The sequence below is a fragment of the Uloborus diversus genome, chromosome 3 (genome assembly GCF_026930045.1).
Source record: "Uloborus diversus isolate 005 chromosome 3, Udiv.v.3.1, whole genome shotgun sequence".
Lineage (NCBI taxonomy): Eukaryota > Metazoa > Arthropoda > Arachnida > Araneae > Uloboridae > Uloborus > Uloborus diversus.
In genome coordinates this window covers 190,241,239-190,302,539 of record NC_072733.1, presented here as the reverse complement: position 1 = coordinate 190,302,539, position 61,301 = coordinate 190,241,239, and the positions used below count along the sequence as shown (strand labels likewise).

The 61,301-nt window shown below is 33.6% G+C and overlaps 1 protein-coding gene across 1 annotated transcript; it reads left to right on the top strand.

Annotated features, from left to right (window-relative positions):
• The first annotated feature begins 2,453 nt into the window (after positions 1-2,453).
• On the top strand, positions 2,454-46,135 carry LOC129219099 (uncharacterized). The gene is made up of 12 exons (XM_054853419.1): positions 2,454-2,475; positions 6,692-6,880; positions 10,342-10,500; positions 29,015-29,200; positions 30,931-30,984; positions 31,109-31,216; positions 35,163-35,345; positions 36,400-37,845; positions 38,103-38,282; positions 38,359-38,460; positions 40,681-41,079; positions 45,619-46,135. Exons 1-12 carry the CDS (start codon positions 2,454-2,456, stop codon positions 45,732-45,734), a joined length of 3,144 nt encoding a protein of 1,047 aa, XP_054709394.1. The 3' UTR covers positions 45,735-46,135.
• Positions 46,136-61,301: the final 15,166 nt, after the last annotated feature.

The window sequence follows — 61,301 nt, the reverse complement described above, 5'->3', positions numbered from 1 at the left end:
TGTTTTTCTTTCTTATTAATGTCGGATGTCAGATGTTTTTACAACAAGAAGCTCAATTTTTTAAATTTAAAATAAAAGGAGGGGGGAGGGTTCTTGAAACCCCGAAACGTCTATAAGATATTTTTGTTTTTCATAAACTCATGAAGAAACTTGTTACATAATCAATGGGTCCTGTGATTCATTTTCTACCAAACACGAAAACAATGGTGTTAAAACGTCAAGCCACAGCGAAGTCAGCCAATAAGGCATCTTGATTGCTCAATAATAGTAATAATAATAATAATAATAATAAAGAAGTAAAGGAAGAAAGAAAAATCATCTGGGATTGTTACATGAACATAAGTCTTACTTTTCAAAGACTACGTGAAGCACATTTTGTATTACAACATCGTGTGTGAGGGACATTATTTATGCCTCGACAGTAAATTGGAATCATACGACCCTAAAGGTTAGAGCGGTCATGACTAGTCTAATTTATTTGAACTTAACTTGTACATTTTCTTTTTATACTTCATGCATTTTCTTGCGTTGGTATAGAATAGAGAAAGCAATACAATTTGTTAAGGTTTATTTTTATAACCGAAACGCTTAGTGGAGTAACATGCGTATCATAAGGGAGAAAACGGCACGATTTGATAAAATAGGCGTTAAACTTTACGGCTTGGTGGTTTTTAGTCGCTGCAGTTTGCTTATTACGTAGCTGTACTGATGAAACGATGTTATTGCAAATTTTGAGTTATTCAGCTTTAATTTCATTTTTGCTGTCAGTTATAATTTCCAATTCAACTTCTTCAACTTGGGTAGAACTTGTCACATCATTGAAAATAAGATCAATTTGCAAGGTTAGAAAATATTTATTTAACGCATTATTATTTCAGAACTCTTCACCTTCTTTTGAATAATGACTGCTAACAATCATCAAGCAAAAAATTCCACTTGTTATGTACGAATTTGCTAACGTTACTACTACGATTATTAGATAGAAGTATACGGGTGGAGTTAAAATGGATTCCTTCTTAATTTTTCCAAGCATTTTTCATTGAAAATAAAGCGATTTTTCGTTTTTAAGTAGATTTCGTCCGCATGTGCTAACAGAAACTTTATAATGGGATTAAATGTTTATGATCGCAATGTGTAACTAATATTAATGTTATACATTGTTATAATTTGATAAAACTATGTGTAACGAATGTGTGTTCCATGTTAGAACTAGCTAATCGAACGCGAAGTAGTACCAGAAAAAGTAACAAATAAAAGTTTTCTAATTTCTACATTAAACGACTCCAAAAATACTACATGTTAAATTTCACGATTATCTAACAATTAAGTTTTTTTAATAATAATAACCACATTATGAAAACGACTGTTCTATAAATTCATATCCGAACCAACACATTCAAAACTGAATCAGCACAGATGGCACTATTTAAAGACCGGTGCTGAACTATACCAATCTTTATATGCTCATTTGCAGACCTATGAACCTTGATGAGATTTTTTTAACCTTATTTAATAAAAGGTCGGAATGTATGAAAAATGTTACCCGGAAAAATATTTTACTCTTAGCAAAGGTTGATTGAAAAGAATTCAAATTTTAATGGTGGTGCAGTGAATTCTTGTGCATTTCATTACTAATGGAGTTCCTAATAACAGTCCTTAGGTCATTTTAAGAAAATATTAACATCAAAAGTGTTCTTATTTATTTTCATATTTGTGTAAAAACATAAAATATTCTCTGTTTAGGCCTTTAATCCGGGTTATATTTGAACTTCTTGAGGCATAGGGGAAAGAAAAATTAGGGGTCCCCGTGCTATTTTATTTATTCCCACGCACATTATTTACATCGTGATTTTTTAAAAGGATATTTTCATATGTTTTAGTAAAATACTTGTTACATTACATGGAAGCGAAGTGCTCAAACTCGAGATAGGAATTCGCAGGCTTTTCGTTCTTTCTGAGATTTATTTCTCCACTACACTGCACTTTTTATAGATATATTACTGCTTGAGATTTTACACATGATTGAAATACTTGTAAAATAAAAGTACACAAAAGTTAATGCTACTATTTAAAGATCAAGATTAGTGCGGTCGCCACTCCCCACGCACGTGGTGACTAAACAAAAACAAGTGGCGGCTAGAAATATTAGTGTTATTAGCACCCTGTCGCCACGCTACACTACCTGTGATGGTATAGATGGATTCCAGTTTTTATAATACATTTTTCTTTTAAATGAATCCAATTGCATATTTAATACTTAATTATGCAGTTAACTTTAGTGCCACTAATTAGGTATATTAACCTATGTTTAAACTGATGTTTTTGAAAGTAGTTTTGCGCCTAACTATCTACTTGTAGAAATTTTAAAAGTTCCTACCACTGCAATCTCATTCATTTTTTATGTTTTTCCAACAGTATTCTGCTATGAGTTACCCGACTTGAGTCGTAGAAGAATGTACAAGAAGACTGATTGGGGTAAGTTTTATTTTGATGTTCATTTAGAATAAAAAAAGAGTAGATGAAGTAAAAGGTACATGGCAAAAATGTATTAAAGTGAAAAAAAAACAGCTTTTTTTTCCTAGTAGTGTTACATTAAAATCCTTTCTCTCTCATTTCAGATAGCTTTAAAAACAGAAATTCATTTCATTATGTTATTCTACTCTGTGTTGTTACTTAAATCCTTCACATAAAATATAGAATTTTTTTCACCAATGGATTTTTTTTAATAATTAAATTTTTAAAACTTTAAACTACAATGAAAATCCGCTTTTTTTTTTAGTTTGTTACAAATTAAAAAAGAAAATAAGTGTAGATTACTTTTCTACCACGTCAATATAGATTATTTCATGAATCGTACCGTTACATTAACTGCCATTTTTGAAAATATTAAGTACAGCTTTCACATGAAAATCGATGATTTTGTGAAAATAATGCCATAATAGTCTATGGTTGAACAACCGATTAAAAACATTTTTACTTGAAATTTACAAGTTTTAAACTTTTGTAAACACAGTTGATGCGAAAAATTCTCAATTTTGCCCCCTTATAAAAGTTTTTTCATACATGACATAGCATCGTTAAATGTCCACCAATGTTATTTCTTAGAAAACAGATTTTTGTGTCAGGTATCTGTGGATCTGTGGCACTCTTTTACCAGGGCCGGATTTACCAATAAGCTCATGAGCTTAGATGCCTCCATCTTTAAGAGGCCACCAACGTTATAGACCACACAGTAAATTATAAAATATCATTTTAATATGCTTATTATGATGCTCAAAGTGTATACCAAATCGCAATTGTAGCAAGAGTGATGTATAAAGGCAATATGGCATTTAACATCAAAACAGCCCTTTTTTGCTAGCTAGTATTTCGTTTAGGTAGTTTAAGCAGTCAGTGCATCCTAGCTTTATTGCATGCGAAATGACATAAAACCTGTGCATCTTCGATAATAGTATTCAAGGGGGCAACTACAAGGTGTCTGGATTACTGTCCTGAGATGTCAATACCGGGCCCTGCCTCTTACCATATAAAAGGATGGGCATTGGTGCCTTTATGGCTATTTTTGTAACCAAAGAGCGGGTGTAAGTTGTATTCGCATCCAGACTGAAAAAAAAACAGGTTTTATTGTTTATATAAATATTATTATTAATACTTCATTTTTTTCAAATTTTACCCTCCACTCAACTGAAATCGAAAAAATCTACTTCGAATCAAAATAAAGTTACAAAACATAAATGTTTCATTAAAAAACGTTTTATTTATTTATTTTTTTTTTTGAATGAAACACGTGAAGGGGATTATTGAAACTATAAATAGCAGAAATAAGCGGAAAACGTTTAGAACGGTTCTTTTTTCTTTTCTTTTGGTTTCATGCAACGCATCAACGCATCAATGATTGTGAAAGCATCTTGATTCATTTTGTTTTTTTAAACTGGCCGAGAAAAGAAATCACTTACTTGCCAGCCAAGCTGTACAATGCGTGGCCTATCGGATACACGAGATTTGATTTCAATATTAAAAACAGCAAATTGTTAATAGATCAATTTTATCATTTTTAACCCTTAGCTTTGAGTTTTTTTTTTTTCTTTTTTTGCGACGTAAATAGCTAAGTGGGGAGTATGTAACCTAGGGTGGTTTAAAAATACATGTAGGAAAAAGTTTATCCTCGATAACGGGCCACCCCTCAATAATTTTCGACTTGTGGATAGTAATATACTAGAAGAATTTCAGCTTCCTATTTCAACTCAAATACTCAACCCCCTCCCCCAAACTCCATAAGCTTGGGGAAGAGGGTTAAAAAATACATTGAACTGAAAAAAGCAATGCTACATATTAGAATATACAACAGTAATATGCATGTACATTGCAATAAAATAATCATTTACAAGAGAAAAAAAACAGCTGGGGAAATTAAATGTTTCTAAACTTGCTGCATTTTCTGTACTATGGCTAATGTTAAATTAAGGGGTCATTGGGAACGCTCGTAAAATTTGAGTAAAAAGCTAAAACTTTTACCATTCAATACTATTTGAAAATCTAAAAAAATAGGGGGTGGTCTGGTCTCTACTTGAAAAAAAAAATTAACTACCCTAATGTAACCCCATTATGATATTTTTTGTACACTCTACAAAAGTTATCAAATTGAAACAGGAAACTTCCAACGGTTTTTGCGTCATTTGTTTAAATACAACTTGGAAGAGGAGACGTTCTAATTTGACACAGTGCTAAAAACCATAATAGCAAATCAAGCCGACTTTCCTCATCCACTTCCACATACCGGGGATGTCTAGCATCTTATTAGAGCCAGACTGTAGTAAGCATTACATAATAATTAATCACTTTAAAAAAACTCAATATTTCGAAAAAGCATAAAAGCTTGGAAGAATTTTAGCTGATTTCTATTGCATACTTGCCAACATCCACTGAGGAAAAATCCATTAGATGATTACGACGGATTTTTCATTGTTATTCAGGGAAAAATATGGATTTTTTTACCATCTTTCTTAGTACAACCTAATGCTCCTTATATCAGCGGTTTTCAACCGGTGGACGAGCGGACCGGCACTGGTCTGCAGAAAAATTTGACCGTCCCTCAGCGATTTTTACGGTAACAAAAAATGTTCTTACTCAAGTAAAGAAAACACTATAGTAATAATAGTATTATCCAATACGACGTCTTTTACGTGCATTTTTTGATTAATTTTCGTAATTTTCTATGGTTTTTCAGCACCGTTAATTTCTCATGTATACAAAATTATTACAATATTCTTTACATTTAGATATTTCTAGCAACAGTTCTTTAACAACAAGTAAAGTTTTATTTATATATTTATTAATTCATTTATAATAATTATTATTTTGTGAAAAAGAAAAAAAAAAAGCTCCCAGCCTTTCGCAGTATTTTTTAACGAACATTTACCAATCCTCGAGTAGAAAGTTTTTTTTTTTTTTGCAAAAGAAAAAGGAAAAGAGGAAAAACCTCACCGGTCCGTAAAAAAAAATGTTCCTAAGGGTCCCCCAAATGCAAGGTTTTTTTTCTGACAGAAAAAGAAAAGAAGGCAAAAAAATAACATTACAGTTCCACGAATTTTTTTCAAAAGCTGTTGGTGGTCCGCGGGTCAAAAAAGGTTAAGAAACACTGCCTTACATTATGTACACAATCCAGAAAAATGATCAAAATCCAGGAATCTCTAAGAAAAACCAGTAGATTTGGCAGGTATGCTATTGGTTTCATTGAGGGAAGGAAATTTACCAGTATTTTCATTTTCTAAGCCACATTGTGTGCTGTCGGCACAGGGCCGGCTCTAGTACTGCTGCAACCCTAGGCGATATTGACAAGTGCCACCCACCTCCCATTTAATAACAGTTATATGAAATAATAATACATTAATAAAATAAAAATAATTGCAAAGTGCTTAAAATTAAAGTGAGTTTCAAGTTAAAATCCAAACTGGGTTTTGCATATCCAAGCACTAGTACACACTGTAAATTATTATTATTTTTTTAGCATTGAATCAGTGAATTTTATGACGCTGGAAACGTGTTCGTAATTTTAAAAAATATGTTTCAATTTCGAAATTTGCCACCCCTAAAATCTGCCGCCCTAGGTGGTCGACTAGGTCGCCTACCCCAAGAGCCGGGCCTGTGTCGGCAAAGCGGGAGAACCTCAACAATTGTACGGTCTCAAGCGTTACTAGGTGCACGTTCAAAATCATTACGTTCAATTATTACATTACGTCACTAACCAAAGACCTTTTCTAAATATCAAGGTTTTTCAGTCACCCATCGCCACATGGGGACTAAATAAAAAAGAGGCGGCTAAAAATATTTGCATCATTGTTCACTCGCTAGCCCCTTTTCCTAAATCTACCTGTGTTACCGATTGACGTTGAACACATTAATTATTATTAACCTTATTTAAACTAATTAATTTTTATGTTTTTGCAAAAAAATAAAAGCTAAGAGTGACTATTATGTTTGTTCAGTCAATATTTTCAATATTTAGTTCTTCTTTTTACTAAATAGTAGCGAATAACAAAAGGACTTGCGACTATTAAATTTGCCTCCACTCTCCAATGGTGACAAAAAAATGTCCTAATCTTCATATTTCTCTTTCAAAAAAAAGTTTCACATTTTACTTATTAATAAGTTTCATCAAGGCCCGTCTTTAAAATTGTTTGTTTCATTACAGGCTGCGTTCATCAAGGCAAATCGTATTCCAACGGCGCCACCGTAGAAGCCGAAAATCCGTGCCTCAACTGCACTTGCCAGAATGCTCTGCTTCTGTGCACTTTACGCGTCTGTCCAACCCTTATTCCTCCCCAACCGGGATGCATACCTACCAGGAACCCGAAAGAATGCTGCCCCTCCTGGATTTGTGGTAAGTTAAATTAGAATTCTTAACTTTTTTTTTTTAAGGAATCAAATTTAAGCAAACAAAGGAAAGCAGGATTCGGAAATGTAAAATGAAGGGGGATAGAGGGGGGGGGGGACTGGTTGTGGTAAATGAAAACAGAATTTCAAATTTTTTAATTTTAGATCCTTTCCTTTCTTTCGGATGAATAGAAGGATTAAAAAATAAAAAAATAAAAAAAAACTCTCTCCATACTCTTTGAGAGTAAACGGGTATGAAAATTTCAACTTTGTAGCCGTTTGTTAGCGAATATAATATCATATTTAAATTTACACCAGCGTGTTCCTTTTACCCCAGAGACTAAAAGGTAAATGGAAATAGTCATTTCCTTCCCTATGAGGTTGATGTGGGCAGATAACCGTAAAATAACACAATCACACTGGAAGCGTAAGAAGATCTACATCAACGATACTTAATTTAAGACCCACAGATTTTATACGAGTCACTGAACCTTCTAAATGTGATCAAAAATCATTTTAAAGGGAACATTTTTCAAAAAATCGAGCTATACGCTGAATTGTTATAAACACACACAAAAGTTCAATTTACATTAAAATAAATCTTCCAACAAAAAAAAAAGAGGAAAGACAGACTTAGTTGATTACACTTACCTCAGAGTGCAGTAGGCATGGGATAAATGGAAACACATAAATTACACGCATCAAAAATAGAAGGGAAAGTGACATTCATAACTAAAGATTTTTTGCAACCTTCCACGTAACAAACATAACTCGTTGAAACTAGAGTCTAGTTGAAGCCAGTTACTTAGCTCTTGAGGAATTGCTGGAAAAGAAAGTGTAATGTCACTATTTGAAAAACAACTGTTTTTGCAGTATCATTTTCAAACAGTGATGACGCCTGTACAATTGTTTGGAAGCACGTGAAACTCTCCGAATGTCTTATTATGTTGTCCCGTCTTCACTCACCAAAAGCTTTGTTTCAAAAATTACAATACAGTTTGTTTCAATTTACCCCAACCGACCCTACAGAGGACTAATTAAAAGTCTCTCTCAATCACACACATAACACAAATGTGTGTAACTGTGGGAAAGTGAGCTATTTCTTGCATTTAAAATTAGACATGCGCAAGTGTTATTTCCTGGGAGATTGTAGTCAATTACTGAAATGTTTCCTTATCATCTGGAAAGATTCTAATGTGAAAGATTATTGAGTATCACAAGACCATCTCTGAAGGGAAATAAGAGGCATTGAAAACTAAAAGCATTTATTACAGTTATGTAAAAAAAAAAAAAAACAGCCGACTTGAATGTCTTGAAACTGGATTTTCTTATATATCTTTTCTTTTCGTTTTTTTAACGAAGAAGAGATGGAACACTTTCTTTGGAGTTATGTGAAAAACTTTCCCCTCCACCCCTTTATCCTTCATTTTCTTTTTGTCTCTTATTGCTAAGCTATAACATTAAATAATAGCTTAGTTATTGAAATTATTTTGTAATAGGTTGTGAGCTAATGAAATAACTTAAATTTTGATCAAAAAATATATACTGGATTAAATTTCAATCAATTTCCCTTACTAGCGCAAAAAAACACCCTTTTCAAGGGGCGTTGTTTGGTCATAACCGACCTCACATGCATATAAAGTACCGTGTTTGATTTGTTACTAATGTTAAAACCAATAGAGCTCTGTGGGAGGGGGGAGGGGTTAAACCATCAACCTCCTGCCCTTTGCTACGTCACTGATCTCCCTCATGTTACTTGGAAGTAAAATACCATTTTTATTCCGCAAGCCTTGTTCAGTATTGCAAACAAATTTAAATGCTTAACCATTTTAAACCAATTTTCAAACTTTTCGCAAGAGAGACGAAAAGCCTTTCACTCTCCGCCCACTTCATTTCTCCAAAGATTTTGTTTTTTTAGTATGAAAAACATTTCTGTGTCTTCATTTTTTTTCCTTTTCAAATTAGCAATAGTATGGTGAATTATTTTTAAAAATAATTTGGATTGATCTGGTTTTGAAGTGAATGGGCCTTATTTTATTTTTTAAATTTTTTACTTAAATTCCAATTTAACTCATGTGGTTTCCTGCTTTTAAGCTTTGTTACTTGCTTATGCAATCAAAAATGTAGGTCGATTAAGCAATTCATTCTAATAATATTGTTGACGTTTCATGTCTTTCTTTTATCGTAGCCATTGGGTAGAATCGTAGATAGAGTTGGTTTTAAAATAAAACGGGGTTTTTGCAGCGGTGTTCGGCCCGGTTGTGATACTAAACAACTCATTTACAGATGAGTGACAAAATACTACCAACACTTATGAAATATGAAAAAAAAAAAAAAAGCTTTATAATAAGGTCTTGGACCGCCCATTGGTTTAATTACATATTTTATGTGACATGGAATTAATTCATGAATTTCGTAAACAACATTTTGGGGGCCACAAAATTTTACCGCTTAGGGCCTCCACTCCACTCGATCCGCCATTGCAATGTAGTAGAAATGTAGTTGAACAAAAGCATCTATCTTAGGAGTTCGGATGGGAACACTATAAAAGGTAAAGTTCATTATTACACGCTGATATCCTAACCCAGGCGCTGTTCAAAGATTAAAAAAAAAAAAATGTAACACAAATACGGCTCCTAGTAATGAAATCAGTCTGGCCTTTTTTTGTGGTCAGTTAGCTTTCATGGTACCGCCAGTTATAAAACCCTCTCTGTTTCCAAGAGCATGAAGCACTGTCGACAAAAGAAACAGTATGTCCATTTATTCTTTTAACAAAGTAGAAAGAAAAGGAACTGCGAATGTCCACATGTGTCGGACCGTCCAGTGCGGATGGAGTTTACAAAGTACTGTAATTGATCTCCCCCCCCCCTCCCGCTCTAAAACATTTTGTGATCCGACCGTCGGGGGACTTTTAGGCTGAATGCATGTTTGACCGCAGTAAAAATGGAAGAAAAAGATAAGGACCCTATAATATACTGGGAAGAAAAGTTAGTGGAAAGAAAGAAGAGAGCAGGGATGAGGATGAGGAAGTTTTAACTTTTTCACCTTGATGCTTGAAAATTTTTGGTTGGAAAATAAATCAAATTTTTCATTTTTTTCACTTTTGAACTTCAATATTTCTTGGGGCCCCTAAAAACTTTCGGGGCCCCTAGGCGGGTGCATACATTGCCTATTTAGTAATCCGGCTCTAACACAGGTAAGTCATTATTGCGTTTTTCAGAACTTATGGTAAGCGCATTCAAAAACTGACTGCTGTTGAACGACTGACACCTTACCTTTCATAAGCGCTTAATGTCCGACTAGAAGACAACGTGAAGTGTGCTGCTTCTTTGAAATAGACTATGCCTTTTCAAAAGGTGTACGTATTAATTTGTCATCCATTTGCATATTAAAATGATTTATTGAAAAATTTTCAAATAAAACATGGTTAATTGGGGACAACTTAACAACATCCCACAACTGTTTCAGGAAAGGAACTTAAAACTACTCCTGCTCCTGACGATACTGTGGAACTGCGACCCACGTTCCAACCTGAAATGGTGACACCAATGGCAAACGACAGTACGCTCTTTATTACATCTGAAATGCCGGACTTTGGCCAAGATCTTCAGCCCAATACCTCAAAAGGTGAGACATTAAGATACCTTTAAAACTTTGAAATGCTACCAAATATAGGCGGCTCGTGCGGAAGGACAAGGAGGGCAAATGCCCCCTCACTTCAAAAGTGAAGAAACCTTGCCCTTCCCTTTATCACAGCTCCTAATTAACGTCTGATCAAAAAATAATTATGTCACTGGTCACACAGATTTAAAGAACCTAATTGATTTAATAAGTGTGTGTTTCATATTTTTCTTACGTTATTTCGTAAAAACTAAGGGGCCCCGAAACCTGCTCGTTATGCTCGCCAACACCCGTTCGCCACCTGTGGCTGCTCCATTGTACTAAAGGGAACGTGGTGTAACTACTGCCAATTCCCCCTGTATTAAAGTCGCGAGCCAGTTTTGAAACTGGTTCGCATGCAGTTGACAAAAGCGACGACGGCAAAACATAGCGTTTTCCGCAGCGGAGCCATTCAAAACATTTTATATTTTCATCAGAATAAATTTTTAAATTTAAAATTTTTCAAGCGATTTTTTGCGTAACACATATTTGATGAAAGGAAACAGATGTCGTCGAAAAGTTTGATTGTTTAAACATTTGTTTTATCGTGCTTTAGATTCTAATAATAACACTGAAAATATTAGTTACTTTTAAGATTTTTTTAGGGGTTAAAGTTTAGGTTTTACGCAAAATTATTATTTATCGTCAGCATTTATTATAATTTTTGAGAGTAGGTATATTGTATAATGCAATTTATTTTTTAGTACATTTTATTTTGTTTAATGTAAATATGTGAGTATTACGTTGTAGTTTAGCAGATAGATTTTCTAGTATAAATTTTCTATTGTGAATACCACTACTCATTATTTATTTCACTTAATGTTAATGTATAACAGTTCAATTTCATAATTGAACAGAGCGTTGCGCATAGGCTTTTTATTTTTAAACATTATTTAATACATTGGCAAATTTAAGGAAAAAATTGGAACTTTTGATATTATGCATTAAGTATATCAATTTTACATTTTAAAACTATATTAAAACATTTTATAATGACTTGCTAAGCAATTTTAGTTGAAACACGAAATAAGTTTTAAAAATGCATTCATCAAGTCCAACAGAATGAAAACTTGTAGTTATTATAGATATTTCCTAAGTACCTAGATTCCAATAAATAACTTGCTTTTTCAGTTTCACAGAACTCTTTCGGCAATAATTTCTGTAGATATTTGCTTTCAAAGATTCTGACCTATTAAGTTCTTTTTTTTTTGAGCAATCACGATTGCTTATTGTTCTCATTTGACCGTTTTTGATGTTCCGTGCCTTTTTCAGCTTAGACGAGAAGCCTCTGCAGCACCACCGCCCACCGTCCTCTGCAGGCGGCGCGGCGCGGCTGCTCCGATCCTGAGCTATCCGCTTCTCCTGGTCGGAGGCGTCCATGTCCTACACACACGCACGCTCACACATACACACACAGACGCCTACGTGCATACACACAGGTCTACGCACACACTTACACACACAACTATGCACACGTAACCGCCCAGGAGGAGCGGCAGGCTTGGGGGGGACAGGAGCTGTTTCTAGAAACAATAACTCCAATGAGTAGGATCCTGTCTCAGTTCGTGATTGCGAAAAACATAATTTGAATTCAAAATTTCAGAATTCAAATTAATTTTTTTTATATATATATTTTTTTTCTAATTGTATGTAATTATGTTCTCAAGACTTAAAAGTAAAAACCCTTAAAGAGAAAACTTTATTAATGTTATTTCAAATTTCATAGGGTGTTTAAATAACAATTTGGGAGAAAAAAGGAGTTAATGCTTTTTCATTATAAAAATTGTTTGTGACGAAATAAAGAAGCATTTTTTTTTTCGTGTGAACGAAGGATCTTTTTTCAAAACTTATGGTTCTTTAACACTGATAAATTCTTCCTGCATGTTGATCAAAATAGATTTCCCGAACCAGATTGCCATGCCGTCTACGCTCCTGTCAAAGGAAGGGTGGGGAGAAATCGGCTCACGTTGCCTTCAGCAGTCATTTCATCTTCCTTCCTGTTCAAAGGGTGGCTTGGTCCCTTACAACAGGGGTGCCCACCTAAGAGGGGGGAGGTCATGGCGCAGACTGCGCTATTGAAATTGGGGGGGGGGTATTTTTCTCATTTTCAGGGGGTCTCTTGTGTTGGGGGGGCTTCGCGGGATTGATGGAGGTGCGCCCTTGCCCTTAGGGGGCTGGTGGGGGCATCCTTGCTTACAGGGACGTAACCAGAGGGGCGTCAGATTTTAAAGACGCTAAACTAACGAAGTGCAAGAACAAATTTTACTCCGGGAAAACTAAGGAAATAGAAATAATAGCATCTGTGAAGACAGCCAAAAAAATATACAGAAACTAAATACAGAAAGAAAGACAGCATGGAAGGGAAGAATGTCTAGAATGGACTGAAATTTTGGAATGCTTTACTTTTTTCTTCATTACATGCTAAATACGAAGTGCATTTAAAATTTCAAACTTGCGCGACTGCTAGAACTGTCTTAGATTTTTGATGATCCTGTCTGCCATCATCTGTCAGTGACGAAATTCAAGAACTTCGACTGGCAATAATTCGTTAACTATTAGTATAAAAAGAAAAGAAACTTTCTAATATAGCTCGATATCGTATGTTCTCTTAGTTACTAAAAGTTCAGGCTTCTAGCTTTATCCACAACGAAGTTACAAGCTGGGCCTGATTACTGAATAGGCCAATTAGGTTCTGGCCTAGGGCCCCTAATATTTAAGGGCTTTCAAATGGCAGAAATTGCTTTAGTCTATGACTGAAATTGTTTCAGCCATCGGCTTAAGTTACAAGTTTGAATACAGCCCCCCCCCCCCAAAAAAAAAGTATTCAGCCAAGGGCCCCTCGATTTCTTAATCGTGCCCTGGTTACACTAGGGTCAAAAGTGCCGATAGCTGCTTCGAAAAAAGGATGGTGCGGCTATGCGCTTATTTGACTCGACTTGGCGGAGGCACTTTAGTGCCTCCGCCAAGTCTAGTTGACTCTAGTTCGCCAGATCTAGTTTAAAGTTTTGCCACAACAAGGCGCTTTAACGACGCAAAAAAGGAAGACACAAGTTTTAAAATTTTCTTTTTTAAATTTTAAAGTTAAAGCAAAAACAGTTTAAGTCTACATACGCATATTCCAATAGTTTCGTGCATAACCATACAGAGTAAATCAGTTATCAGATCAACTCCTAAGCGTCGATGCAGTAACATTCAAAAACAGGAAATAAAATCCCTATAGCTTGAAAGATATTCATGCGCAAAACTTACAAAAGGAAAATTCAGATTTTTTTTAGGTTTAGTAAACATACACGGATCAAGTCAGAAAGAAATGAATCACATTTCATTGACGAATATTATCATGTGGCATGTGGGCAGGGCTCTAGCAATTTTGCCGCCCCAGGCGATGTTGACGACTGCCTCCCCCCCCCTCGTCTTAATAATATATTTATCTATCTATATATATATAGTCATCGAGCATACTCTCACGTATTGCTGGCAATTTGGGCTGCAAAGAAAAAAAACTAAGCAACTAATTTCAGTTAATTATTTTTATTTTCTTTCTTTACTTCTTTTTTTTTTTTCCTACTCACATATTAACCTCAAGAAATTTGCCACCTCTAAAATCTGCCGCCCTAGGCAGTGGCGCAGGTCTCCTTCCCCAGGAGCCGGACCTGCATGTGGCTAAGGCTTAAAGGGAATTTAATTCTCGAACTTCAAATCGAGTAACAGCCGCTATAGAAGAGAAAGAACGGCAAGAGCAAGAAAACGGAGAAAACAAGAAAGTTTTTCCTCGCTTGCATGACAGTAGTGCTGCCATCTACTGTTGTTAAATATAACTTCAAACGATCAGTACACGTAATTAAACAAATGCAGAGATTGTTTAAAATAAAGCAGCGGTGATTGGGAGAGGGGGGGGGGGGGGGCATCCGCTCACCACCCACTTTTTATGGTTAATTTCTTTACTTTATTTTCCAGTTTCGAAGCCAAAACTAGAAATTATTTTACAAAAAAGCAGAAATGTCGAAAGTTTTAGATTATAATTATTTATTATAACTTTGTATAGTCGACCTCGCTTAACCGAATATCGTTTGTTCCAAGAAATATTATTCGATTAAGCGGGGCATTTGATTAAGCGGGAAATTTTATTTACCTTTCTAAATTGACAATATTTGTCTTAAAGCTTAATAATAATAAATACATCGCTATATAAAGGAAATAATGTCATTGCTAAAAAGATGCTGAAGATAAATCAACAACAAAATAGTTCAATAATTAGTACATATATTACAAGTACATTTGAAAATTATAAAAAGTAACTTACAAATTGAGTCATGAAATCTTTGTTTTAGAACCTTTTTTCAGTACACACATTATTATTATTATTTTTTTTTTAATATTCCACTATAGGGGATTGCTTGCTCAAGGTGTCTTTTTTGGAACACTTTTCTGACTCTCTCTTTCCCCTCCTCGTTAATAGTATCTTACAATTAATCCTTATTAATTTATCATCGTCTAAAATGGGTATATGTATTTATTTGAGTTATTTAATGTAGTTATCGACTGCACTAGGTTTTTCTTTCTTTCTTTTTTTTTTTTTGTAATGACAAAAACAAAAAAAAAAGATAGAATAGAGGAAATGTTTTGATGAAATTTGAATGTTGTTTTTCTCATTTGTTGTCAGCGATAAATATTACTTAATATTTTAAAGTCAATAATTGTTACTACTTATTTTTTTCTAATTTATTTTAAAAAATTTCCCAATAAAAATACTTGCAAAAGCTGATTAATATTATTTGATTATCCGGTGAAATTATTCGATTAAGCGGGGATCTTTAACATTGCGTCCATGAGGAAATATTCGGTACCGGGAGGTTTTCTTCGTATAAGCGGGGTATTCGTTTATCCATTACCCTATTAAGCAGGTTTGTTTACGAAACATTATTTAGCACAAGCAGTAACTTTAAGTTCATGTATTCATTGTTTAGATATTAGTAAATCAATTGTTTTACTTAAACTAGCCATACTTGCTTAATGAAATTATTACCAAGTGTTTGGGACATCTCAAAATACTTAGGGGTAAATAACGTAAGTCTAATTCACGGGTAAGTGTTTATTCGAGGAGAGTTGGAGTACATAATTCATCAAAATCTAAAGAAAAACGTGAGTTAAGCTGTTAAATTTGCATCAATTACTACTCATATGCTCTCAAAACCTGCCTAAGCAATGTTTTGTACTTGTTTTATTCTTTCATTTTTATGCTGCTGCTAAAAATCCTATGGTTTTTAGATTTTCTTTTTTGCCCCCCCCCCCCCCTCTTTTCAGTGCCAATCACCGCCTCTGAAATTAAGTAGTGGTCGGAGTAGCGCGCTTACTACAAGCCGCAGCGTCACTACTTGTAGTGACGCTGTTGCTGCTGTTGCTACAGTTTTTGGCAGTTTGTAGTGACTACTTTAAAAACATAAAAAATAACGTAGTAAGTAGTGAGACTCAAAAAAAAAAAAAAAAAAAGTTTGTAGCCGTAGCGGATTTCTGGAAACTACTTTCAACTAAAGTTTAAAAACCAAAAAAAAAAGATTCAAACGAATCTGCCTAGTGCGAAGGTTACGCAAGTACATCAGCGGACGCAATAAGAAATAAGAGTCATATAAAAATACGAAAATGACCTCAGACCAGTCCCGGATCTACGATTTTTCCGAACCGGAGAAAAAACTTGAAAATTTCGCCCTTACCTATCTTCATTCAAAATTTTATAACTAATTTCATTACAAAAACACAGAAATAGGATGAATTTGCCACACCCTAGAAGTTGCCGTCCGGAGCAAGGGCCCCGGCTTGCTCCCTTTTAAATCCGGCACTGCCTCAGACATATCATTTTAACGTCATTGGCTTTCTTGGCATCGTAATTTTCATATTTGGCTAATATTCGCAATCAATAAAGCTTCGTTTAGAAGGAGAAATGCAAGCGAACAAGCGATAACTGTCAATTTAACAGCTCGTTTACTGGCAGCCAAGAATGATCCGTAAATGAGCGTTTTAGATTTCATTCGGATTATTGTTCCTCTATTCAACAAATATTGAAGCTACTGTAAATGTTAGAGAAGAGGATGGGGCAGGTTAACAATATTACAATGTTACAGAAAAGTATGAAAACGGAAATTTATTTGCCTTTCATGCAAACTTCGCCCGTAAAGCAAAAAGCTCTTGGTGTCACAAGTCATCCGCACATAATTTAGAATTGCACGTTGCAGTAAATTCAACTTTCTTAATTAGTAAAAACAGTAAGTTGACACCTTAAGCCAGGACTAAGGAAGATCTACAGGCCGCACGGTTATGCCATCTAGAGACTGCAATATCATCCTGGTTATGGACTCATCAGTGTGCAATAGACAATAACCGAGGTGGAGGCGAATGTCATCTCATTTTGAAGTTGAGAGAGCCAACAAACTGGTAGCTGAAGTAAATTTAGCACACCAGCGAGAGTCCGAGAAAGTGGTATGGTTCAACTCGTCAATTGAAGACAAAACATGGGTATTAAGCTAAATTTACTTCAGCTTCCAGTTTGTTGCAACTCTCAGCTTCAATGAGATGACATCTGCCTTCAGACAGGTTATTGTCAATTCCAGACAGATGAGTCCATAACAAGGACAAAGCTGCTGTCTCTAAATGGCATAACCGGACTGTCGGTGTATTGCATGTAGTTCTGCCTTAGCCTTGGCTTAAGGGTGGTAACTTATTGTTTAATACCCAAGCTTTGCCTTCAATTAAAGAGTTAAACCGTACCATTGCTGTGAACTCTCGCTGGCGTGCCAAGTTTATTTTGGCTACCAGTTTGTTGTTACTCTTAGCTTCAATGAGACAAGTTTAAATACTGGTTATCCCTCTTTGAATTGGAGGGGGGGGGATAAAGGTGTCGGATATCCGAGAGAGACTCATATTCAAAACTTCAAAAAGATAAAGATTGAAAGAAAACAATGGTTCAAATGCTGTATCTATCTTTCATATTATATGTGTATGAAATTTATCATTCTAAACCATTTCTTACGTTTTTTTTTCCCCATCATCCATCAACTTTTTTATGCCTTTCTTAACAGCGGATAAGATTTACACTACCCATGTTTGAAAAATTACAGCATTTCAAAATTTTTTTTGAAACTAACGTGAAAAGTTGATTCCAAATATCCCGACTAACTAATATTTTTTGTTACTACTGACTGCATTATTTTTTATAGTAGTGTATTACATTATTAACTACGAAAAAAAAAATAACTACTTGTGGCACACTGGTTCCAACCAGTGGCGTACTTATAGGTTCTAGCTCCCCTGGAAGTCTTCAAGAATAGCACCCCCCTTCCCCCGTCAGCACTAATTCATTAAAAATTCATCAAAACCAGTAACATTAGCGAGTCATTTGTAAAACGTAAAAAGTGTTCAGTAGGGTGTCCTCCCCCCCCCCCAAAAAAAAACCCCGAGAGTCAATATTTCAAGCCGCACATCCTCTAATATTTTTCATTTTAGGACAAAACAATTGTAAAAAAAGTGTCATATAATTTAAAAAACGGCAACCCGTGCCAACATGCGCCCGAAAGTGTAAAGCCAGCCCTGTGTAGTAGGCCGAATAGAAATAAAAAATAATTTGGAAGTTCGAAATTTCTTTTTGATGAAACGTTGTCCCTATATAGCCCCACATGTACCACAAAAATATTTATCCAAATTAAAAAATATTTATCCAAATTAAAAAATATTTTTGTGTCCATCAGGTGGCCTAAAATGTATGATTTTCTTCAAAAAATGGATTTTTTAAATTTAATTTTTAAAAAAGTAGATGCCCATTTCAATAAAATATCAAGCTTAAAAATCATTAGCGAACACATTTTCAAATCAACATTTGCAAATGAGTAATTTAAAAAAAAAATGTATTTATAAAATGAAAAATTTAACTTTAATTTGAAAAAATCCATATTTTAAGTATTATGTGGGAGACTTAAAAATTGCAAGGTAGCAAAAATTTCTATTTAGCGCTAAGCACCGAGTTTACTGTTGAAGTTTCTCTTCTTAAAATTTCACTCACAATTTTTATAAAAATGTATAGAAAAAAAATCAATATTTTGAAGAAAATTACAAGTTTTAGGCCTTCTGCTGGTCACTAAAATATTTTTCAACTTGAATAAATATTTTTGTGGTACATGCGGGGCTATAAGGGCAACATTTCATCAACATGAAATTTCGAAATTCCAAAAAAAAAAAAAAAAAAAATATTTTCGATTCGGCCTAGTATACACTTTCAGGCGCAAGTAGGCACCGGTTGTCGTTGTTCAAATTAAATGCAACTTTTTTTACAATTGTTTCGACCTAAAAGGAAAAATATAAGAAGGTGTGCGACTTGAAACACCAACTTTCATTTCTTTTTTGGGGGGAGGGGGGGCCACCTTAGTGTTTATCCTTGTGACCCAAAGATAGAGTGCATTTTTCATCTCTATATCAATGATTTTTTTTTTCAAAAGGGCATTAACTTGGACTTTTTTTTTTTTAATACGCGAGAAGAATAGTAAGTATAAATAAACATAATTTAACACAGTTAGTACGGGGAAGAAAAATAATTTAAGAATAAAATGAAAGTAAAAACATTGTAAAGATTCTATTATGATTGGGAAAATGAAAGGCACAGTACAAAAAGTAAAAGTAAAACTTTACTCGGTCTCCTATTTCAGGCAGAGCAGTCGCACGAGCAAAACTGATGGTATACATGATATTCATTAAGGTGATCTTAACTTTTCCGTCTGAAATTTTTTTTAAACCAAATTAATTAAAGCTGAAAACCAGTCGTCATTACTTTTTTGTACAGATATCCATTTTCATTCCTCTTGCAAAACGTCTTGATGTTCAATTTCTGGGAAGGTTCCTATTTTTTTTACTTTTCCATTGAGAATTTCCACAAATTATTTCATATCAGTATTCCCTAGAATACATACATGGTTTCTTTCATCGGTATACCGTAATCAGACATTCAACGACAATTCCAACTCAAAGAATATATATTACTTTTAAGCTCGAACAGATATAAATGCTTCGGTTTTCGTGTTGTTTCAATAATATTATAAATCTATTGTATAATTAATATTCATAAATACGTATATTGTACGATAGAATTTTAATCTCCTTCCCTCCCTCAACTCTCAAAAAAAGTTCTACGAAGAAAGATTCTATTTTAATATTTTTCTGTGATATAATTTTTTTTTTTTTGAGTTTTAGAATGAAATTCGAGCATTAATTTCAAAATTATCGCCATTAAATTTCATGCAAGAAAATAGAACCTGGTTAGTGTCAGAGTGTCACAAAAGAGTACATTATTCCTCTGCAATCTGAAGCGTTGTCGATATCAATTTAAAACATAACGTATCGCTTTTCATTCGTCCTCAACGAACATGAGCTACACCCTATTATTGATAGAGCAATTTTTAGGGGGGAAAAATTCAAGTAATATATTTATTTAGCTTCTGGATGAATGATTTACATAAGGTCCCAAAATAATTCTTCACCCCTCAATAAAAAAAAAAGCCGTTTAGCTCAGTACAACCAATCACTCGTTATCATAACATAGCATTTCTAAAAAGAATGAAAGCTGGCACTTCTAGGACAACACCATTTCAAAACTTGTACAAACATCTAATTTATATCGTCATCGAAACTTGTGAGGAAGAAATCGGTATCCTCAACAGCTTCCTTACCACATCCGCTTCCACCTAGATACTGGATAGTTACTTTTTTTTTCGAATCAGTAGTAAAACAATAATAACCCCAGTGTTGATTTTTGAAGACATTTCCTTTTTCATTCTTTGAAAAGATAAATTGAAGTACTAAAAATTATTATCATTTTTTTTTCATGAAAATAATTCTTCACCTATGGATGGAAGTATTTTCCTCAAAAACTCCATTGCATACAAATCGTCGGGAAATGGGAAGTCATTACCACGAGACGAAACGCAGTTTGATGAAATAAATGTTTCTCCTCTGCCTCAAACTCCTTGAGCAATGAGCATCGTCGCACAGTCGGGAAATTTTTAGTGCCACCACCGTTTCTAGTAGGGTAAAAATCCCGCAAAAAATGAACAAAAGTCCGATTGGTTCAGATACTCAAACGTCATACCCCCCCCCCCATCCTCACCCCCCATTTGGCCCCATCCGAATTTTTGAACAAAATTGAAATTATTTTTTTCGCCAATGAGGCGACAATTTTTTTTATACATGGCATCCCTGGTGGATACAACAACCAAATTCAAAGCTGTTTGTAGAATGGTAACATAACAAATGTGTAAACTTTTGTTTTCATTATTTACTACTTATACCACGTATCCACGAAGTAGAAACTAGAAGAACGTTCCCTTTCCAAAATCCTAGATGATTCTGAGGGTTTTTGTCTCAGATGACTGTGTAGTTGATGTCACAATTAAACCACCCTATCAAAGTCAGTTCCGTAAATCACAAAAAATGAATTATCACTGCCAGAGAAATCTTTATACAAAAATATTACAAAATACCTTGAGTCTGAGCCATTGCCGGGGATCTAGGGTAAGCCAATCAGGACCCTTGCTTCGGGTGGCAAATTCAAGTGTACCGATAAGAATCCAAGCGTGGGGTCAAAAGGGTGCCATGACCTCCTTAAGAGGCCAAAGAAAGCTTAAACTTCAATTTTTGTTCTTTTGCTCTGCAAAATTTCTGAGAGAAAACCCTGATTCCCACACCCTTTCCTAATATCGCCACGAATAACTTTAAAAATGCATTTTTATAGAGAATACATTTCTAAAACAATTCCAAAAGAGAGTCACTTTTCTGCGCTCCTTCTCCCAACTGGGTCCCCGACTCCATAACTTCACCAGTGACTTCAATTTTCAAAAAAAAATCGAGAGAAAATCACTGCTCCCTGTCTTCCACTTACGTTACCCAAAAAAAAGGCCTAAAATGCGATTTTTGACGGTAGTTTTGGAGGAGGACCGTCTCTTTGTTAGACCACTTTAATTTATTGTAAAATCTGTACAGGAGCTTTTCATTTAATGAAAGAAAAAGCAAATGTTTAGCCATGCCTACCCCAAGCTTGATCGGCGCCGTCGTGCAAATGTCTTTTGAGCGCGTTTATGCTGTTGCGTTCGGGGAAAATGTAGTTAACACCTGGAGTGAGGTTCTGCAGAGAAATATGATGGAAAAAAATACGTTTGACGATTAATTTCTTGATTTTAATTAAAAAACAACATGTAAATATTGAATTTTGGATTTATAGTGCACGTTTTTACTTCACATCTCCATGTTATTTCGAGTTCAGTAGCTCCTCTGATACGATAATGAGTTTTGGAAAAAGAAAATATTTTAAATATCAAAGTTAACGCTGCTGTAAATGTCTCTCTAATCGCTAATTGGTGGATAATTAATCAAACTTTTATGTCTGTCAAAATATGACGACAGGGTACTGATTATATTTCTAAATTGAAGAAATCTTTTTCTGATAAAACCAACAATTCTCAAATACGGAATCGTTAAAATAGCTTTGTGTTTAATATCTAAAACAAATGCATTGTCCAAAGTTTGTTTTAGTTTCATACGCAAATAGGGAGAGGAGCGAATCGAGTAACGATGGTCAAATCTTAAATTTTCAGCACTAAAATGTTAACCTAATTTGTTGTGTACAATGTACGCAAAAGTAAATACTATCCAAATGTGGTTACCGATTTTTTTTTCATGTATAACATAAAACAGTCGAATTGCATCGAATAATATAGTTAAAAGTCACAAAATGACACATTACACTAATTATTACAAAAAAAAAAATCACCGCGAGAATCAAAATGGGGAAGAGCAAAGTTCTTGCGCCTCGTATGCTTATAGACATACACAAAAGAGCATAAATTGCTCCAGATTTAGAAGACAAATGCTAATGTATGCACTAATTAGAATCACGTGTTTTCAGTATGAAAGATTGTGCGTTTGAATAGCATGTTTAGACACGAGCCATCCGCTACCATAAGAAGTAAGGAAAAGTTCAATTTAATTTTTTTTGGGTTAATGAGTTTTTCCCCCATATGGAGCATTATTTTTTATTGGTATAGCTCGGCGCCTTTTTGAGTTTGGCACCGTCGTGCCCCGCACGATCTTGCATATAGGGACGGCGCGGCACTGTGTTTGGCGTATAATTGCTATGTTATTGCTAGCGTAATTTAAAATTGTTATTTCTGTAACGATAAAAATGTCTCTTCAGAAAATTTGATCCGGACGAACGAGAGACGGATAAACGAGATTCTACTGCAATTTCAAAAACATATTATATTTTATATACCCTCGATGAACAAAATTTCTAAAAAAAAGCTTACCTCCCAAATCCATGGTCTGGATCCACCACTATTTCTATTTAATCATTTTCATTAGGGAAATTGCATGATATTGACTGTTTTTTATCCATAAGTTTTTTTCTAATGAAAAAATATCGTCAAAGTAATGGGACATAAGTTGAACCTTCCCCAATATATTAAAAAAAGAATTATCAAAATCGGTTCACAAGGTAAAACGCTGTGAGTTTACAAAAAAATTAAAAAAGCATGAAATCGACCTTTTTTTTTAACCCATATTTTTTTTCAAATGAACAAACATCGTCAAAGAAAGTAATGGGACCTAAGTTTAACCATTCCCTATTCATTAAAGATATCATCAAAACCGGTTCACTATGTGAGTGGACCGGTTCACGCTGTGAATGGACAAAAAAACATACATACGGTATGAACTGATAACCACCTCCTTTTTGAAGTCGTTTAAAAACAAAACAGTGATAGTAATGAGCTGACCCTGGCAAATGGAAATGAAAGATTCGACTTCGTTTCTACAAAACTGTTAAGAACTATTGCCTTCGATTAGAAAAACAAACTTTGTTACAATAAAAAATTTTGGATTTGCAACGATAGTTTTCCAAAAGTTGTTTCCTCGGAAGTTGTAATTTTTTTTTTCATGAGTGAATCCTTTGTTTTTACATGCAATCAAACTACGTTTTTGCATACCCACCAAACATAATTCAATGCTACTTGTAACTAATTTGTTTTATCAAATACTGCAATACACACGGTTGAAGGATTGTTTACTATCTGGTTTTTGTAGTCGAAACTGGCAGTCTGAAATTGGATAAAAAATCGTCTAAAGTTGGAAATTGCAATGGTTTGTCACCCCTCACCCCCCCCCCCCCGCTAATACCAAAATTATTTACACGCCACCACACACCAGTTGTGTAAACCAGCTTTGAGCTACTACTGGGGGGAAGATATAGCAATAGAATTCAGATCTGGAATGAATAATTATTACGTTTTGTCGAATTTTTGAGATATGCCACTGGGAAATAAGTACCTTTGTGCAACAAAGTAACAATAGTAAAAAAGAGATATCAAGCACAAATTAGACATTTTTTTCATCTTAAAGCTCAATTCTTTGCATTGAGAAGGGGGTTCTTTTATGCATCAAAACACGCATCTTCAATAGATTTTACAATTTGTGCTCATTATATACGTTGATTTACTATTGGTACTTAATGTGCCACCGTGTTTTCCGGTAAGCAGTATGTCGGAAAAAGGCCACACTAATAATTATTAATAATAATCGTAAAAAGTCTTGCAAAAAAGCTATTTACAATAAGTGTTTCATAAGGTTTGGAAAATAAAAAATTGTCTCTGCAACATTAAAAGGTAAATTACTGAGCACGATGTCAATGGAAACATATAGCGAAATTCCTGATGTTCCTTTGTTTTGTTGTTAGATTGCTTGAGCAAAAATAGAACTAACTCTTGTTGAAAATGAAAGTTTAAGCCAAGTAACTGTGTTAGGTAGGAATAATGCACACTATTTGAAATAAACCATTGAACGAACTTATAACTGTATTGAACTTTCCTTACCTGCTTAAAACGATGATCACTTCCGAATATCCAAAAGAAATCCAAAAGAATTACCATTCACATAAAAACGGGTAAGATAAAAGATTAACAAAACACCACGGTTCGTAATTTATTTCTTCGACCGTAATTAACATTCTTGAGTTAGAACATTGTTCTATTTGTTTTAACATGACCGAGCGGTACGAGTACAAATGTCAACATTCGAATCCAAGTGAAAGTTTTTTTTTTTTTGAACTCAGCAGCGCCATCTCGGTTCATATTTCACGAACAGTAATGCTCGAAAACTTCTAAATTAAATAATGAAGAACATAGGGGAAGCCCGATCAGTAGAGTGTTGGATTCGGGGCCGGAGGATCCTGCGTTCGAACCTCGATGGTCGAAGATCCACCGTCGTCATTAAAGGGGACTGGGCGACGTTAAATATGCTCGTGGTCTCAATGTCCTCCAAGTGAAACGATACCTCTGGCGGTGCTAGCACCAGGTAGCTATTAGCTCCTGGTCTAGTTCTAAATTCTCATTAACTGTTCGATCCGGTGATGGTGCTGCCATCTATCGGTATAAAAAAAATAATGGAGGCAAGGCACTTAGTATGCAGTCCTCGACATAAATACAGTTGTAGTCAGTTGTGACTCAGAATCGAAATCAAAAACATAGGAGAAACAGGAAACTATATATAGGGTCTGGTGGGGGAAAGTGGTCAATGGGGTAAAGTGGTCATACGTCAAATAAATGGCTATAGCTTGGAAAGAAATGTTCGAATGAATGTAAAAATTTTACTTTAGAGTAAGGCAGTTAGAAACTACATTTTGAATACGAAATTTTACAACTGGCAAAATTTAATTCGGTAAAAAAAAATATTTTGCGTGAATATGAAAAATTTTAAAATCTAAACACCTATTTTAACATTCTTGGGAAATTTTGTTTGTTAGAATTTGGAACAGATTGACTATACAGGAAGCTTCCTACATGTCTCAAGAACTCTTACTCATTAGCAGTTAGCTGAATCTATTTTGCATAATTTTTTAGAACAATTTAAGTAAGATGGGGTAAAGTGGTCATAATATTAGGCTTAACGAATATTGTTCTTCTAATGTCACTTAATCTTTAGGTATAAGGAAGATACATATTAATTTTACTTAAAATGTATTTTTTTACAGTAAACGGGGTTAAACATACGAGTATATGCGTATATATACGCATATATACTCGTGTAGACATGTACATAGACGTATTCACATAAATGCGCCAATAAATACGTATTTAGGTATCTCTAAGTATTTTTAATCCATACAGCTATACATTCTACTATACACGTATATGCTCACTTATACTCGTATATATAAGAACACTTATATACTCAGGTAGACACGCATATACGCGTACGTACTCGAGTAGACACATACAATATAATATAAAGATATACAGGGTGAGTTTATATTCTTGAGCAAATTATTAAAAGGTGTTAGAGGAGAGAATAAAAAGCAAGAATCAATAAGGAAATATGGTCACAAACACAATGCTGACGCGCTACATGCACGCAAAGTGAGAAATTGATGGATGCAAAAAAGTCACATATATATATATATATATATATATATATATATATATATATATATATATATATATATATATATATATATATATATATATATATATAACACAAATACAATTTTACACAACATTTTATTACTTAAGAAAGTTTTAAAGCGATTGATGAAATTTGCGACCTTCGGCTGTAATACAAGCGTCGCATTCACAGATCCCTCTCTGTTGCAATAACGAGACTTTTGAAAAACTTTCATCAGCCGCTGCGCCTTTGTTGCGATACGTGTATTCAAGCTACTACAGACCGTAACTTTCAACAACTGCTTTAAATATTTCTTAAAAACTAAAATGTTAGGTGAAATCATCTTTGTGCAACAAATTTGTGCCCTGCTTTGCATCCATCAGTTTCTGGCTTCGTGTGCATGTAGCGCGTCAGTGATTATAACGTCCTAATGATTCTTTGCTTCTTATCCTCCCCTCTCACACCCCTTTGATTTTGCCCAAGAGCTTAGATTCACTCTGTAGGCCAACATGTATATAAGCGTATATTCTCGTGTATACATACATGTACTGGTGTATACACGTAAATGTACGTCTATACGTCTATACAGGTATATAATCGTGTTTACACGTATACGTGCGTATGTACTCGTGCTTCCATATTATATATACGTGAGTAGACACGTACAAAGACGCACTGGATGTATCCACGAATTAACTCGTGTATACTCGTATATGTACGTATGTACACTTATATATGCGTATGTACGTCTACTATACACATATATACTCAAGTATGCACGTATTTTCTCGAGATACAAGTGCAGACGCGCATATGATGTTCGTTTATACGCGTATATACTCGTATAAACACATGACACGTACATATACGTAACACGTATATACATGTGACACGTATGTACTCATGTAGACACGTATACACTCCTGTAGGTAATCACGTATACATGCTTATATACTCGTATATACACGTATATACTTGAGTAGGCACGTGCATGCATGTATCCGATGTATACATGTATCTACTCATATAGGAATGTGTTTACTCGTGTATAACACGACACGTATATATTCGTGTATACACGCATATACTCGTGAATATACTTGTAACTATAAAAACAACTGAAATATACAAGTATTAGGGTTCTTTATAAAGGTTTTGCATCTATTTTTAACTATGACCACTTTACCCCATGCTATGACCACTTTCCCCCACCCCATGGGGTAAAGTGGTCATAAAAACATAGGAAAAAGAAAGTTCTATAAAACTACTAAAATCAATACTTTTCTTCCTAAAATTCAATGTACCGTGTTCTTTAATAATGCAATGTAAAATAACAACAAAAAAAGTTGAAGTGTTTAAAGAATTTGTTGCATTTATTACCCACCTAAGTTGGAAACCTACGATTTTATGACCACTTTACCCCACCAGACCCTAATGAGCAGGGCCGCTGAGAGCCAAGGCGGGCTCCTTGTAAACTTGGTTGCCGGGCCCCCCTCCCCCATAATATTATTAAATTTTATACAACTTCGATTCCGAGCTGTGTCCGCTCAAGTGACGAGCCCCTAGTTTCCAACTAGGCAGACATGGCCTCTCGTCAAGCCTGATAGTCAATGCAGTTGATGGCTGAATGAAACGAAACATGATACTAAAATTATATGAGCGCCGTTGAGAGGAAAACCTGTGTAGGTCAATAGAACAAGATTTTGAGTTATTGAATGATTTAGTAACTTTATTTTTCCAAAGCACTGCTGTTGTTCTGTTTTACAATGATTCTCTATCTGTAAATGGTTTAATGTAGACTTAAAGTAACTTTCGCATGAAATAGAATGAGTTTAAAACTCATTTCTTTCACTTTATTCTTAATGAGAGCAAATTTTACATCAACTTTCTTTCAATGGCTCACAATATGAATGAAGTAAGATTCTGAATACTATCGAACTCGCTTGTAATGAGCGTTAAGGAACCATGATATTTGCTCGTTATAACCAAGTGTTCGTAAAAAACAGGTGCGAGAAAAGGATCATTAAACTCATATGCACTCGCTTTTTCTTTTTTTTTTTTTTTTGTAAGGTGCTAAAGAAGTTTGAACTTGCTTTGAACTGTCTTTTTGTATCTTTTTTGTGTTATTGTTTTTCGAGAAATACTTATGACAAGGAAGGGGGGGGGGATGTCATTTACCCGCCCAACTACTGTTTTTCTGCGCATCAGAAGCCATTGACTATGTTGAAGGTGTTTCAGCTTGAAATTCTACACATTTGTCGTTATAGTAGCCTTTTGATATTTTTAAATCTACTTAGCTTGAATTCGAGCTACAAATTTTCAAAAGTCGGATCTCGGTAGATATAACATTGGCGTCAAAAAATGTATAATATTCAAATGCTTCTCTACTCGCATTTAAAAATATTAAAAAAAGGTAGTCATCACATCTTGCCATCATTTATGGGTCCTTACTAACTTTTTGTTCGGAGTGTTAAAGGAATTTTTCCTAGGAAGGATAAGCTGAGCTGGAAATCAACAGAAGTTTTATGAATCTTAAAGTATTGCTCGCTTTAAGCAGGTATTGCTCGTTAAAAGCGAGTTTTGCTTAGATAGAGTTAGCATTGTACCAACCAAGTATTTTTCCTTGCCTCGCTACATCCGGATCTCCGTTAAATTAGGCTCGTTATTAGCAGTTCGACTGTACTATTTTACATAAAAATAATATTAGCAAGAGATATACAGAAAAACCTGTATAAGTTGACTACATTCGGTGCACTAGTTTAGTGGTCAACTTAAGCAGGAGGTCAACTTATAGCGGTTGAATTTCGTGATAAGATCTAATTCTGTGCCTGAAAATAGCTGTCAACTTAGACAGGTGGTCAACTTACAAGAGTAGTCAACTTTACAGGTTTTACTGTATTAAAAAAAAGACAGAATAAATCAGACGATTTACACTTCACTATTTTACATTTATCAAACAATTAGTGATATCATGACAAATATTGCAAGAAATAATCTACTTACTATTAAATTTCAGGGTGTATCGTGAATGGCACATTATACGCAGAAGGATCTGCCATGTTGTCCAAAGCCTTTTGTGAATACTGTTTCTGCATCAAAGGAGAAACAAGATGCTTGAAGCCCGATTGCCATCTTGAAATCAAGGGATGTACTCCACGGTTTGAGAATGTCTATAATTGTTGCCCATCGAGTTACGATTGTGGTAAGTACATTTTGTATACTTCATGTTAAATCAGATATCAAGCACAATTTATTTCAAATATGTTTCACGCTGAGAGTACAGAATAACGCTTTCCTTATCAAAACTCTTTGAAAAACTCACTTTTTTCTTTAGGCAGAGCTCCGGTTTCTCTTTTTTTTTTTATTTTAAATCTCAGGAAGATTCCTGAGTTATCACATAAAATCGGTACGACAGTGCAATGTGCTATAAAACGGGGTGAATCGAAACACTTTTCAATGTCGAACATTGAAAAAAGTAATTACAGATTTTTATTAAAATGTCTTTATGGTTGAAGCTTTGGTATCGTTTTGTTCTTGCAATGTTAAGCAGAACATTTTGAGTTTTTATTTGTGTGTGTAATTTTTAGCAATGCTCCGACTCATACCGAATCAAGGCCGTGCTCAAAGGTAGGGCGCCATGTTTCATAACAGTATAAATACCTCACTTTTTAGGCACTGAAGGAACTAAAAATATATCTGAAATGATACATAGAATTTAATGAAACTGCGAGGACAGTATTTTTTTTTTAATAACATAACTTGAGAAAATTTTTATGCTTGAAATAGTCCCTAAATGTTAACTGTTTCGTTTACAAACTTTTTGCAATGAACTATTGTCCGTCGTCTTAAATTTATGCTTATAAATCTGGTTATCTCCATAAAAATTGCAAAATTCAAAATTACTGTTATTTTCATAGTTCCATACTCTTTTTAAAATAATGTACTCAAAAACTAGTCCATAAATGGGAATTATTTCGATAATAAATTTCTGCAACGAAGTTGCTTCTGTCATTGTTATCCCCTTTGAACTCTTACGCCGGGGCTCCCCGAACTAAAGTGTTTGAGATGTTTCAAATTCTCAATTTCCCGAATGAAATTCCAATTTTACCGCATGATAACATACGAACATGCACAGTGCACACATATCATGCTTACATAACATCTGATGAGCATTAATATTGGGAATCTTCAAAAAAATTTAAAAATTGAAAAGATTCTTGTTTTTTTTTTTTTTTTTGGTGGCAACATTGAGATCCTTTCTCAAAGAAAGGATCTCAATGTTCCCACCAAATTTTCCGAATTGTCAGCAAAATTTGCCGAATGCAGAACATTTTTGGAAGGTTATAATGACCTCCCATGACCTTCTATCGGAGCCTCGCTGTTTACGCCCTTGCACTTAAGACAGCAAATTTACGTTCAGCTCTGAAATAATTTTCCTTCAACCAAGGAGCTGCCTCTTGCTTTACCGATTGCATATCTTACATGAAAACGGTCTTTCAAATTCGAGCAATCTTTGCTAAAAACAGAGGGTGTGGGATTTAGTCTTTTACCGATCAGTATAACCATGATAACGCCATTGTGTGCGATGCTTTCCGGTTTTTTAAAGTAAAATGATCGCAACTTTATGTAGTGAGAAGTTTAATCGGCATACTGCGTAAATAGATGCAAACTGCCAAAAGTTTTCTGTTAACAGCCGCGTGAGGAATCATAATAAATTTTATTACTAGATCAGGATTTCAATTATTCATTTTGATTTAAGAAAGCATTTCAAGTTTTTATTCATTTTATTTACTTTACTTATTTTAATGTTGTGTAGTTTGCGCAGGGATGATTTTTCATTGGGCATGATTTTTTTTTTAATAAAGTTCCATTAATAAATGATGCTTTTACTATCAGTTATGATAAATTTGACACTTAATTCAATATTTTCAGGTTCCCATAAAACAGTATACAAAGGTCATATTTTCCCCCGCATCAATGTGTTTCGTAAGTTTTTGTTGCTTTTTTCTTTTGTAAATTGTAATAAGTAAAAGCTACTGATCCTAATGTACAATTCTTGTTTTTACTAATAAAAAATGTTTTAACTAATTTGCAACTACGAATCCAACAGCGGAGACTACAACCGTCACGACTACACCAAGCACCATCTATGATAGTGATCCTGAAGACATCCCACCGCCTACAACCATTTCTTCACTTACAAACACCACCACCCCAGGTAAGAACTAATTGCTGATGCTGCTTCATTGTTGCTTTCAATTAGCCTTTCCTTTTCGATGGATGAGGATTATTCTTATCGGATTTTTTTTTGTTAAAAGTTTTAATATTAGTAAATACATAATCTTTATCAGCTATTCATAGAGGGCTAATGAAAATCAAAGTAGCGACTGGCTGTGATAATGTTTAATTATACGAAGGGAAAAATAAGGGTATTAAAAAAAAACTTAACTTTTTTTTTTTCACAACGTTATTACACTTCTACGTCTGCACCTTTTGCATTCCTGAGAAAGTTTTGATTTTCAAATTCGTGCCAGGCTCTAGCGCAGCGAGAGTTTACCTTCTGAGGGGAGAGGGTTTGATCGTAAGTCTTTATATGGATATAAACTGTCATATTAGAATGGACAATTTGTGTCAAAATCAAAGGTTCTGAGAGGTTGACCCTCAAATCTCCGCTCACGGCGCCCCTGGTAGTGTTTTCTTTGATAGACCTATCTTTATTTTCTATTTTAGCCCCACTTACATTCCTTTAACTAATACTATACAAATGAGGAGAAAAAAATATAAGATAAGCTTCAAAATGAAAAAATATATACGATTGCTGTTCAGAAAGCATCGGAGACTGAATTTATTATGCAAAAACATACATACATAAAAAGGTTTTGAGTCAATCTCCTTCAAAATATGCTCCATTGACAGTAAAACACTTGGCCCAACGATGCTTCCAGTCCACGAAACATTTCTGGAACTCAGACTTTGGGGTGGTCTGAAGCTGCTGCTTTGAATTCTGTTTTGGGGTTTCAATGTCCTGAAACCGGTGTCCTTTTAAGGTGTTTTTGATATTGAGAAAGAGGAAGAAATCTGGAGGTGAAATGTCCGGCGAGTAGGGAGGATGTGCTACTTGGGTTGTTCCGTGTTCTGTCAGGAACTGCTGCACAAGATTACTGGTATGCGCTGGGGCTCCGTCATGATGAAGCATCCAGTAAGAGGACGCCCACAACACCCGTCGTTTTCTGCGAACAGCCTCTCTTAAGGTAGATTTCGGTGCTCACTTTACCGAGCTTAAAGCAAAAATTGATACAGATTCGCTGCTTTTTTTTTTTTTTTTTTCGCACACTTTCTGTTTTCCGACGAACGTACGCAAACAATCCACGTGAAAGAAGTCAGTGTGACTGAACGGCGCGCAGTACACGCCTGCCGATTTTTGTGAGACAAGTTTTAAATATACGCGTGCATGATGCGCACAGTCTCACCGCTAGGGGTTTTCTGGAATAAATAGAATGAATTCAGTCTCGATACTTTCAGAACAGCATTCGCATATGTATAAGTCTTAAATAGTTTTTTTAAATATAATTTCTTTATGAATGCGAGACTTTATAAACACCCTGTGTAATAACGTGTTAGCAACAGCAATATGTAATACGTTTTTATTGCAAATGCCTTAGAAAATTGGATGAAGGAACAGGAGTTCAATAAGTTCTTCCAAAAGTGATAGCTCCTTTCAAAAAAGAGCAATAGTTTTTAAGGAACTAATATATGCAATAATTGAAATGTATATCCTAAAACAGAAGCATATTACCTAAGAGGAAGTGGCTCTTTTTCCCTTAAAATTTGATAGTAACAGAATTTAATTTCATGCTCCATCTCGAAAGTATCTCAAGAAAAGTGCAATTGAGATCAAATGTCTATTAAAATGTTACCTGTCATTGGGCCTGAAATCATGTGGTCTTCGTTATAAAATCAAACCGAAGAGCATAACGTCGTGAACGTAAGTCAAACCTAGCACAAGTCAGTGGATTTTCATAATGCAAAAAAAAAAAAAACTTCGGTGTCCATGTATAATTATGCAGCATGTTTAATATCCCTTGAGTATGTATTAGGTTTGGATGCTAATATCCAAGGCGCGTTCATGTATTAAGAAACTGAGTGCCAAAATTTTCATGAACAGCATCCGCCTATAGTGGTGATAAATGAAAGAATGGTTGCTAGTTTCTGGGGCACTTTACTTGGCCTGCAAATGATGCGGTGAGGAAAGGCAGCCATATTAGAAACAATAATTTCGCTTGAAGTTGGGAAATCATCATAGCAAACTCTGATGTGACTTTCTGTTCATTCGCATGTTAAGCTTTGTGCTGTTCTTTTTGAAATATGTGTTCACCATCACTGGCATAACAATTAAGACATACAACGTTTAATAGTGTTGACGTTCTTGCTAACTCGCCTTTTGACCTGCCAGATCGATCAACGTATAATAGTTTAATGCGGTTCTCTAAATTACCTAGACGCCTTTATGGCTTATACGTTTGAAAATGTACCTAAGTTAAAAGTATAAGGTGTAAGATAATATAAAGGTTTTTTTTTTTTTTTTAAAGCCCTATGCCAAAGTTAATCATTAGAAATACTTAATGTGCCATATTTTAACTATACGTCTCACATTTATGTATTTTTGTATGCGAGCAACTTTTAGAATATTGTATCTGCTCTGAATTTAGAGGGACAATTCCACTAATAACTGACAGGCATTTTTAAGGCAAAAAATATTTGGTTATACCATTAAATTCACCTTAAAAAATTCAATAAACCAGGTTTTAAAAAAAAGTATGTACAATGTATCTTTTGCCCTGAATATTGCGATACATTTATTATTGTGCTTTAAAAATGTCAGTCAGTTACCCGTGGAATTGCTCAGAACGAGTTTCACGCATAATGTTATTTTTGCCACTGGCATTAATTTGCTTCTCTCTGCTTCATGTTATTTGGCAGGCTGTATATGGTATATCTAATGATGGGATGGCATGACGTTAATTTATTTAGCAATTAATATTCTAGGTTCCTATTTCTGTCAAAAGTATTACGTATTTCTTAAAATTGTGACAAATTGTCTTTTGTACTCGTATAGTAAATATTTTCAAATTTATTGTATAACTCATATACCATAAGATTATTTCAATCTAATTTTCCTAATTTATTAGATTTTCAGAAGTTTGATTACAGTCAAGTGCCCATACTTGGGACATTTTTTAATGTTTACCTTTAGTAGATATATTTATCAAATGTTTTTAATTTGAACAAAGTATTATTTTATTAGGAAGAACTTAAGTATTGAACCTCAGGACAAGATACATACGTGTAGATATGTCTCTTCAAAAAATAATCATTTTCCCTGCTCCCTAACTTGAGGCACCTAACATTTTGATATTTCTTTTTTTCGCTAGATTAATAGCTTGGGTTACCAATATCATTTCAATGAAGTTTATTTTACAACTAAATAAATAAAAAAAAAAATTGTTCGAAACAGTTAACATTGGTAACCTATGTTGTTTCCGTACTTAAAAATCGCATATTTTGTCAAAATTTTCGAAGTAATTACACATACCCATAAAGCTGAAGCACTACGGTTTAACTCAAAAGACAATTGTTCGTTTAGTCTGTAACACCATTTGTTTCTCACTGGTGGATATTGACAGGCGTACCAACACTCAAAACAAAATTCGTCAAAATATCCCAAACGGATACTATTCCAAGTATGGGCACCTCATTGTACTGAATTCAAACATTGCATATTCTAGAGTCCCTATATAGAAGCGTAGTTTCTATATAGGGTCTCTAGCATATTCTACTAGAGAAAAAATGAAGCGCGTAGCTGCAAAAGTAGGCATCTCCATTTCAAATCTTTGGGCAAATGTTTTTTTTTTTTCAGTTTTTTTTATTGCAATACTTATGTAGACCAACAACCTGAGACGGCCAGAGAGTTTCAAATGGTTTCTTAAATATGCTTTAAAAAAGAACAGGAAAAGTTACTACGAATCATATTTTTGTAGCTATTGAGATGTGATTATCTCCTAAACAAATTTTTTGGAGGTACCTACTTTGCAGCTATATGCTTCAAATGCTGCAAGAGAATCGATTTTTTTTAAGTTGCAATAACAATAATAATTAATTTGCAGGAAAGTGCGTCGTGGACCCAATGATCTTCAACATTGGTGACAATGTACCGAACTTCCTAGCTTGTCAGAATTGCTACTGCACGGAATCCGGTGTAGTCTGTAAAGTGATTGAATGCTCGAACAAGTTGAATGGCTGTGAACCTATCATTCCTTCTGACCACTGCTGCCCGGTTTCCTACAGATGTAAGTTTATGACAGCTACACACTGAATCAAAACAAATGTGTTCAGTAAATTCCATATTCCTTGTTTTCACAAAATGTTGAAAATTTACGCAAATTTCAGTCGATTTTAGAGTATTTTAAAATGTTGATCTAATTATGCTTTGGAGGGAATAGACCTTCGGTAGGAGGAAACTAGGGAGGTTTGACCCATAGGAAGACTTGACCCATGAAGATTTTTTCCACGAAAAGGATATTTAGGGAAAATTTTAGCCATATAAATGGTTGACCAGTCACACAACAGTGTTTTGCAGGGGCAAGCGGTTTCAGCATCATCAGTGACTTTCAAGAAATTCAGTGTTAAATGATATTGCACCCTTCAAGCAAAATTTGAAGATTGTGGAATTTTTTTAATTTTCACCTCCAGTTTTGAGGGAAATGAATTTTAAAAGTGTATACATGTTTTAGTCACTTTTCTAGCTAGTTTTTGATATGCATTAGTTTTATATCACTTTAATCTGAGTTGCTAAAAATTTAAGGTACACAAAAGAAATCTACCTAGGGAGCTTTTTTTTTATTTAAATGTATAGTCTTTTAAAGTTAAATTAAAAAAAACAAATTTTTTTGTAGAAAATTTTAAATTTTAGGCCTCCTGCTGGACACCTAAATATTTTTATTAATCACAAATAATGTCTGTTTGAATTATGTTTTGCAAAATAATAAAAATACTGATTCTCTTTTTAACACTGATAGGTCTTACGTTTATTTAGTAGCATTGTTTCCTTTTTTTATGCTTGAAAAACCAGGCGTTCATATCATTTTTAAATCATATATAAGATTTCAAAATTATATGAAAACCTGGTTTTTCAAGCGCAAAAAAAGAAAATTTGTGTGTGTATTTATTCATGTTAAAAAATTTGAAATTTGAAAATGATACGATGTAGCAAATTTTGCTTAGCTTTGTAAATATTTTGACAATGTGAGGTAATAAATATAATATTTTTGTTTGAAGTATACGCTTTACTACAATGACTCGTATCGTTCCTTGAATTGATTTGAAATTTTTTCCACTTTTTAGGCCCGGATGATGAAGACGATCACGGCACAGAATTGAATCTGATACATGGCAACAATTATCCGTCCATATCAAAAATGACTGTAAGCAAAACTGCGGTAACACAATCAATGGATATTCTCAAGAAGGGTACGAACGATTCAGATATGGCATTGAGTGAAGAGCTAAAATTGGTTTTTGATAATTCTTTTGTAGTTTATGGAAAAAATGACCAAGAACTTCCACGTGAAAAAGGAAACGTTATTGAGATCAAAACCGAAGTAACCACCCAATCAGCAGAGATTTCCGTAAAGCGTTCAGATAAGAATTTAAACACATCACTGAATGAAGCGTTACAGCAAGTAGATGTTAACTCTCATCCAGTTTATGAGAAAAATTATAAAGAAGAACTAGGTGTTTCCAACATTCCTCCACGTGAAGATTTACAATTTGACGATGATGAGGAAATAAGCATAATGTCTGTAAATACGAAAGAAATGCTCTCTCTGGATAATTACACTCAAGAAACAGAAACTACTGTGGTCATTCGCTCCGAATCTAACCTGTTTTCATTTTCTGACAACACAGATAATGAGGAAAGTGCCGTGACAACGCCAATGAATTTCTTCGGTGTCGGCGAAGATGAAACTGATGAAGAAGGAAGCATTCTAACTGGTTCACCTGAAGTTCATACGCTCGAAATTACAGATTTGCTGCGTCAATTGCTTTCGCAAACTGCCAATCTATCTCATTTTACCACTGAAATGTCATTTTCGGGGAAAAGAAATAATTCCAAGAAGCCTTCAAGTATCATGAATGAATTTCCAGCTCTCGGAAAAAACGACTCTCATAACTGGTCGCAAGAGAACCACACTGGAGAAGAGGAAACAGCTAGTCGATTGCCAGAAAACAAATTTGAGTCTGTAGAGAAAATAACACAGGAGATGGCAAACAATGAATTTGTCACAAAACAACCAGTCCAAGATTTAAAACAGACCACTTCACTGCTTACAACTCTATTTCCGAACATAGGAAATAGTTTCGAGTCCACCATGCGCTCAATGCAAGATGAAACTTCTCCATATTTCAACATAATTAAAATGATGCAAGGAAATGAAGCGATCCTACCTTTCAAATCTAGTATCAATGAGCAAAGAGATGTAAATCCTGAAGAAAGAAGAACTGATGTTTCTACACCTGCGGCTGAAAAACCGGTTTCTGATTCAGACCCAACTGAAATAAAATCATTAAAGTTTACAACACACTCTACATCTACTAAGGTAAATATTAGTTCCATTAAAAAGGAAGCTACCAAAGGCCCTCGAATTCAGGATCCACATGAAAAATTAAGTACCGCGCAAGGATATGACATTATTCCCTTCGTTGCTCAAGATGCGATGCGAGGACAGCATGTTAAAGTGAACGGCAGTACAGTTGATTCAGCCGGAAGTGATCCTGACATGATTTCAGGTAAATTATAGTTTTTTCATTTTTATTTTCTCTGAAAAAAGTTAATGTTTTTGAAATTTAAACGTGAAAAATAGATGTTTAGAAATTTCTTTTAATTTCTTTAACAATTTGAGACACGGTGGCTTGTATTAATATTTCTTTTCAGACGACTGACGCAGGGGCTTCAACAATTGGATTAAAAATAATAAATAAAATAGGTGGTCTTAAAGGGTTAATCACCATTGACAATTCCTCATTGATTTTTTTTTCCTTTTCAGATTTTTGTTTTGTTAACGGCCGTATTTACACGAAAGGAGAGTTGATAATTACAGCAGATCCCTGTGATTTTTGTCGATGTGTCTATGGAAGAAAGATATGCACAAAGAAAGATTGCCCGGTTCCACCAGGTTGCCAGCCAGAAAAAGTTCCAGGGTATTGCTGTCCAAGATTTACATGTGGTAATTTCTTTTTTTATTTTTATTTAGCTGAAATCTATTATTTTGATGTTATTTTGATAACTTCTTTCCTCTTCAGGAAACGACATGACACCTGAAAGTCAAGCAAAAAATGTTACCATGAATAGCATTCCTTCACCTTCATTACCCACTCCATATCCGAGACTTCCTGAGAGAATTAGTAAGTATCTTTAATAGTCAAGTTAATTTCTGCAGTTTCTTCTACACAATTTCTTAGAGAATATTACTTAACTGATGTAAATCTAACTAAAACATGTTCACTTATGCACATCCCCAGTAAAACTAGAAGTAATGTATTCGTTTTGTTCTTTTTAAGTATTTTTATTGAGGTGTTTAGTATCAAAACCATCAATCCATGGATGTTCAAAGGAGCTCCCCCCCCCCCACCACAATTTGTTCTTTGAACAATCAAGCCAAAAAAACGGATTTGAACAAATCCCTGTCAATTAGGTAGCAAATTCCTCTCGGAAGCCTGTTTTACATCAAAACCAGCTAGCTCTCCATGCTTTTACCATATCGACACTTCGAAAATGTACGGGTACCATCAACAACATTATTAAAATAAAATGTTGATCTAACTCATATTTCTAATTGTGTACAGACTAGTACATGGCATAGAAGTGAGAAGTCAAATGAATTTAATTGGAGTATGATTGGATATATATATATATATATATATATATATATATATATACATATATATATGGCCGAATTTTTTCCTAAACCAACTCAATCTAAATTATTTTTATCTACAAATAAAGAGATAATATTGTTCATTCAAAAAGGAAAACAAAATGAAATCATACACCAAATGTTTTTTGAACGATAAAAAAAAATATCTTACGGAAAAATTAAACGTGAGCGTGAAATATGTTTTACATCTCCAGTTTTTTTGGGTTTTTTAAAAAAATTTTTTTCGAGGTTTGCGGGGGTCTTGGTACTAAACTTGTTTTTGGTAAAACCTTCCTTTACTATTATGTAACAGTATGACTAAGACATGTTCATTTATGCACGTCCGAAGTAAGTCTAGAAGTAACACATTCGAATCGTACTTCCTTAATTCATTAACTATTACATATATTTCATCAAATAAAATGAAAAATGTTATTTCGAACATTTACAAATAGTATTTTTTATTTAATGGATACAACAAGTAACAAATATGAAAAGTAACAAATAAGAAATATAGCAATGTTAGAAACAAAAAAAAGAGTTCAAAAAGCAGAAGCATCTCTTAGTTTATTATCCATTTTATGACACCATATACTAGACCACAAACTGAGCTCATTAAATTAATAGTTATAAATAATACTGCGATTTCATTTTTTAACTTACAAACGTATCGCTTTGAAGTGTATTAACAATCATATACAATTTATTGAACTGTAAATGGACTTGCGGATCGGCCATATTTTCCCCGAATGGAATACACGATGTCCTTTGAAGCATAGGAATATTTTTGTAAACGTGTTTGGTTGGTTAAGCAGTTGAAGAATGCAAATGAAGATCATATTCCTTCATCGTTCTTTCGATGATATTGAAGCCCTCTTTTGTAGGTATTCCGAAAATATAGCACTATTTATTATATTTCTTAGATTTTAAAGCACAATTGCATTGTGATACTTAACATACCGATGTATGATGTACCGATGTTAACGTATAGTATAGACATTACTTAACGTTGATTCACATGAACATCTCTTGAAAATGGCAAGCGATCCACCAATACAACGCATCTCAACACCAATCATAATTTTTAAAAATAACTTAAACTCCGATAAAACACACATTCTTGAAACAAAATCAGCAAACCAAAACGCAGAAAATGAATATTTACCTATGCGTTCCCAAATATCGACCCGAAAGCTTTTAAAAGGGCCTGTTTTTATGTAAAACTTTATGGAATAAAATACCCCCGTGCCATTTTCGGCAAAGGTGCTGAGGGATAAATCAAAAACGGATCCCCCCTTGACAGTTATAGACGAAAGAGAGCGATTTCTTATTTGAAACTTTTGTGGTTGGTGGTGAAACAGTAGACCTCTTGGCAAAGATTTATTGAAGATAATTGTCTCAAGAATGAACGTTGAGCAATGACTTTCTGGGAAAAATACCAATAAATTTCTCAAAGAATCCTACTCGCCTGTTACAATGAAACCTTTAATTAATAAAATTATTGAGAAGTATTGCTTTGAGAAAATATGGTGAAACACTATTAGAAAACTACAAAGAAAGATTAATGTAACGAATCTTTTCGTTACATTACAACTGTGAAGAAAACTCCAAGTACAAAGCGGTAACACAATTAAGTCAAGTTTAGATCAGTTTTTTTTTTTTTTTTTTTCTGACATTCATTTTTTTTTTTTTTTTTTTTTTTTTGCAGGACCTGTGATTGCAGTTCAAGAGAAAACAACATTGAAGTACGGAAGCAGAGTTCGCCCACGACCAACGCAAATGTATCCGGAATCAAAATCTACTGCTCGACCGACAACAAGATTTTCTGAATCCTCCTCGATTACTCCTAAGTACGGATACAGCACTGAGAGAACAAATTCATTTCCTCATTTCGTGAAGGAGGTTGCCACAACAGAACCTGATGTTGCACAAAGTACACGTGCCAACTCATTTGATTTTGTACGCTCGACCTATCAGGCATCAGATTTCGAAATTTCATCTTCGGTAAGAAATGCTGATACTTCTAGCAAAATCGCCATTAAGACAACTACGCAGCAGGCTGAACTTCAATTCGTGCCAGATCCCTGGGGTCTTCTTAAAGTATCAGGTTAGTAAGTCAAATCCATCAGTGTGTATGGTGTATTCAGAGTTAATGCCGTTTAGTTGGAGCTCTTTCACAGTTATGAAGTAGTTTCGCAAAGAATAAGGAGTTTCACTAACTACTTGCTAATGTTCACACACTAAAAATCAAGGTTAGGAAACTTTTCTGGTCGCCAGTGTCGAGTAGCAGCAAATTCATCAGACACCTCTTTTTTTTTCTTCTAGAAGCCACTTTTTTTAAAATCAACTGAACATCAAACTGGCATTTAAAGTTATACTAAAACATAGAGATTATCAGTTTAAAGAACGACAAACTTATTAACTAATTTATCAGGTTAACGTTAATCCAAAACACTGAGGGGTTTGGGAAACTAACGACTGGACGGTTTAAATGGGCGGCTGGTCGTCATTTTGTTTATTTTATTTTATCGCCATGTGGAACCTGGCGAGTAATCCATTGTATAAAATCATCAAACTCCAGCGCATGCAATCAATCAACCATTTTCTGAAATTTTGGTTCCCTAATGATGACTGCAGCACGTTGAATATATTCGTGGTCAAGTCTAACACGTTCTCACTCCAAATCAATACCACTGCGGGTGCTGGATCAGGGGTTGTTCGGCTTCTGGTTAGGATCAGAAAACAGAACAGTATTCAGTGTCCCTTCAAAATGGTTAAACCGCTTGTAGTGGTAGGTACGGCGAACCTTGGAGTATAGTGCACTAAATATGCCGCTATGGCTTCATTACAGGCGAAGTTTCTTTTGGACCAGTCTGTAGATGTCATAATTTACCGACCTTACTTAAAGTACAGCAGTGATATTTTTCAGCTTATATATTTATAGGATTAAAATGTGAAAATATCGGGAAAATACTGCTTTACAAAATTGGGATATAATAAATCATGAAACCATGATTCCATTTAGCCGTGAAGGTACTAGCTGAGGCAGTGAGAAGCAAACAGATAAAAGTGCTAAAATTAAAAATTTTGAGATAAGCAGTTCAAATTATAAGAGAAACTCTCCTCGATTTTAGGGCTAGTGATAGTAATAGTAACCTGATAGGTACTGATTAAAAAAAAAAATCAATGAAACCTAGGACCTGAACTTTAAACGTGTTTTCTTAAAATTTTTAAAACGTCCGCTTACACCCTCTTGTTTCTCATTGCTTCAATTGTTCTACAAACCAAAAAGTTGAGCTTTCTAAAACATTTAGTTCGTAATTAAAAGATTCGTTTGTATATAGTCAAAAATAGAGATCCGGGGAAAATTCCTTTCGTAATACGAGCTCGTGATAAGGTTGATACATCCCCGGTCAGACACCTGAATAGCGAATTGAAGCCTTTTTATTGGTTGAAGAAGGCTTCGACTATCGGTTCGGCTGTCTGATCTACGGTTGAATCATCTAGTGAATACCAAAATTAGATTACAAACTAAAAATTACGGAAATACATTGTGTTCCAAAAATAACTGATTCTCCAAAAGAGATTGACATTTTCTAATCATATTTTTTAAAAAATAAAAATGCTTTGAATAACGGACAGTTATTACAATATATATATATATATATATATATATATATATATATATATATATATATATATATATATATATATATATATATATATATATATATATATATATATATATATATATATATATATATATATATATATATATTTCAATTGCTATACAAAAATTCTAAAACTACAAATTAATAACAATTTCCAAATTAAGTTCTATTGCTCATTATTTCTAATTCTCTAATTTAGAAATAAATTTATTTAATTCTAGAAAGTTGTTCTCTAACTTATTTAAGTCAGAAAAAAAATCGTATACCCAACAAATCTCTTTTTGAAGGACAACAGAAATTAAATAAATATAATTTTTCTTCATCTGCATTTTTTATTAATCGTTTGCCAAATGTAACTTTTTTTTTTAAATTGTAATCTTAATTTATATCTAATGTGGGTATAGGAAATATGTCCTTCTATTCTACTGGATGTATTACCAAAACGCAAACAAAAATGCCAGGAGAGTGACATTTTCCTTACACAAGGCCTGTTACGTAGGCCCAGAATCATAACAAAGGTAAATAATATTATTTTTTTATTCAAATCTCGTAATTCAATTACACGCCACAGGTAAAATTCAAATTTTTCTTTTATTTAAAACCAAAGTGTTGTCCAGCAGAGTGACAGCTATAATGGTACGTACCCCATTTCAAAATTTTAATAAGAACAGCTGGAAAGTCATATTAACGAAATACTCTAGGAATCCAACAAAATGGTGAGAATAAACAGTGATTGTACTACAGAAAATTAAAAATTTCTTCTTTTTTCTATAAAAATATAACTCATTCATAGACCAGAAGAGTGACATAAAACTTTTGGACAAACTTGAAAATAATGTAGGGGAAAGTGGGGCAAAGAGAAATAGTTAAGATTGCTGAGCTTTTTCAAAATTAACAAATTGGAAATTTATTTTGAAAAGTAAGAAGCACGTACAGTACAAAAGTACATTGTGTTTTATAATAAAACTTGCATTGAAACAATATGTTTTATTTTTGGTAGTAAATTTGCTCCTTAAAAAAAAAAAAAAAAAAAAAAATGGAGCAAAGTGAAATATAAAATATTTTTCTAAAGAAATATTTTCGATTCCATTGTAGAAAATATTTTTGATCAAATGAGTCAGTAAATGAAAGGATTAATGAATAAATGAATAGATACTGAAAAAATTAACTAAAAACTAAATAAGATAATTAATTGATAACGAAGAAAAATAAATGAACAAGTAAAAGAGGGAGTGAATAAGAAAATAGGTGAATGCATGAATTAATAATGAATTACTACATGGAGGAATGTAAATGAGTGAATTACTAAATAAATACGTAAGTGATTTAGTAAATGAGTGAGCGAGTAAACAAAATAAACTATTTCACATTGCCCCGCATGTACTTCGCTGATTGTAGAAAATATTTAAAATACAAATAAACTTAATATCAACTAAATAAATACTGTACCAAATATTTAAAATCTTTATGACAAGAAGTTTATCATTTGATGACATCAAAAATAATTTTTGACTTACAACAAAATATTACAACTTGGGTATCAATTTTCGAAATCTGTTTGTATTATCACAAGCTTTGATCTTCAGAGGTGTTTTTTGCCTGACTGGAATAAACTACATGTGTTCCTTCATAGTTAAAATATTACCAGATAGGTGGCGCAAAAAGCAGAGTAAATATTTCCCCTTATCACTTTGCCACACCTTCCCCCACCTTTTAATTTATTTAACTACTTAAATAATATTATTTTACACCTTTAAATATGCATAAATTAGTGCTACGAATTGAATTTGTGGAATGCTGATATAATTTTTTTTAATTAAGTACATTTCAGAAACGAATTGGGAGGGGCCAAGAGAGTAAATTTCTGATTGTTTCCCCCTTCCCTCCCTCCCCCTAAGCTGGTCAATCATAAAATATGGGGGCGTTCCAAGACCCCTCGCGTGAGTCGAAATTTTGCGTTGTGGAAAAGGGCATGCATATGATTTTTTAAAAACATATCTAGTCATTTTAGGCATTTGTAAACACCTCTCAAGCTGTTTTAAACCATTTCTTAGCTATATACCGTCGCCTCAGAGCAACAGTAAGATATCTTAGTGTTATTTCTGGGATTAGATATCTTACTGTTGCTCTGAGTCAACAATATTATCATTTTGGTATGAATTAATAGAAAGCGAAAAGAAAAAAGGAATTAATAAAGAGAATTTTTAAAATTTGCATGAAGAAGTAAGTTCTTACTGCATTTTAAAAAATCTGTATTAATCAACATAACATAAAACAGTACGGTAGGCACAGTATGTATTAATAATTAAGTACAGCACTATAATAGTACTGTACAGTTTGATACAGTAATTATACTTATAACTTAAAATATGGAGATGCTGATGCTTTAGGCTTCGCAATCAGTCATCCCTTGACACTGCATGCACGTCAGGAAACTTGTCAGAAGATGAAGAACAAGAAAGAGAGATGAATTAATCTTCTACTTTCTGCCGAAATTATTCAGCCGAAAATTTTCTCGTTGTGAGCAAGGAATTGTTAGCTGTAAAATTCATTACTCGTGAAAAACTCGCGTAAGTTAAATCACGTTGTAGCGCGAGTCGACAGTTTGTTCTTAGTTCTATGCATGTGTTCGTTTTCTCGACTAAACATACTTATTATGAAAATAGATCGTTGTTTTTAGAACACGCTATATTGAGAAGTTGTGCATTGGTAAGTGTATTCAAAAGGTGCATTTTTAATTAATATAAAATTCTGGGCACGCATTTTCATCCAATATGTATTCTCTCCTTTAATTCCCTTCTTCTTTCCGCTTTCTATTATTTCATGTCGAAATGATAATATATAGCAAAGAAATGGTTTAAAACAGCTTGAGAGGTGTTTACAAATACCTAAAGTGACTAGATATGTTTACAAAAAATACTGCGATATTGCCGCTTACATGGATAAATAAAAATTTAATTTTCCCTTTTTTTTAGGTTGCAATATCTATGGAAAATTTTTCAAGATTAACGATCAAGTAGAAATTTTAAGCGGTCCATGTAGCCATTGCATCTGTACAACAAATGGAGTTGAATGTAATGATATATGTTGATACACTGTTATCAGCATGTATCCTCTTCGCTCGTTTATAGAGGTGCTCAAAAAAAAAACTTCAAAAGAAACATCGCAGGCTTTCATGGATTGAAATCAACATAAGGTGTCAGGTAATCATGGGTTCATTTGAAATTTCATCTGATCATTTCAGTAATGATGGGACTACATTTTTATGGAAGATTAATTTTGTGTGTGAATTTTCATTTGTGTAAAAATTTTTGATAAATCTTTTTTTGATTCATCTCTTTGAAGATTAATTTTTGTGTATTAATGTTGGTGCATTCCAGCGGAAAGGATACTTTATACAGAGAAATCAATGTATTTTGGTTTGTCAGCAAAACAATTACTTGTTTTCCTTTTCAAAAATTGATGTATGTGCTCTTATACACACTGTAGCTAGCTTCACAAAAAGCAAAGTTTCGGAACTTTTCTTTTGTAACTTTTTTTTTAAATTCAAATTTAAAGACGGCAACGGAAGGCCATTTTTTCGAAATGATTTTCTCTCTATCATATTTTCTCCAAAAGTTCAGCTTAACTAAAAAAAAAAAAAGACTCTGGAAAAAATAAAGAACGTACAGGATGTTTAATCATTACGATTTGACCCCTAGTTTTTAAAAATAATTATTTTAAGCATAGAAATATTGTACTTAGTAAAGATAACGGAAGAACAAGAAGTTCAAAATAATACATTTCCACTTACAACCATTTATTCATCTACTAAAACATTCTGAAATTCAAATTTAAATTGAACTCTACACTGAGTCATTTGTTACAATTTCCGGATTCTCTACTTTTTCTTTACTATATAATTTAATCAGTGTCAATAAAACATTCATTTTCTTTCCCATGGAACATAAAAATTATCTCCAGATTATCATACTTTCTCAACCAAAAGATTTCTATTCTATCATCATCTTTATGAAGTAAATGTCCAACTTAGTTCTTAGTTAACTTCTTTCCTTTATATTCAACCAACAAAAATTGTTAAACTAGTACTGAATCCTTTGGCATAGTCTCGTCATTTGGTGTACTTTATTCAGCTGCATCTTCATCTTCAATATAATTTATAACAGTTACTTTTCTTAGAAGTGAAACTTCCTTGCTTTGTAGAAAAAAAAAAAAACTCATTATATTCAATAATATAAGTTTTCAAATAGTGAGTATTGTGTGAGTCTCCTAAAATTTTACTCTACACAATACTATGCTGTCAACAGCACCATTCATGTGACTTGTGGCAAAAAAGATCCACGTAATCCTAATATTGTATTGTTCCGACATAAATGTCAAGTTTGTAAACAAATATTTCTGTTTGTACTGACTTTCAGTTCCATCACTAAAGAAAGACGTGCTTTCCAAATGGGGAACAGAAACCAACAAGCCAAGGATCAAAGCATCAATAAATGCAAAAAAAAAACACATTTCTGTGATCCATTTTGTCACTTACACATGCTCATTTAATTATTTTCTCATTTAAATGCCTATAATACGCGGAAAATTATGACCTGTCGGTTTGGATTTCATTCTGCACTTATATTGCTTTGCAAGTTTACAGCAACATTCACAAGTACAACCACATATTTTTCCCAGATCTTTCTTTTCTTTCTTCAAAGAGTTCGTGTTTTTGTCTTTTGTTGTAAGTGCATTAAAAATGTACAGATTGTTCCTTTAAGATCAAGGCACACTTTAATATAACCTTTGTACTCTTTTGAATGGCTTTTTGATTTTCTGTGCCCCATTGCTCCCATTTTAAGCATATTTAATTTTGATTGTGGATATTCATATATTTCATATCAAAATGATTTTCACAAACTTAGCAATTTTTTAACATTGTTTTCACTACTTTCATCACATCACATACAATGATAGAAATAAAGTTATGAGACATTTAAAAAAAAATAGATTAATAGACTTTTATAAGGAAAGCACATATAATTTTTGAATAAATGTTATTTATGCATGTTATGAATTTGATTTCTCACTTGAAACTAGTTCATTAACTTCCATAGGATTCTAAAATTTCAATTCCAATATCAGCTAAATAGATTAATGTCCTTCCGTTAACCATTAAAAACCATATAAATTATATACCTATTAAAAGTACAGCTGTTTCTCATTATCAAGGGACATAATTATGCTTTGCATAAAAAACATTAGTTTCTAAACCCAATAGGTTCTTTGTGAGGTAATTGAGGCGTGGTATTTTGGTAACGAAAGGAGAGTCAAAGTATCATCTAAATAATAGGCTGGTTTCGTGGTTGAAAAATATTTTTTTTAAATACCTAACAAAAAGTTTAATTATACATTTAAAGGATAAAAGTTAACCTACTTGTTATATTCTGATACACAAGTTTATTGAAATAACAGAATGTAACAAAAAACGGATTTCCTGCTCTATCAAATCACCTAGAGAAACATTGGTTTTGCCCTTGATTTTCTGAAAGTCATTGAGTTATATGGGGAAAATTTGTTAGGATTTAAGAAATTCAAATATTTCTGAAGAAAATGATGTATAACAAGTGACTAAATATTAACTTTAAAATTCATGTATCATGTCTCCTTTTTCCTGGAATTCACCTGTTCAATTGTGTAAACACTTTTGAATAAAGGTTTTTTGATTCCTCAATTTTGTTAGCATTGATCATTTTATAAAAAATGAAGAAACGAACATACTTATCCAATAACCATTAATAAGTTTGTTATGGCTGACGGACAGTTAATTGGTGAAACTGCAGAAATTTTCGATCTATATGCTTAGATATACAGGGTCCGGCGTATCAACCTCCCGTGTTTGGAATGCTGGGGTGGAAGTGGTATATCGATAGCGTATAAGTGGATTTGGAGTAGCAGTAATGGCATAGCTCGGTGACCATCGGCATGTGTTCTGGATAAGTGTATTCGTAATAGTGCGCTATGTTTCTTTTTTTAAAAACTTCTTAAGAATTTCGTATTTGGTTAAAATTGACCGACATGATCCTATACAGCTGGAAACGCTTTTCATTTTGTAAAGCTCACTGTGCCGGACGTTTTCTTACATTTCCACCAGAAAATCGCAGGAAGCTACAGTTTAAGGCGACAAGGGAGTTAATTTCAGTTTTTTTTCTTCCAATTTTTGCTTTATTTCTTTAAATATTTGTGAGCTAACATGTTTCGGCAATATATGACACTGTACCGAGATTCATTAAAAATTTAAGTTTAAAATGAGCGTGTTTAAAAAAAGAGCTCGGACGCAAAAAAAAAAAAAAAATTACTTCGGCAAAAATTTTTGGGTTTCTTTCAAGAGTGGGTAACAGAATGCACCCCACACCAACTATTTAGTCCTTGAGTAAAAAAAGATAAATAAAAATAAATTGAAATAGTATTAAAAAATTTTAAAATCACGATTGAGAAGAACATTATTGCATGTCATAGTGTTATTAATTTCAGAAAAATTTAGTTAGATCGCACAAATTAATCTTACGCATACAATGAATGCGAACGAAAAGTTTTAAGTAAATTGAACAAAAATTAAGCCGCCTGGAACTTCTTGAAATTTTTAAAATGTTGAACAACCCTAATCGGAGACAACAGCAATTTTTATTAAAATTTTGTCAGCGACTGCTTTTTTACCTACAAGTTGCAAGTTATTCTGGTTATGGGTCATTCCATGTCAAGTGATCCAAAGTTTGGCCCTCACATTTTTGTATTTCTTTAAAATTTGGCTCATTAATTGTACCCTTCAAAGTAATCAAAAGTACAAATTTAGATTTTTATCACTTCTATTTTTTTATCTATGAGACTTTGATTTTTAGAAAAGCCCTGTTTTTTTTTCATGGATGCTTGAATATAAAATGGACGATAACTCAGCACCAAATATAGATAGAAAGATTTTCTAGAAAGCAATTTAAAGTACATTAGCAGCTGTTTAATATGATATGCAACATGACTAATTTCAAAAAAATTTCATTTTTGAAAAAAGAAATTTAAGTTTAAAATTTAAATTTCTCAGAAAACGTGTAATGAATTTTTTTTAAAAATCTCAAAAGTTTGTGTATTTTATCGTTGTTTGTGCAAAATTTCAAGTTGGGATCTTAATGGGACCATATTTTTTTGAATTTTTGATTAAAATTTGACTTAAGAAATAATGATATTTTTCAGATTCTATTTAGTTAAATATGGGGCTCTCTTACTGGTGATGGTCTAGTAAGTAGTAATTAATCATTGCTTGAAATGAGCCGACATGAATTTGAAGATTGATAATCCCCCCCTCCCCCGCCACACCACCACTTTTTATTATTCTTTTTTTTATACTGTATTCAAAATTAAAAAAAAAAAAAAAAAAAAGCTGGTACGTAAGAGTAATAATCATAACAAACTGAGACGCTGCCAAACATCAGAAGTGATTATGATAAGAGCTAAAAAGGCTAATAAAGGGGGGGGGGGGTCATAAAAACTAAAATTCGGGAAAACTTAGCCAAATAGAACCATATTCATTTGCAGCTTTTTCTTTTTGAGATAGTGGGACGGTCGGGTGTCGGGAATGGAGGGAGACAATCTGGAATGAAGCTTAACAATATGGAAGGTAATGCTGAAAACAACAAAATGTGTTTGATCTTATAACTGCTTTTAATTGTATAAATAAAACTCGTTGCATTTCTCTCCTTTACAACAGAAATTAAAAAGAAAACAAGCAATAACGAAAAGAAAAAAAAACCCATTTGCACTCCAGATGTTGTAGAAAGACAGTTATGTGGACAGACACATGATCTGATACTATGATTTATTTTTAGTTTTGTGTGAAAATAATGGGAAAACATTGAAACAACACGGGGGAAGCTATGATCTTGGGGAAAAACTATTTCTTTCCTCCCTCCGAAATTGAAGGTTGGCGCAGGGGTAGGGGATGAAATGAATCATAACTTAACTTATCAGATATTGAATTAATCAAGTACACTTTGTGATGTTAGGATCGAAAAAGTAACACTTGGTCTGAAAAAAAAAAGACATATGGGGAAAAATAATCCTCAATTCAATCCCCAGGTGAGGCGTGATACTAGTATAGTGCTAATCGTATGTTTTTTCCCCTTGGATTTGGGGGGGGGGGTTTAAATCGTCTTGCTTTAAAGAAGTACATTTACCTACTTTTAATAAGTTCACTATTCATTTTGTTTTATTTATTTATATATATTTTTTTACATTTTGAAAACAGTTTTAAAACATGTGTTGCCGGGGGGGGGGGGGGGGCTTCCAATCTACAAGTTCATGCCAGCTTACTTCAAGCATAGCCATTTTTACTTACAACTCACTACACCGTCACCAGTAAGAGAACCCCTTATTTAACTAATTAGAATCTGAAAAATATCATTATTTCTTAAGTCAAATTGCATCCAAAAAATCAAAAATATCATCCCATAAAGATTCTAACTTGAAATTTTGCACAAACGAAGATAAAATACACACAAATTTGAGACAAAAAAAAATTCATTATACGTTTTCTGAGAAATTTAAATTTTAGATTTCATTTTTTTAATGAAATTTTTTTTGAAATTAGTGATGTTGCATATCCTATTAAACAGCAACTAATGTACTTTAAAATGCTTTTTACAAAATATTTCTATCTATAGTTGGTGCTGAGTTATCATCCGTTTTATGTTCAAGCATCCATGAAAAAAAGAGGGTTTTTCTAAAAAATCAAAGTTTCATTAACAAAAAAATAATAATAATAAAAAAATATATAAATTTGGAATTTTAATTACCTTTAAGGGCACAATCGATGAACAATTTCGAAGAAATAGAAAAAGGTGAGGGGAAAATTCTCAAATTTTCGATCACAATTGACATAGAACCTTATTGCATAGCAGTATGAAAAATATTTAATGTAGTGTTTAAAATTAAGAAATATTTTGAAAGATTTAGTGTTTTAAACTTTTTTTAAACTCGGAATGCTCAACGACTAGTAGTGCTTTGGTTAAAAAAAACTCACACAACATTGCAGATTTTGCTATGTATAAGGATACACAAATATAAATAACAGCACCCGTTCAATCATCCAGCTGTAAAAAAATAGACTGGATTTCTTTTCGTGTGATACCCATATTGCTACAAAACTTTTTTACAATTGCAAGACAGTTTGAAAATACAAGTAAAACATTATGATGAAAATAACTTAAAATAAATCTACAGTTAGTTGAAGAAAAAAACTATACCGATAAATAAAAGCTGCGGTTAGCTGCGAAAAATAGCCGATAACTCACGGAAAAAACGAACTGCTTCTGCTTTGAACATGTTATGATGGTTTTTGAAAACATTAGGAAAGTCTGAGAGAGTTAGGGTTGCATATATATATCATCAGAGAAGAGAGAACAGAATCTTCTGTGTGGGTTCAGCTTGTTTATTATACTGTTTCTAATATATAAATAATCAATAATACAATTTTATGCAATAAATATTCAAAATAAATTTTCAATGAGATTGTTTTAAAATTGACAAGCCCCATAGGTCACGCCCTCACGATTCAGAGGTGGCATCGTTTTCGCATGAAAACAATTTTGAAAAGTCACCCAAGGGAGAAAGATAAAAAATGGTGATAAAATGGAAAAAAATCGTTTACACGTGAAAAAATGAGAAACTCCAATGGGGGAGGGGAGAAAAAATTAGGAAAAAAAAAAAAGACTGACATCATTTTCATCTGAAAACAAGTTTACTAAGTCAGAAAGGGGAGAGGATAAAAAATGATGTCGAAATGGGAAAAATCGTTTACACGTGAAAAAATGAGAAAAGCTTCAATGGGGGTGGGGGAGAAAAAATTAGGGAAAAAATGACATCATTTTCGCATTAAAACAACATTGCGAATTCCCAGAGAGGGGAGGGGATCAAAAATGGTGATAAAATGGGAAAAATCGTTTTGACGTGAAAAAAATCTGAAAAAACTCCAATGGAGGAGGGGAGAAAAAATTAGGAAAGAAAGAGAGTGAAATCATTTTCGGATAAAAACAAGTTTGCTAAGTCACCAAGGGGGGAGTGGATAAAAATTGTGATAAAATGGGAAAAATCGTTTACACGTGAAAAAAATGAGAAAAGCTCCAATTGGGGAGGAGAGAAAAAAATTAGGAAAAAAAAGAGTGATATAGTTTTTGTATAAAAAAAGTTGGCTAAGTCACCAAGGGGGGAGGAGATCAAAAATGGTTATGAAATGGGAAAAATCGTTTACATGTGAAAAAATGTGAAAAAACTCCAAGGGTGTAGGAGATTAAAAAATGGTGATAAAATGGGAAAAATCCTTTACACGTGAAAAAAAGAGAAGAGCTCCAATGGAAGAGGGGAAAAAATAAGGAAAAAAAGAGTGACATCATTTCCGCATTAAAACAACTTTGTGAATTCACCAAGAGGGGAGGGGATCAAAAAAGGTGATAAAATGGGAAAAATCTTTTAGACGAGAAAAAAATAAGAAAAAACTTCAATAGAGGAAGGGGAGAAAAAATTAGTAAAAAAGAGAGTCAAATCATTTTCGGATAAAACAAATTTGATAAGTCACCAAGGGGAATGGATAAAAAATGATGTCAAAATGGGAAAAATCGTTTACACGTGAAAGAAATAAGAAGAGCTCTAAGGAGAGAGGGGGTAAAAGTTAAGAAACAAGAAATGACATCATTTTTCATGAAAACAAGTTTGCTAGGTCAGCAAGGAAGGTTCAAAAATGGTGATAAAATGGGAAAAATGGTTAACACGTAAAAAATGAGAAAAACACCAATGGGGGAGTGGAGAAAAATTTAGGGGGAAAATTGACATTATTCTAGAATAAAAACAAGTTTACTAAGTCAAAAATTGGAGAGGGGATAAAAAATGGTGATAAAATGGGAAAAATCGTTTACAAGTGAAAAAATGAGACAAGCTTCAATGGGGAGGGGAGAAAAAAAATAGAAAAAAAGAGTGACATCATTTTCACATTAAAAAAAGTTTGCCAAGTCACCAAGGGGGGAGCAGATCAAAAATGGTTACAAAATAGGAAAAATCGTTTTTATGCGCAAAAATGAGAAAAAACTCCAAGGATGTAGGGGATCAAAAAATTTGGAAAATCGTTTAGACGTGAAAAAATGAGAAAAAACTCCAATGGGATGGGGGGAGGGTGACAGAATTAGAAGAAAAAGAGTGTCATCATTTTCGCATGAAAACAAGTTTGAAAGGTTACAAAGAGGGGAAAGGACCAAAAATGCTGATAAAATGGGAAAAATCCTTAACACTTGGAAAATGAGATAAAACTCCAATGGGGGAGGGGAGAAAACATTAGGAAAAAAGGAGTGACATCATTTTCGGATGAAAACAAGTTTTCTAAGTCACGAAAGAGGGAGGGGACTAAAAATGGTGACAATTTGAAAAATAGTTTACACGTGAAAAAATGAAAAGAGCTCCAATGAGGAAGGGGAAAAAAATTAAGAAAAAAAAGAATGACATCATTTTTGCATGAAAACAAGTTTACTAGGTCACCAAGGAGGGTTCAAAAATGCAGATAGATTGGGGAAAATGGTTAACACGTAAAAAATGAGAAAAACACCAATGGGGGAGTGGAGAAAAATTTAGGGGGAAAATTGACATTATTCTAGAATAAAAACAAGTTTACTAAGTCAAAAATTGGAGAGGGGATAAAAAATGGTGATAAAATGGGAAAAATCGTTTACAAGTGAAAAAATGAGACAAGCTTCAATGGGGAGGGGAGAAAAAAAATAGAAAAAAAGAGTGACATCATTTTCACATTAAAAAAAGTTTGCCAAGTCACCAAGGGGGGAGCAGATCAAAAATGGTTACAAAATAGGAAAAATCGTTTTTATGCGCAAAAATGAGAAAAAACTCCAAGGATGTAGGGGATCAAAAAATTTGGAAAATCGTTTAGACGTGAAAAAATGAGAAAAAACTCCAATGGGATGGGGGGAGGGTGACAGAATTAGAAGAAAAAGAGTGTCATCATTTTCGCATGAAAACAAGTTTGAAAGGTTACAAAGAGGGGAAAGGACCAAAAATGCTGATAAAATGGGAAAAATCCTTAACACTTGGAAAATGAGATAAAACTCCAATGGGGGAGGGGAGAAAACATTAGGAAAAAAGGAGTGACATCATTTTCGGATGAAAACAAGTTTTCTAAGTCACGAAAGAGGGAGGGGACTAAAAATGGTGACAATTTGAAAAATAGTTTACACGTGAAAAAATGAAAAGAGCTCCAATGAGGAAGGGGAAAAAAATTAAGAAAAAAAAGAATGACATCATTTTTGCATGAAAACAAGTTTGCTAGGTCATCAAGGAGGGTTCAAAAATGCAGATAGATTGGGGAAAATGGTTAACACGTAAAAAATGAGAAAAAACTCCAATGGGGGAGGGGAGAAAAATTTAGGGAAAAGAATGACCATTTTCGGATGAAAACACGTTTTCTAAGTCACAAAGGGGGGGGGGGGATCAAAAATGGTTATAAAAAGACAAAAATCCTTTACGCGTGAAAAAATGAGAAAAAACTCCAATGTGGGAGGGAAGAAATAAAATGGTGATAAAATGTAAAAAATCGTTTACATGTGAAAAAATGGGAAAAGCTTCAATGGGGGAGGAGATCAAAAAATGGTGATAAAATCGGAAAAATCGATTACACGTGAAAAAATGAGAAAAACCTCCAATGGGAGAGGGGAGAAAAAATTAGGAAAAAAAAGAGTGGCAACATTTACGCATGAAAACAAGTTTGCTAAGTCACCAAGGGGGGAAAGATTAAAAATGGTGATAAAATGGAAAAAATCGTTTACACGTGAAAAAATGGTAAAAGCTCCAATGCGGGAGGGGAGAAAAAAAGAGTGACATCATTTTCGAATGAAAACAAGTTTGATAAGTCACCAAGGGGAGAGGATAAAAAATGATGTCAAAATGGGAAAAATCGTTTACACGTGAAAAAATGAGAAAAGCTCCAATGAGGGAGGGGAAAAAAATTAGGAAAAAAGGAATGACATCATTTTTCCATGAAAACAAGTTTGTGAATTCAACAAGAGGGGAGAGGATCAAAAATGGTGATAAAATGGGAAAAATCGTTTAGACGTGAAAAAATGAGAAAAGCTCAAATAGGGAAGGGTACAAAAATTTAGGAAAAAAGTGTCATCATTTTCGCATGAAAACAAGTTTCCCAAGTTACCAAGAGGGAGGGAATCAAAAATAATAATAAAATGGGAACAATCGTTTACACGTGAAAAAATAAGAAAATTTTCAATGGGGGAGGGGAGAAAAAATTAGGAAAAAAAAGCGACATCATTTGTGGATGAAAACATGTTTTCTAAGTCGCCAAGGGGGGTAGGGGATCAAAAATTATGTCAAAATGAGAAGTCTTTAAGTGTAATATGGTCACAGGTGAAAATAAAGCAAAAAAAAAAAAGAATGTGTACTTTAGGTTATAACTTAACAGAATGAAAATCACGAAAAAATAACAGAGAGATACAATGGCGTACTTATCATTGAGGACATTCGAAGCTGCAATTTGTGGTTTAGCTGCACCACCCCCCTGTCGTTTATGTACACTAAACTCACCATAAACTTATCCGAAAGATGAGATATTTAAATGACTCACCTTGTCTTTGAATGAATTTTTCAACCACTCCGGATCTCCATGCTTTCCGACTCCATGCAGCAGCAAGGACACCAAATCGTAGAAAGAAAAATGATTCAATATCAGAAGTTGTGCAACATAAAAATAACAGCTTCCACTAAATTTATACAGTGTGAATTAAATTTATTCATAATAGATCCTTATTAATTGCTAAAGCTTCAAAAATGGAAGATGCTTTAAATTCCCACGCACTCTCAAAATTTCTGGAGTAGGCCCAGAACTGAGTTGACACTTCTGAAGTGGAAGAAATCAACTTTATTCGAAAAATTTATTAATTTGGAAGTCTATTATTAAATACTCAAACTAAGCTTTTTTATAAAATAATTCTCTTTAATGCATTGTCAATATTGTCCTTAACACACTGTTAAGTTTTTTAATGTCCCAAGTGTTTTTAATGATTTTATGGAAAATAGCATCTGCATAAACAGGCAACTTTTTGAAAAATAATGAGTTGATTACTTAATTCCATTTATTAATGGAATTAATCATTTTTTCATTTAATCATTTTTCTCGTATCTCACCTACGTGTTGCAAACCATGGAAAAATACTCAAAACAAAAATCTGATGTGCACACCACATGACTTTCTCGTACGTCTAAAAATAAGCTATGCATTACAGTACTGTAGAGCTCTAATTTTCTGAACTCCTGCTATCCAAGCCGCTGATTATTCAAACCACTTTCAAAATGTTTCTAAAAAAAAGACAAAAGCGTACTACGATTCCCAAAATAATAATCCTGTCCATGCACTATTCCCACCGCGAGTCTAAGTTTACTCTTTGCCCGAGCTATTCAGCAAGCAATCACTTTCACATAAAGTACGGTACGTACATGTGTACTAATATGTAATAAAATTATTAGTACATAAGGTACTATTCTATAACACTTGTTAGTATGCAATAACAAAAAAAAGTTATTTTCATTTGATTCACCAAAAGCTCTTTTTCTTCATCAATAGTTGATCCCCCCTCTCATTTTCAATATAATAAACTGTAATTACTTAAAACGGACACTTTTTCGGAAAAACCCAATTATCCGATTGTGTCAAAATGGATAATTGGAGTTCCACTGTTTTAGCAGACATTTTAAGCTTATGCTTATTTAGAAGAAGATATATAATTAGAAGTAATTATTCTAATTATAGAAATAATAATTATTGAATGATTTTTTTTTCGCTTTTTGTTTCTAAAAGAATTTTTAAACACTTTCACCAGCTGTAAAGGACGGTAAATGAAGAGAACGGTACATTCATTTTCAAAGAAACTTGACATTTTAGTTAACCCTGGAAACTTGAAATTGCAATCACATTAATTAAATGGGACATGGACAATTTATAAAAAAAAACGACATCATAAAGTCATCAAGGTGAAAGGAATAGTTAATTTTAAATATTTGCACGTAGTGTTTTGTGAACTGATGAAAGAAAGACGACTTAACAGATATTCATAATAGAAATGTCGACGATATTTAACACTGGGTCTACGGAAAGCTTGCACATATCACGTATTTGACAATGGATTTGGCATTCAATTTTTGGGGACAAATATTACGCCAACTTATGAGGCCTCTTCAGTTAGCATTACGCAAAAAATTACTTCAAACAAGCATTGCTTGGCGAAAACCCCCCAGCGTGCAAATTCCCTCCTAGAACATCCGATTACAACCAAAAAAGGAAATGCATAACTTGCCGTTATGCAGGTTCTACATATGAAACTGCATCCTTTAACCATTTATGCGAAGTGCATCACATATAAACAACGTGATGTAACTCAATAAGGTAGAGGCGGGGATGGTCGAAATAGGGAAGTTTTCGATTTTTCAATTTTATTTTTATATGATAGAGTAACACGTATGAACATCATAGGTGAAAAAAATTTTGCGATACGATAAGTAGTTTTTTTAATTAATTTTTAAAGTTCAAGCGCTTGTGACGTCAAATGGCATATTAAGTGACATCATGCGCTCTTCCGATAGGGGAGAAACCGAAGGTCACGCATTCGACTTCGAAGACGAAACGTAAAAGGCTTATCTCCTCGCATTAAACTCCTCGCGTTTCTGGAACATTAAACCTCTCATCCTCTCGGAAATATTCGAATATCATCATTGATGTTACATGAGGAAGATAATTTAGATTGTGCTTTAACGAATCCGGTCTCCATAGTGTGTTCAAAAGGATTATTGAATTTCTAAAATGTAAAAATATCAGCGCGCTCAAAATGTCCCTAGCGAAAGCAAGGGATCTTCGGCGGAAGGCTGCCCATTCGCGCCCTGTGACGTAGGCTCGTGACGTTTCAGAAGAGCGCACTTTTGCGCCTGGATTTTTAAAAATTCATTAAAAATCAAGCACGGTGTTTTAAAATTCGGCGATGGTGAATTTTTTAGTTTTGAGGGTCAATTAACAATATCCACTAGCCAAAATATGAACATTTAATAGGTTGCAACTTTCCTATTGATATTTGGTTGCCAGTACATTCTGGGGCGCCAGATACTTAATTTTTGGGAAGAAGGAAATTCTCCAGTTACCAAAACAAAACACAGAATTTTACCGAATGTTAAATACGAGCATGTACTACATCTGACAAGAACCATTAGGCATAATTAAAAATAAGACTACAAGAAAAGAGCTGATGTGTGTGCATCACAAGACTTACTTTTACGCTAATTTAATGATAATACTGCCTTGGAGTAAGCAAATAGATATTTTAAATATTTTCACCCCTGGGTCATTCCATGCGAAATGAGCAAATCAGCTGTGGCTTACATGTCACAGATTTCAATGAAAACTTTTATTTAGGTAAATCATGCAACAAAGATAGGTCCATAATCATATTTAGCTTTTATGAAGCCCTTGTTTTGTTGCGTCGATTGCCACTTTTTTCAGTGTTTTATCTCAAATAGTTCGCGAGTTACGACTGTTTTAGCAAACAGCTCCCCCCCCCACTGCTTTCCCCCTCCCCCGGGGTTGTCGACCACCCAGGGGGGCGACGACATGTGGTTTCATAATCACCATCGTGCCTGTAACAATAATCAGAAATAATATTGCGTCGGCCTTTCCATGCATGCTCAACCCCCTTCAGATCCCGGTCTATCACGTTTTGATGGGAAGGTGTTCATGAAATTGTGACACTGGTAGAAGGAAAGGAGTAATGAGAAGTGTGATATACCTTTGTGGAGATATAACATTAAAGAGCAATGATTTAGTTTGAAGTGTTAGATACTAGGAAGGGGGGGGGGGGAGAAAAGTATTAGCTATTCTGAAACTGGTTAATACAATCATAGTTTCCTTAACTGAACCATGTTGCACATGGTACTTCTAGCATAATCAGTTAAAACTCAGGAAACATTACGGAAGATTTGAAAGTTTTATTAGATAAAATCTGGTGCATTACATACTGTGGGAAAATTGTTTCTTATCTGAAATGGCGACATCATTCTTTAGCTTAATATATTAAATTATACCTTTTCAAAAACTGCATAAAGACTTGTGATAAGAGTAGAGATGCAAACAGTCGGAAAAAAACCGGAAATTTTCCGAAAAAACCCGGAAAAAAACAGTTTTTTTTTCTGAAAGAGTTAATTTCCACTTTGGAAAAATTGAAAAAAGAATTTTTTCAACTTTTCAGGAAGTTTTAATTAAAATTTTCAGCAAGAAGTGATTAGAAATTAGAAATTTCTCATACTTAAATTCTGATGCAGTTTCCTTTCCCTACCCCTCCTTGTATGTTAAAATACTGTCTAACTTTCATAATGCAAGTTGTTGTATGATAACGTAATTTGCATATAGATCAAAAAGCATTTTATACTTTTCGCAAAAAAAAAAAAATCCTTATTGAAGAACTTATTTTCCTTCTTCATAAAATAAACAATCATAACTGATCACAAAACTATGTTTCTGCTGACTGTGCGAACCAAATGTACGGGGGAGCGGCAAAAAAAAAAAAATAATAATAAATAAATAACGGGCAAGCAATTTTCCATATAACTTTATTAAAAATAAATAAATAAACAAAACATAATAGTATGAGAAGACCTTTAGCAATGAATAAATTAGTTTCAAATTGGCTGCCTTTTGAAGTAAAACAAAAGAACAACTGATTGACAATTTTCATTCAAGGGCCGCAAGTCCTTTAATCAATCCTATTCCATATAAAACAATTGGTTTAGAGAGTCCAAACTTGTGTGTAGTTTATGGTAGATCTTTGACTCTAAAACAGGCCATACAGTGTAACAAATGTGATTGCGGTTTAGCGAGTAGAGCGTCCACTCTAAAGATGATATCAAGTCAAAAACAATGCGCCTTGCTTTTTGACCGTATGAACTGGTGTGGAGTCAAATTGAGATGTTCAGTCTACATTGCTGTGTTGAAGCGCTGTTAGGTCCACAGAAGTAAAACAGCTTCTAAAATGTCCTTCTGGTACACTTTTTGATTCGTCTAATTCAATCACAGACAAAACCTGACTTCGGATTTTGCAGATGTTTTCCTAAAATGTTCACTGTTTGTTTTTGTACACATTCCGGACATCGACTATAATTTCTAAGTCACATGAAGCGGCATACCACTTCAAATATTATTTGTCGAGGCACAACAAGCAAACGAACTGTAGTTCTACTTCGGTAAACAACCTTAAAATAGCACGTCTTTTGCTTAAAATTTTAAGAAAATCGAAAAACAATACATAAACTAGGATATGTATTGTAAATTATTTTCTAATAATGTGAGAAACAAAAATAATTGAGACACTCATTAAAATGAAATTACTTCACTTCCATTCGATGATGCAATCTTTGTCCATTTTTTTTTTTTTTTTTTTTTTTTTTTTTTTTTTTTTTGCCGCACCCTGTATACTGCCGTGCTAAGCACAAAAGTGGAATCTGCATTTGAGCTCAAGCAGGGAGATTGTGTTTTAACGTTCGGCTCTCTTCCATATAATTGATTCAGAGGTTTTTTTTTTCAGAGTTTATT

Coding starts and splice junctions, on each gene's coding strand:
- LOC129219099 (XM_054853419.1), top strand. CDS start 2,454: ATGTACAAGAAGACTGATTGGG. Junction 2,476..6,691: donor GTACAAGAAGACTGATTGGG/GTAAGTTTTATT, acceptor GTTTCATTACAG/GCTGCGTTCATCAAGGCAAA. Junction 29,201..30,930: donor CCCATCGAGTTACGATTGTG/GTAAGTACATTT, acceptor CAATATTTTCAG/GTTCCCATAAAACAGTATAC.